General features: G+C 38.6%; 4 protein-coding genes and 2 pseudogenes across 12 annotated transcripts in view; 5 read left to right on the top strand and 1 right to left on the bottom strand.

Annotated features, from left to right (window-relative positions):
* LOC115692208 (chaperone protein dnaJ 10) overlaps positions 1-2,966 on the top strand; it is a 4,841-nt gene extending 1,875 nt beyond the window's left edge. The window contains exons 4-10 of the mRNA XM_030618985.2: positions 1-121; positions 405-534; positions 720-878; positions 968-1,146; positions 1,547-1,627; positions 1,784-1,924; positions 2,577-2,966. The exon at positions 1-121 is cut by the window's left edge and continues 33 nt beyond it. Coding sequence (XP_030474845.2) covers positions 1-121; positions 405-534; positions 720-878; positions 968-1,146; positions 1,547-1,627; positions 1,784-1,924; positions 2,577-2,657 — 892 coding nt within the window. The 3' untranslated portion in view covers positions 2,658-2,966. The remainder of the gene's footprint in view (positions 122-404; positions 535-719; positions 879-967; positions 1,147-1,546; positions 1,628-1,783; positions 1,925-2,576) is intronic.
* A 1,002-nt stretch (positions 2,967-3,968) lies between these two features.
* Positions 3,969-12,310, top strand: LOC115692183 (TOM1-like protein 4). 3 transcript variants are annotated; one of them, XM_030618953.2, is made up of 10 exons: positions 3,969-4,174; positions 4,690-4,832; positions 6,321-6,399; positions 6,532-6,630; positions 6,722-6,835; positions 6,927-7,069; positions 7,825-7,906; positions 10,621-10,706; positions 10,790-10,981; positions 11,577-12,310. In XM_030618953.2, exons 2-10 carry the CDS (start codon positions 4,729-4,731, stop codon positions 12,196-12,198), a joined length of 1,521 nt encoding a protein of 506 aa, XP_030474813.1. In that variant the 5' UTR covers positions 3,969-4,174; positions 4,690-4,728; the 3' UTR covers positions 12,199-12,310. The 3 variants fall into 3 exon arrangements, with proteins under 3 accessions (XP_030474813.1, XP_056167894.1, XP_056167895.1); XM_056311919.1 differs by lacking the exons at positions 3,969-4,174; positions 4,690-4,832 and having other exon boundaries at positions 6,375-6,399; positions 6,529-6,630; XM_056311920.1 differs by lacking the exons at positions 3,969-4,174; positions 4,690-4,832; positions 6,321-6,399 and having other exon boundaries at positions 6,530-6,630; positions 6,726-6,835.
* Positions 12,311-16,578: 4,268 nt separating this feature from the next.
* Positions 16,579-19,578, top strand: LOC115692182 (disease resistance protein RPS5-like; annotated as a pseudogene).
* A 2,376-nt stretch (positions 19,579-21,954) lies between these two features.
* Positions 21,955-36,128, top strand: LOC115692181 (probable methyltransferase PMT25). 6 transcript variants are annotated; one of them, XM_056311915.1, is made up of 11 exons: positions 21,956-22,192; positions 23,494-23,546; positions 23,661-24,783; positions 24,885-25,034; positions 25,961-26,252; positions 26,329-26,439; positions 26,538-26,712; positions 27,397-27,663; positions 27,898-28,092; positions 28,183-28,460; positions 29,749-30,094. In XM_056311915.1, the coding sequence occupies exons 3-10, from the start codon at positions 23,704-23,706 to the stop codon at positions 28,409-28,411; spliced, it is 2,499 nt and encodes an 832-aa protein (XP_056167890.1). In that variant the 5' UTR covers positions 21,956-22,192; positions 23,494-23,546; positions 23,661-23,703; the 3' UTR covers positions 28,412-28,460; positions 29,749-30,094. The 6 variants fall into 6 exon arrangements, 5 of the variants coding, with proteins under 5 accessions (XP_056167892.1, XP_056167890.1, XP_056167891.1 ...); XR_008816691.1 differs by lacking the exons at positions 23,494-23,546; positions 29,749-30,094 and adding an exon at positions 35,042-35,079 and having other exon boundaries at positions 28,183-28,507; XM_056311916.1 differs by lacking the exons at positions 23,494-23,546; positions 29,749-30,094 and adding an exon at positions 30,142-30,420.
* Positions 36,129-39,556: 3,428 nt separating this feature from the next.
* Positions 39,557-47,256, top strand: LOC115692195 (probable methyltransferase PMT25). Of its 2 annotated transcripts, none has more exons than XM_030618971.2 (10): positions 39,557-39,863; positions 40,975-42,050; positions 42,140-42,289; positions 43,273-43,543; positions 43,623-43,733; positions 43,819-43,996; positions 44,832-45,095; positions 45,458-45,652; positions 45,753-46,043; positions 46,894-47,256. In XM_030618971.2, the coding sequence occupies exons 2-9, from the start codon at positions 41,019-41,021 to the stop codon at positions 45,979-45,981; spliced, it is 2,430 nt and encodes an 809-aa protein (XP_030474831.2). In that variant the 5' UTR covers positions 39,557-39,863; positions 40,975-41,018; the 3' UTR covers positions 45,982-46,043; positions 46,894-47,256. The 2 variants fall into 2 exon arrangements, with proteins under 2 accessions (XP_030474831.2, XP_030474833.2); XM_030618973.2 differs by having other exon boundaries at positions 46,780-47,256.
* A 5,373-nt stretch (positions 47,257-52,629) lies between these two features.
* Positions 52,630-65,774, bottom strand: LOC115665693 (uncharacterized; annotated as a pseudogene).
* Positions 65,775-70,689: the final 4,915 nt, after the last annotated feature.

Raw genomic sequence — 70,689 nt, 5'->3', positions numbered from 1 at the left:
TCTTCTTTTTGGTAGTGAATTATTTGAGGACTATATAGGACATTTAGCTGTGGCATCAATGGCATCGTCTGAGTATGCCGCTGACAGTGACAATCCCGACAAACTACATGACAGATTAAAGGCAAGAACTTGTAATGATTGAAAATGTCAAACAAATCATCAACTAGTAGCAAATGCAGATCTGTCCAATTACATTGTGGTTCATCCCTAGAAGTTCAAATCCATTTTCCCAATATTAATTGCAGATGCACCTGCTAGAGGATGAACTATAATGTCAGTTTATTTATTGTGCTAATTGAAAGCTCTCCAATTGAAATAAAAATGAAAAATGGGTAGTTAATGATGTGTCTGTGTGTATTTACATGTAGTATATCTAAGCTTCTCTTGTTTTCAACTTAATGAAGGCTGTCCAAAGAGAAAGAGAAGAAAAGCTTGCAAGGTTACTTAAAGACTTCCTCAATGAATATGTCTATGGAGATAAACGGTGCTTCGTACAACATGCCAAAGCTGAAGCCAAGCGGCTGTCTGGAGCAGGTAATTAAGCAATATAGATCCTTAATATGTCCCTCATTTGCAGCTGCGTGTACAAGGTGTCTATGAACTGAATGAAAACTTAGTTGCCAAGCAAAAACAAAATTGGTGCTATCAGGATTATGAGGCAGGTTTCTTTTTCCCTATTCAACTTTCTGCTAATATACTTGTTTAATATGAAATTGCAGCTTTTGGAGTTGATATTCTGAACACCATTGGTTACACATACTCAAGGCAGGCGGCACAAGAGCTTGGGAAGAAAGCCATGTATCTAGGGATGCCTTTTCTGGCCGAATGGGTTCGAAGCAAGGGCCACTTTTGGAGATCGCAGGTCACTGCAGCAAAAGGTATGCCAAGACACCTAGGTCATTCCATATTGCCATCATCTCTTGGTAGTCCATTTCTCTCCTTTGTTGACATCCCAAAATAAATTCAGGTGCTTTCCAATTGCTGCAACTGCAAGATGATGTGCGCCGGCAGTTCAAAATGGATGGAAGTGGTCCGGGAAACGACGTCGAGTCACATATAAAATTAAATAAGGAAACTCTGATGAACTCCCTATGGAAGCTGAACGTAGTTGACATTGAAGTTACACTTATGCACGTGTGCCAAATGGTAAGTAACATACATAGTGATCCTTTCTCTGTGTTTTTTTTACCTAGCGTTTAGATCTTACAGTAACAAATGAACACGATGGGCAGAATGGATTGATCTAGCCAACCCAACATCATAGAGACTTGATGCAGAGATACAAACAACGTAATGGACATTGTTTGTATTTCTTTTGTATAGATTCAGTTTTTGTATAGAATATTTTTCAGTTGCCTACCATTTGTGTGACTGATCTCTGCCTCTAACAACTTAGAAGTGAGACTGAGTGACTAGCGCATGGTGACTGTTTGTGATGCAGCTTATGCTGATGTAAATTGGCAGTTAATGGATCTTTCTTAGGGCTGCCTTAACTTTCATTTACCGCAAACTGGTGCATTGATTACAGAACTCTTCCTATTTTCAGGTATTGAGAGAAAATAATCTTAAGAAAGAAGAACTCAAAGCTCGTGCCATGGCTTTAAAAATTCTTGGAAAGATTTTTCAGGTGAAGACTCTCGCACTATTTGCTAAGTGGCTTGAACAATTACCACCACCCCAACCGTGAAAGTGAAACGAGGATAAATTCAGGGTTAACATCAAATAAGATTTCGTCAACTTCTGTTCTGCTTAATTTAACAATTCTCCATTTAACGCCTTTCAGCAGGAAAAAAATGCAAAGAATGGTGGAACATCAAGGAAGAAAAGTGACCGTCATACTGATGAAGATGATAGCAGTTCAGATAGCAGCGACGAAGATGATTCACCAAAGATGCTCTCATATCGGACTCCCTTAATGACACAGGTATATACGAGATGATCCCATAATTTATAGACTTTCGAAATACTTCTTAAGAACATATGCTCTCTTGCATTTCTAGCACGGAACTGTGATGATAGTAAGATCCTTTGAACTACCAAGATCATTATGCCTTAATCTCACTGTGTCACAAGCCTCCATTTTTGTGTTGCCAGTGTCATACATAGTAGTACTTTATCTGAAGCATTCTACCAGTTGCACCTTTCAGTCGCAGGATTTTTGGGTGGCTAGGGCTGGCTTATGGGTTGTGGCCTTGGCAAGATCATTTTTAGTTCGCAGTTAGGTCAATTTCCGTATGCTTGCACCCTTCCCTGCTAAACTTGAGGACTTCCTACTTGATCTTGTCACCCTCAGACATGTTCCGTCGTTGGAGATCATATCCACTTTTGAGGATCTCAATATATATACACATTTTTCCAAGATGCGCATGTCAGATAATCATGGTGATGAATATGTGGTACAGTGTTCCGGTTTTTTTCATGCGACAGTTGGGCTTCTGTCATTATAGTTGGTCGATCAATTAGTAGGGATGCTCAGTCTGCAGTAGATACAAACTCTGTAAACTGGTTAAATCCATCCTCGTATCTGCTTTTGAACGAGATTATCTGGCGATTTTCCTTTTTGAAAACTTTTGCAGGGAATAGGTAGACTATTTAGATGCCTCTGTAATCCCACATTTGACGTCGACGATGAAGAGATTGTATACAGAAGCAAATGATTTATGAAGCAGGAGCACCATAGTGACAAGTACTCCAAGCATCAAGCGATTGTCACAAGTTGGCTTCACCGGGATGATGAACAACAGTCGAAACTTGAGACGGCACGCTTGAGTTTTGGGAAGCAGTCCATGGCACATACCTCCGGCCATGGAATCCTACAGTAATATCAGAATGGCAAGTGCATACAGAGGAGAAATATATCTTCTTCGTTTCTTTTCCAATCAGTCATGGCATGTCACAGGAGGCACACCAATCATGGATTATTATTATATAAGCCAAGGGTATGAATATGATATTCCAATTATGCACTTCTCAGTTTGAAGTATTATTACATGTTTTACAGCAGAAGTTGCTAGAACAGATTATTTTTGCTTTTTGATGGTTTTGGAACTCCTGTCCTTAAAAGCATTTCAAATTAAGGTAGGTGAATTTAAAGGCCATGAACAAGTAACTAATAGATCAGGTACTACTCAAAGCTAAAACCCCGGAGGATGAGGAAAAACATAAGATTGATTGCACTTGATGGGGCAGGATGGAATTTATTTCGTGCACCTAATTCAAATATTATACATGTTCTATGACAATTGTGCCAATATATGAAATTATTTCATATGTAAATTATCGAATCTTTAATGTGATCCTAGTGTTTTTTTTTACGGTATTTTCTCTCTCTATATATAATAAATCGACCAGAATTTTCTTTGCTAATTAAGTGTCCGTCAAAATATATGTTATATGTTTACGAGGTTGTCAACATCAAGCCTAATTTAACTTATTGACTTGATATAACAATAGACACCAGAGCTCCCAACCCCAAAAAATATATCCCTAGATTCATCTATTCCAGCTCTAGTAACTTCTGCTCTAGTCTTTTCACGAATCCATCCTACCCCACTTGAATTGCTACAAGGGTGTTGCCGAACGCTCAAATTACAAATACTTCAAAGCATAAGTAGAGCACGTATGATGCCACCACAATCATACCGAAACGAGCTTTAAAGAAGAAAAGCAAACAGATTGACTAGCAAACAGGTTGATGCACACGTTGAAAATGAAGATAAAAAACATGACGAAGGAGCAGACAAGCGGGTTTGGTCGCGTTGGTCGTGCCGCATGGAGTAATTAGCGCGAACTCTCTTTATCATGATATAACTTTATTATATATGAAAATAGGTGATATATCCAGATATATATTTACTTGTAAAATTAAAAGAAAGATTAATTAAGTTAATAGAAGGAAATCAAATAGAGGGGGGGACCTGGTTTTATACCAAATTTTGGAAGCGCGGAGGCTTTATATCGTGTCAAACATGAACGAAAGACGGTCAACGCGCACGTGATTCAGCCAAATCCCCTGATTTTCGATAAATTACGGTCACACCCCTCGCACGCGCAAAACTTCTCCTTGTCGGGCCTCGTCGTCGCTCCGTTCGCCCGTCGATCGCCTGCGGCCTCATCCTTCGTCGCGATCCTCGGAAGCTCCGGATCACCGACAGCATCCCCGTCGAAATTCGAGGTACCCAGATCGAATTCGGTTCATTGGGTGGATTGGGTTCGTCTGTTTTGGTCGTTCACTTGTCGGTGCGCCGTCCTCTGCTGGGTTGCTTCGGCACCGGTTAGATGGGTCGTTCTTGATTGCGATGAGCGTCTGATAAATTGTTCGTCGCCGTCTGTTTCGACGTTGGGAAAGATCTTTATTTCTGATGTGGGTGAAATTCTGTCCCCACCGAAGTGGCCAAATTTGATTTCTCCTCTTTTAGGAGAAAAAAATGTGATCTTTTGGCACCTCCTTGATCAATATTAGGAGCGGGTATCTTTGTCTTTGAATTTGAAGGGATTTTGGTAAGAGGCAAAGTAAAAGGTGATAACCCAGCTGATGAGTGGATAACTTTTGTCCGTTTTGGATGGTGTGGTCTTTCTGTCTGGATTTAGAGGTGTCTTTTTAAGTTCAGCCAGGGAGTGAGGTTGCTTGAATCTTATGGAGTTTGAATTCATATTAATTGACATCTTTGGTGGGTTCGATATTGTCAGGGATACTTGTGAGATAACCTGAAGTAAGAGTGAGAGGCTATGGATGCAGTGGATTGTGCCGAGAGGGCGACGAGTGATCTGTTGATTGGCCCTGATTGGGGTATTAACATCGAACTATGCGACATCATTAACATGGACCCTGGGTGGGTATTCCTCTTTTTCTCTTCTTTTTTATTTTTCATTTGGAACGTTGCATGATAGCTTGGCCCTGTTAGTCGTTAGCTGTATCCTATAACAGTTTGCAGCTTGAAAGAGTCTTTGTATGGGGAAAGTTTGTTTTATTGCGCCATTGATGATTGGAATGGCTTGTTAGTATACTGAGATATATGCCTAGATAGAAGCAACCAATGAGAAGAATCGTGATTTTTAATAAACATTGGCATGGTGGTATGGCTTAGTTTTTGGGATGTTTGAAACTGTTTAGGTTTTCTTTAATTTACTACAAATGGAAGAGGCTGATTTTTCTCTGGCCACTTGTCTGAAGCTCCTTTGATATGCTTCCGTCTGAATCATTAAACCGACACAATTTATGACAAACCTATTCTGGGAGCATAGAAATGTACTGTTTCAAAAACTCTTGTTCTTTTATAAATACTTAGATGAATACACACCGGCATTTGATATTTGAACTTAGTAGTGCTGTTCTGTTGCTGTTTGCAAGAATGTGATCCATCGGCCTCATTTTCTTTGACAATCTCTCTTTAATATATCCTTCCAGAAACTCCAAGGAGCTCAACTTTACACAGCTTATGAATCATGAATTTATTTAGAAATGTAAATCCTTGGGGAGATTCAATTAACTTTCTGTTCTTTACAGAAGAGCAACAAAAAGCGTTGTGTGACGGACCCAGTTTTAAGATAATGCTAATTCTTAACTAAGAAAAATGGAGAAAAAGTGTGAGGTGGGATGTTGAGATTCAAAAGTTGGGTAATAAGTTGAAGGCTACTGAAAACAAATAAGCCTTATCGCAAACTTGCTATGCATTTTTTGACTATCATCTATCACTATAATATAAAGACATGAATGCCATGATGAAAAATGTTATGTAACTTGCCGAATTTGAATATTGTTTCTCGGGGAGAATGATTGTACTTCCAAATGAAGATTAGAACTTCATGCTCATACTCAAAAGTTCACAATTACTGAGATGCTTTTATACTAAAACAACATATATGTATATATAAATGTAAATATCAATTATGTTCTCCAAACTCTATCTAGGAGTGTTCACACGAAAGAGGGAGATAACTTATGACATAAACCATATGGCCAACAAGCTGGAGAAATTTGCTGCTATCTGCTGTCCCCATTTTTTGACTTATGGAGTTTTATAGGCAATCATACGTTGGAGAGAGCATTGATTTGTACATATTAGCATCCTCGATAGCGTCGTCCTTATGTGTTGTTCAAACATATAGCAGCTTCTTTCTTCAAAATATTTTTATATGGTAGTTTTACTTGTACTTTCCATAAGGGAAGAGAAAAGACTCGGGTGTTCCAACTTTCAAGATGTCATGGATCTTAGTAATGAAGTTATTGTATAGTTCAACTGCTTTTTGTTGGTTCCCTAAGTGTTGTTTCTGTGTCAAAGATTTTGGTTTTACTCACTGAATTGGTTTAACTTCTGTAGGAAGGCAAAGGAGGTGATGAAGATCCTTAAGAAGCGCCTGGGGAATAAAGATCCAAAAATACAACTTCTAACGCTCTATGTCAGTGTCATGCTCTGCTTCCTTATATGTGGATAGTTCTGGATCCAATTGGTCTCTTCTTTTCTTTCTTTTAATTGGCTACAAGAGGCGGCTTTCTCTAAACTAAAATATTTTGTTATCAATTTCAAGTAGGTTTTGGAGACTCTCAGCAAAAACTGTGGCAACAGTGTATTTCAGAATATTATCGAGTCTGATATCCTACAGGAAATGGTTAGAATGGTCTTTAAAAAGGTGCATGCTCTATACCCCATGATCGGTACTTTTATTCTGAATCTGTTCATTTATGAGATTGTCATTTGCTGTTTCTACATGCTCTGTGCAGCCAGATTTTAATGTGATGGAGAAGTTATTGACATTGATAGATACATGGCAAGAAGCTTTAGGGGGACCAAGGGGAAGGTATCCCCAATACTATTCTGCATACAACGAGTTGATGGTATCCTCAGAGATCTTATTCATTTGTCTAGACTTCTAGTACGGTCTTATGATGCTTTTTCTTAATATGATTCCTCTATGACCATTGACAGACTGCCGGAGTTCGCTTTCCACCACGAGAAGAGAAGAGCGTACCATTTTTCACTCCACCCCAATCTCATGGAGTTCATTCTACCTCAGAATTCAGCACTGCCTCTATTGAGGTTTCAACCCAGCCTAATACTTCCGGCTTAAGGTTAGTACTGGCTATAAATCTCCTTTTCCAATGATTTTTGCACCACTTCCCATCCTTGGACTTAATGAAATTAAGATGTCTTCCTTTATGATATTGGCTTTTTGGGCTTTTGCTCAGTGATTCTCATTTGAGCTGCTTCATGGGCACAGTTGAGTACTCAGACACATGTACATCCATAATCAAAAGAGCTGATCTTACCGAGCTGAAAAAGCTTTAGATAATAGTTATGTCATGAACACAATTAATGCAAATCAGATATTGCTATCTTTATATTTGTGGCACGGGAAACATCTATAGACTTGTATTCTATTCATCATCGGTACTCTCAGCTAATAGTTACTAGTTAAGGATTCTTCACTTGTTGAACTTGACTCTATCATTTTGCCCCCAGCAATGTTCAAGGCTTTCATCAATGTTGCTGTTTCAAGTAATACATTCCCATCACGTATTATACACGGTCCAGTTAACCGCAATTTGGAGTAGGTTTCAAAGCTATGTTATAAATGGATGCAGTGTCGAGCTTATTAAGTCTAGATAAAAAGATCATGACGCTTATTTAGTTATCCTTTTCTGCTGCCTGCTACAAGCTTAGCATAATGTCATACCCTGTGTGGTCTTATGATAAGCTTTACTTGATTGCTCATTCTATACTTTTCATCTTCACCATTTTCTTGGTAGCTTAGTAGAGAATTCCTACTATCGATGAATAATCTTTTGAATTATTTCCACTTATTAAAAATCCTTATCCTGTTTAGCCCAATAGAGATGCAAAATGCACATGGATTAGCGGATGTGTTGTTCGAAATGCTGGGGGCCCTTGATCCCAAGAATCCTGAGGTAATACTCTTGATAGTTTTTTAACAAAGGATACTCTCTCTCTCTCTCTCTCTCTCTCTCTCTAATGATGAGGAAAACCCACCTTAAATAGGTAAACCCAGGACCCATGAATGCTTCTCTTTTTTCTTTAAATCTTTTGGGCACACGAATATTTCTCTCTTTCTTTAAATCTTTATGCAGCTGTTGGTGATATGAGTCTGTATACTTAGGTTGCTTGGAAACTTCTGTTAAAAGATGAATTTAATTGGAGGACCTTAATTTTCTAGCTAGCATTATATCCCTCAGAAAGCATATCAATCTGTTGACTTGATGATTAGTTTTGCTGAGGTTGATCTGACGGGATATTTAGATCTTAAGCTTGCTATATGGTTGTGACAAAGAGGATGCAATAGGTTCTTATTGTAGTAGGAGTTTGATTGATCTCCCCTTTTAGTAAGTCCTATGTCGCTGCAGCACCCTTATGTGGGAGGATGGCTTTTTTTAATCGGAGGAACAGTACTTCTCTTTTATAAATTATGATGCAATGTTATGGGCACTTGTTAGTGCCTTTGGGTATGTTGAGGATGCTATGCTGTTTGCGCTGGAGATGAACACAGTATCTCATTGAATTGGCCTTGTAAGGCCGCTTTTTTCGATGAGTCTCTTAAAAACTGTCATAAGTACCTGTTGTTTGTTCTGATTTTGTTGGAAATTGTGTGTAGAGTTTCTCAAAATAGATCCCCATTTAATAAAACTTTAGACTCCATCTTGGTGCTATAATTGGAAGCAGCAATAGCCGGTTTGGGCAAATTCAGAGTAGGAAAATCTTATGGCATTACAACTTTTAAGGATGATTCCAGATTGATTCTCACTCATATTTTATTTTATTTGGAGCTGGAGGGAGGGACTCATGTAGTTATGGGTTGTGTACTTCCTTTTGCTTAGAGTGTATGGGGCATAACTGGTGATTAAATTTGTCTTCCAAGAGGTTCTTGTGCCTGCTTGTACATGAGTTGGCAGCTCCTAGGTGCCTTCGTATCTTTTGCTCTTGTGAAAGAAAATATCTGACTCCCATGTACTGGTTGCTCATCTAGTAACTTTTGAAGTAAGTTTTTTCCAAAGGTAGGTTGACTGAATTTTACCTTAAAACAACTATGAAATTGACTTCTACCATTAGTTCCAAGCTGTTCTGTGGCTTTCACCCCTCATTAGTTGGTTTATATGGTAAGCCACGTTGATAACGCCTTGTTTGAATGTTGTCATCTATCATGCTCGTAGGAAATATTGAGAGTTATAGTCATCATTTATGTATGAACAGACACAAGTTTTAAGAACATTTCCACCATTTACCTTGTCAATTGAGATTGGTGTTTTGAGTAATGAATTCCATTGATAAGATCCGTGCCAGACGTGCTACCAGAGCTTAGAAATGGAACTTTCCAGTAATCTCTATGGAAACCAACTGCTTGCTCGGAAGCAGTAAAAGTGTGAATTACTTATGTTGTTTAAATGAGGATCCTACTTAAATCAGGGAAAGTGTTCATAGGCTTGAGTCAAGTATTGTTTTGTGTTGCTAGGCTGCTAACTATAGATATAACTCTTAAAAAGGGAAATTTAAGATTTCTTCTGGAAAAAACAGAAAATGATGAACCGCTGTTCTGGACAAATTGATTGTTCTAGTCCTTGCATTCTTTTTTTCATTACAAGCATGTTGAGGTCCAAAGTTTTACCCAAGACAAAACAAATATAAAGACAGGAGTCATGAAGAATCAAAGGAGATAATTTACATAGTAAAGGTTTATGGATTGGACAGAAGTAATTTTCAATGGCTTGTTTTGTCCAGAAGGTTCCCTCATTCAAATTGTAAGTGATGATCCTGCCAAATTGTTGTCTGTCATATCAGTTAGGTGGACTGCATTTTCAAGACATCCAATATGAAACCTATTGCTAACTTCTGGTCCATATATATGTTGGAGTTATGATTCAGAGGGATGAGAGGAAGACTACAGACAGAAGCTTGTTATTCTGTTATTACGTATTTTTATCTGACAATCCTATCAGGTCTTATATCAATGTGTCCTAGCTCTAAAACATTTAGCTGAAAACACAACCAGAGTCCAAAAATTGCTCTAGCTTTACTTCATTTTTTCTTTTAAGATCTGGCCTTCAATCTCTATCGTGAGATTCAGCCATTCCATAATCCATTGCTGTTCTAATTAAAAGAAGATGCAGAATTCCAGGTTTGTCAGTTACTTGATCCATGGATTGCACCATCTTAGGTGACCACGATTCTTACAGCCTGAATGACAAAATCGTTTTTGCTAAAAATTGGAGTATCAAGTTATCGTCCAAGAGCTGCAAGGAAAATTTGCAGTTGGTAGTTATGCACATCAAGGCTTGTCCCTCTTATATATTGAGTTCATGTTGTACTTTCGCAGAAAATAACTTTCCAACTTTTGCACCTCTTTTAGGTGGGAAGGCTTTCCTATTCAAATTAGAAAAATAAGACAATTACCTCCTGCACTCTGTACCATGAATAAGCTCATAAGATGGGCTATGCTGTCCCTGTATGTGTCTGTTTCTCCTTTTGCTTACAGACTTGATTTTTGCACTTGTGAAGATACCTTTTCAGTTATGTAGTATGTAGCTTATTTAGTAAACTTGCAATCTTCAGTGCAGATTGAGTTGGATTTTGACATTGCATTTTGAATCTTATAATTGTGGACTTGGTGCAGGTTGTGAAGCAAGAAGTAATTGTTGACCTTGTCAATCAGTGTCGTTCTTATCAAGAGCGTGTCATGCTTCTTGTGAATCACACAGCGTAAGAACTTCAATCCAATTTTATCATCCAACCTTTTGCAGTTAGATGTAATACCTCTAATTGTGCACTCCACTGACCTTCAGAGACGAGGAACTTCTGTGGCTGGGATTGCCCTTGAATGATAGTTTGCACCGTGCTCTTTGTAAACATGATAACATTGCCAAAGGTATTCCACAGACCAAACCAGGAGTGACAGAAACTCCAGTTCTGCCACCAGCGAATGTGAATCATGAGGATGATGAATCGGAAGATGATTTTGCCCAGCTAGCTCGCAGGTGAACATTTTACATTATTTTCTAGATCTTGTGCTTGGAGTAAAGTTTTCTTTTTACTGTGAGGTACTTTTGGTAACCAAGATTCAGACAATGAAGACTGGTGTATGCCTTTAGAAACATGGTCAGGCGCAAAATTCTACAATTGAGGGAAGTGATGATAACTTTCTAACATCACAGTGAAATGAAGATTCCTATTTTCTTCCGCACTTACTCAGTTGCTTCCCCAGACACTGATTTGGTTTTGTTTTTCCCGCACCCTTGTGTTGATATGTGCTATATTCTTCCATTTGAAAACATGAGAGAGAGAGAGAGAGAGAGAGAGAGAGAGAGAGAGAGAGAGAGAGAGAGAGAGAGAGAGCATGTGCACACACATACTCATACAAGAAAGTCTCTTTGTGGCAGAGAAAAGTAATTATATCTTAAATGTCTTTTTGAGATCTCTAATGTTGACTTGTGTAATTTTATGGAGGATTCTTATGCTGAATGATACCATGTACCCGGTTTGAATAAGGGAAATATCAGGCCTGCAGCAGTTGAAGTTTGTTCCTTGATGCATATTTTCATGTCTCATCATGTAGTATTCATATCGTTGCAGGTTGTCAAAAGATAATGGACAAAACGGGAAAGCAGCGAATGCTCGGACTGAACCATTGCGAATCAGCCCACTTCTTCCACCTCCACCCTCATCAAAGAGACCAGTTGCTGGAAATTCAAGCTCGATCGATTATCTCAGTGGCGATATATACAAGTATGAAGAAGTTCCCGGAATGATGGGATCAACCCTGTCTTCAGATCCAGACTCTAACACAACCCGCTCCGTGCCATCTACTCCACCTCATTCTCTCTCATCTCCTTCCCATGTTGCTGCCTCCATAAAATCGCCAACTTATCTTGGACTCCCTGACCCGGGTCCCACAAACAGCTACCCCATTGAGCAGCAACCTTCAGCTCCTTTGGATGCATTATTTTCTAGTTCAATTCCGTATAACCAGAGAGAACTAGTTACCGAGCAACAGGTGGCGCTTTCGGGCAATACCTCTAATTCCTGTATGGAGACCGGTTCCTCGCACGACAGTTTAGTGGGCCAGACGCAGAATCTCTCTCTTGATTCACCCGCTGCGGAGAAACAAGTGAAACAAGAGGATATACTCTTCAAAGATCTGGTTGATTTTGCAAGAGCAAGGTCATCGCCTCAGAAATCAAGCCCGTCATCTTGACTTGGAGTGATTGGTTCTTCTGAGAGCTGCTGCGGTGGTGAGCCATCTAAATTCTTTTTCATGTAACTGGTTTTTTATAAATCATGTCTTGGAACATGATAAGTTCGGATAATACCGAACCCTTTAAATCAAATTGAACTCAATAGACATGAACAAGGAATTAAATTTTGGATTACATCAAAACCCAGAAAAATGTGAGATTTCAATTTTCTCTCTATACTTTGAATTACGACCAATATGATGTTGACATTCAATAACATGAAATTTTGACTCAAATATCATGTAACTTTGGTCATTAAGCTGACAATAAATTAAAGGATAAGTGCACCAAATAGTGGAGATAATCTAACTTTCACACCTGTGCTTGGATTCATCTATTATCGAAAGGTTTTGATACGCTTTCATTAGTTAAGTTCAAAAACATGAAATTTCAACTCTAAGATCTTAAGCTTAAAAAAAAAAATTGATCTAACTCAAGACGAGAGAATAATACATCGTAGCACTCTTGTAAATCAAAGATGAGGTAAAGCTGTCGTGTTGCTTCAAAGCATTTCTCATGCAAAGTCACTGTAAATGCATCATGTAAAGCTATCGTCCGCCCATATCAACCTTATTATTTCAAAGCCATAAAATGTATAAGTAGCTATTGTATTGCTTTCCAATAAGTAATATTTTCAATAAATTGGTAAGTTTTCATTTATGAATGTCGAGGTTGGTAAATGTCTAGTATATTTGACAACTTATCGAGTATATAAATAACTATCGTGTTATTTTCAGCTGATTAGCTTTTGCACTCTAGTAGTAAGTTCTCATTTGCGATTCAGCTATTAAAGTTGATCTTAGTGAATGTCTGAGACGGATTATTAAATTGTAAAGAGTAATCATCGTGCTTCATAAAGTTATAAATTTTCGCTTGGTCCAATCCCAATACGCCCGAAACACAAGTTGAGTTGACCTACGCAAACGATTTCATTCTTGGGTTTCGCAAGCTCATGCCATCCAAGACCAATTATTTTATTAAGAGATTATTATATAAATTAAAACATGAGGGGCATAGATCAAGGACTGTAAGGCCAAGGACTTAGCTCGGACCCCACACTCAAGATCGTCACCCGCCCTTTAATTATGTTAGTGAGTTTTCCTGTGCTTTTATAAATAATGGTATCAACGTGTAAAAGTCGAGCGCAAAAAGTTTCTAATGTCACTAAATTTTTAATAATTATAGATCTTTCAACGAGTTGGTAATAACCTTTTTATGGGTTAATATTGTTTGGTTTCTTGTGGTAAATAATGGTATTTGACTATATAAACAGTTGGTGGTAAATCATCTAATACATTTAACAAATTTACCGAGTTATCATTGGTTACTTCTATTATTAATTTTGAGAGAACTTAATAATCATATTACAAATCAAGACTATCCTACATATAGAGAAAGTTTGAACTTACTCTATAAGATCAAACTATTACTAGAAAGCTTAATGAAAGTAGCCATCTATTATAGGAATGAATCCCAATAGCAACTTACTGATTACTAAGAATGTGTGATTTAATAGTTATCGTGATTAGGTTATGTGTAGCTACTTATGGGTCGATGACTCCATATATGTGCGGTGATTTATTTATAATTATACAGAATTACTTAAGTGCTTACATAATAATAACTGAAGTATCTTGATAAGGTTGAGATATTCTGGTGCGAGTTTTCTTTTTTTACAATTCAAACATAACCAAACCCATTCGACCAAAAAAAAAAAAAAACCCAACCCACTTAGAGAGGGCCGAGTGTTTACGCTATTTCGCCGGAATTGGCTTCCGCGATGAAATACTTTCACTGAAAGTTGTTATTCGGGTTTTATTAGAGAAGACAGGTTCTGTGGAGATTCCGAACAGGAAATATCACAAATACACAAGGGAATCGATAACTTCACATCAAACAGAACCGAAAGTACATAAGTTTTGCCGGAATTTAATCGACCACAAAGCCTTAAGACATAAAGATGCAACGCCCGATTTTAATCGATGACAAAACATCCAAAATTTACAGCTATAACTACGGTGTAGGAATTAAAAGTTAACTGAAAGATAACAAGTTTTGTGTGTTGTGCGCGGGGTCCCTACAATGGACGAATGCCAGTATTTATAGTGTTCACAAATAAACTGTCTATAAGCCGTTCTTTCGCAATTTTAGACACGCTTCCCCTTCTCTGAGAATGTTGGTTCCATGTTCTCACGTAACCATGATCTCATCTCCAGGTCGTTGTTCCCTTAAAACGAAGCCTTGATCTCTCATGCTCGTTTGCTACCGAGGTAGCTTTATTCTTCCTCCACGATTTGCTAGACTTCATTGCCTTGTCCACTGGTGATTACAAATTTCGATATCATGATCGAGTTAGGAGTCCTCCGGACATTTAATCTTCATTTGGTGTCTCAATCTATAATCTGTCGATCCCTTTTAATCTAATCAGTATCCTTGCAAACCAACTCATCCATGACAATCATCAACCAGACGCTAACGTGTATCAACAGATGATCTATGGCCATCAATAAATCTTAATATCGACAATAATTTTTACAGTCATCAACACGTGTCTAGCGTTGATAACCACTCCTCAAGTCACGTGCCTACGTATCAATGATCTGGTTAATTTTTAATGCAAATATACAAGTTGAAGCATTAAAGCTCTCCTTAAGAGTTGATAAATTTAAATCAAATGAGACGTGGTCAGAAAATAAACCTCGGTAAGCAAAGCTGTAGAACAATAAACGAAAAAATGGCTTAGGGACCTGGCATAAACATTGGTAAGTTGACTATGGTAATCACCAAAATACTGTATTAAGATAATTTTGATGCGCAATAATATTGATAATGTACATTTTTGAAATTTACGAATGAAAACTCAATAATAGTGGCTTATTGTTGTCTTCGTTGATGAGTACTTTCTTTCTTGATAAATATTCATTATTAACTTTTTTCCATTACAAAAAAATCATCATACTTCAAATTATAACAAGTTTATTCTATCAATAAGATATGTTATTAGTTATTTAATTTTCGAAGATTCTTCTTGAGCTAGCAATAAAATGAATTTATATTGGCACACTTTCAGTTCTTTTTGTTCTTTCTATTTGTAAATTTAAATTTAATAAAGAAATAAATTGTCCAAACATTATTTTTTATAGTCAATTTACAATTTAAATGTAATGAGGAAACAAGTCCACACTTCAAATAGCTATGTTATCTTCTTAACATTCAGATTTTAATTTAATTTTTTTGGTCGAATATTTTAATTTAATTTAGTTGTAAATTAAATGGATTTATGTGACGTTACTTTACTAATTATGTTCTCCATAAGCTATATATGTTAAAAAATATTTTTATTATAAAGTCCAAGAGACATTAAATTTATGGAGTAACAAATTAAAAAATATTAGTTGTTGATTGCACGCAACTTAAGTTTCGATTTTAATTATTTATGATAGAGTAATTGTAAAATAATAATTATTATGCAAGATGTTAGACATTATTTCAATAATTCTAAGAGAGAAGTAAAAGTGACTAGTATGAAAAGGGTAACTGTGTAATTTTATTTGATGTCTACATAATGAAAGCGGTGAGCTTCAGGTTCGGTTCTACCCGGAAATTGGGCCAATGTGGTCCAGTTGAAAGGAGAACCGGTCTGGTTCCCGGTTCCAGAAACCTAAAACCGATGTTGGTTCTGGTCCAGTTCTCGATTCTAAGGCTGGAACCTACCCGGGAACCCAACGTTCACCAACTAAACATGCATCACACGTGGCTAATGTTCTCTACATGTTATTGAACCTATTTCGACAATACATGTGTCGTCAATGTAGTAAGAGTCCTCGTCAAGTGCTAACTGTGTTCTTGTACAACATTGAAGGAATCAAAACAGAAGTGACTTATAAATGTTCTCATTTTTTCAATTTATCCATGAAATATCGCCACCTCTCGCTCCGGCGCTTTCCATTAAATAGGTCTTGTGCTATCAATGGGTCAAAATTTATCCATATCCATGGCAAAGATGTCCCAAATCTTGTAAAAGGATTTTGCTTGTTGCAAGTATGTATAACATGAGGTAAATATGATAAAAAAAAGGACTAATCATGAAATAAAAGTGCGTTGCATTATTCTAAAAACTCATTTTCGTGGTAAAAATTTCCCAACTGTGGTAAAATGATTTTATTTGTGGTAAATGTGTATAAACATGTCATAAAAAAAATACTATTGCACATATGGAGAATTGAACCATGGTTTTCAATATGAAAAATATTAATATAACCACTTGGTCAACATATGGTTTTAGAGTGAAATGGTGCAACATTAATAAATATAGCAGAGCTTATCGAACACCACCCATCTGCCTGCTTTCCTACCTTCTATACACTCGATTAATTTTTCGATCTCTTATCTCGGAAAGAATCTATGGATTTCGCAAGTCCTCTTTTAGAACTCGTCAAAGAGTTATGGGGCTTGGCCAGCAAACCTTCGGGCTACATTTATAATCTTAAAGATAATGTCGCCTCTTTGAAGAACGCCACTGAATACCTGAAGGCCATGAGCGACGATGTGAAGGCAAGGATGGAACGCGAAGAAGAAGAAGCACGTGCACTGCGCACGAAACAAGTGGTGAACTGGTTAGACAAGGTGCAAGAATTTGTCGGTGGAGTCGATCAAGTTCTTCGAGAAGCTGAGGAACGCGACCAAATCAAATGTCTCAATCGTTGTCTTCCATCGAACTGCTGGTCCAGTTATAAATTGGGAAAAAGAGTTAATCAAATGCTCAATGAAGCGAGAGAGCTCCGACCTAAGGAAGGAGAACTCGACATCATGACGTCGCCATTGCCTCCTCCTCCAGTGCACGAGATGCCTATGGACGAGATCATGGGGCTTGACATCTCCAAGCTCAATAAAGTGCGGAAATGGCTCATGCATGAAAAACAAGTGGGAGTGATTGGGTTGTACGGAGCAGGCGGTGTGGGAAAGACCACCCTCATGAACAGGATCAACGAGGAGCTTTCCCTCGCAAATCATGGATTCGATGTTGTTATTTGGGTGGTGGTGTCCAAGCAAGTGAACAAAGATAGCATTTAAGACGCCATAAGGAGAAGGCTGGACATTGAAGATGAGCTCTGGGTTCACTGGTCCTCGGATCAGAGGGTCCATCATCTATGGGAACATTTGACCCAGAAGAAGTTTGTATTGTTGATTGATGATCTATGGGAGAGGCCGGACCTTTCAAAAATTGGAGTTCCTCGTCCTAGTCTCGAGAACAGATCCAAAGTAGTATTCACTACTCGGTCGGAGCAAGTATGCAACCAAATGGGAGCCAACAAAACCCTCGAAGTATGGTGCTTGACGCCTGAAGAAGCCATGGGATTATTTGAGAACAACATCGGCGAATCGACTATACATTCTCATCCGGAAATTCCAGAGCTGGCAAAGTACATTGTCCGAGAGTGCACAGGGGTTACCACTAGCCCTTGTAACAGTTGGGCGAGCCATGGCCGGGAGAAAGAATCCCTCTGAATGGAAGCATGTGCTAAGAATGCCCAGAAACAATCCGTACAAGCTCTCAGGTATGGAGAAAGTGTATCACATACTAGAGTTCACTTATAATAGCTTAAATGACTCTACTCTTCAGCTTTGTTTCCTTTACTGTTGTCTCTTCCTCGAGGATTACCCTATAAGACCGCACAACGTTATTGAACTCTGGATTGGAGAGGGCTTGCTAGGAGACACCGATGATGTATACAATATGCGTGATAAGGGAGAGTACTTCTTGGGGAGTTTAAAGATGGCTTGTCTATTGGAAAGTGGGCGTGATGATGATGATGATGATAAGAAAGAGTATGTAAAGATGCACGACGTCATCTGTGATATGGCGACCTGGATCGCTCATGACCACGGCCAAAAGGAGAACAAGTTGCTAGTGATAGAGAAAGGCGAAGATATGTCTGCCAAGATGATCTCCAAATGGGGGGAAGCGGAGAAAGTATCTCCACGGGGAAAATGGATTTGGAATATCGACCAAACACTACCCTAGTGTTCCCAACTCAAAACTTTGCTTGTAAGAGAAACTACTGTAAGCCTCGTGCCAAGAAGATTTTTTGATTCGATGACGGCTCGTTGGACGGTCCTAGACTTGTCCGACAATGGAAGTATCAACTCGTACCCCGAAGAGATTTGCAATTTCATGAATTTAGGGTACTTGAACTTGTCGGCCACTTCGATCTGTGAGTTACCTAGTGAAATCAAGAAATTGACTCGCTTACGGTGGCTGCTACTAGACGATATAGGTGCAGACATCCTACTTCCGGTAAGGGCAATCGCAAGCCTACCATTGCCTTATCTATAGGTCAATTTTATATTATTTGACATCAGTTCTAGACAAGGAAGAAGACATGGTAGAGGAACTAGGGCGTATGCAAAATCTCACCGAGTCTTTCTCTATGTAAAAAATATTCCAAACCCCGAATTTTTAGAGATACATAAGGAGAGTAACCATCATTTATAACCAGGACTTGACTAGTATCGTAATAAGTGACACACCAACAGGCAGTGGCGGCGGTTTCTCGCATTTAGAGGTGTTTTATCTAAATACTGTGAGTCGTTGAGGGAGTTGAAGATTACTCAAGGAATAGGACAAGCGCTCAACTGCTCTTGGTTCCCCAATCTCGTTGATGTTCATGTCTACAGGTGCGGGTTGTTGGATTTGTCCTAGCACATGCACGCTCCGAAACTTCAGAAATTGTGCATTTGGTCGTGCCATTCGATGGAAAAGATCATCGGGGATGGATTTGCACCGGAGGAACTAGCTGCTTCAAAACTATTCTCAAGTCTCAAAACCCTAGACCTCATACGTCTTTCAAATTTACGAGCATTTGTGACCATACTCTATTTTTCCCTCAAGGGGTAAGATTCACCATAAGCGGGTGCTCGAATCTCAAAAAGTTGCCATTGGACTCGAACAGCAGCTTCTCAATCACCGCGGACGGAAAATGGTGGCTCAATTTTGAGTGGGATCCCGCCGCCCGGGTCACTGTCCAATGGATTCGTGGCAAGAGTCCTGTAGAAGAAATGACACTTGGAGAGGCGGTCCGTAAAATGAAAGAAGATCGAGACCACTCTTCCTTTCCCAAGATTGGATTCGGAACTTGGGGGCCGAGGGAGTGAAGTTTTCTTCTTCTTTTTTTGGTCTGAGAGGGGTTGAAGTTGGTAAGTGTGATATTGTATAAAAAAAAGTTTGGTTTGTGTTGCAAAGTGGGTTCTCATAGTTACGTATTTTCTGTTGGGATTCCTAAATGTTGTGGGGTGCAATGAAGGAAAAAAGAAAAATGCAGTAAATAGCTTCCGTTTGTATATTTTACTGCAAGGGCCAATTAAATAAAGCTGTCAAACAATTTGAATAGGATCGATCATGTCTTTTTCTTTAAGTTAACACGAGTCTTATCATTTCCTCCTCGTATACTTCGATTTAGGAGGAATCATATCATCAAACAGTTTCCATTCGGAAAGCCCAAACCTTGCTAAGACGAAGATGATAAATTGAGCCAAGAATTTGATTTGCTTACTTGACGGACAAGAAAATTAAGGTCACCCTTCTGATTTTCTTCAAGTAGACTAGTTCTCAAACATGCACTAAAAAAAGTTGTGTAATCGACTTGATTTCATAAATTTATTCGATACCTCGGGATTGTGAGGAAGTAAATGAGCGTGACTTAGCTTCTTTTTCTTCTTCTTCTTCTTGATGAAAAAGGCGACAGCAGGAGCAATCTCCACGACTGTGAATAGATGATTAAAAAGAGAACTCTTTACATGCAAGCTTTGGCGTCTCCACCGATGTGATTGAGCTCTTGATGCGGTTGCCTCCCTCTAGATGTGGAGGCACGACGGTCGTGCTTCTAGATTCAGAGGCATTTTCACCTTCAATGACTAAGCTTGTCAATGTCCAGAAGATGTAGCTTAGAGAGAGAGAGAGAGAGAGAGAGAGAGAGAGAGAGAGAGAGAGAGCACATTGGCTTGCTCTGGTTGAGCAGGTTCTAGTTGACCTATCTCCTGTGGATTTTAGACTTGCTGCTTTCGTGCAGTGGCTGCAGATTCAAATTTGTTCTTGGTCTCTGAAGATCGAAGCCGGGACTCAGCTTTTGCGGATGAGGTCCTTCCTTTGCCTTCGGGTGGTAGAAGGCTGGGCGGCACTAGCAGTGGCTGATCCTTCGGTAACGGAAATTTCCAAAAAATTTCCATTACTGAAGTGGCCTAATTTAATTTGTCCTCTTTTAGGGAAAAAAAAATGTGTTCTTTTGGGACCTCCTTGAGCAATATCAGTAGCGGGGCATCTTCATATTTGAAGTGAAGGGATTTTCGTATGAGGCAAATTAAGGTGATATCCCAGCTAATAACCAGTGGCTATTTTTGTCCATGTTGGAGGAATCGTGGGCTTTCTCTCCGGATTTCTAGGTGTCTCTTTTACTTCAGCTGTGGAGTGAGGTTGCTTGAATTTTTATGCATTTTGAATTCTTTGTACGGGGAAAGTTTATTTTATTGGACCAGTGACAAACCTTTCCTAAGAATCCGGAAATGTACCGTGATAATTCCTGTAATTGAAAAACTCCTTCATCCTGGCATATTGCTGGTCCGTTGCTGTTTGTTACAATGCGATCCATCGACCTCTCTGTCTTTGATTTATCCTTCCAGAAACTCCAAGGAGTCCAACTTTACACAGCTTATGAATCATGAATTTATTTAGAAAATGTAAATCCTTGGGGAGACTCAATTAACTTTCCCTCCTTTACTAGAGAGCGACAAAAAGCATCGTGTGACGGATCCGGTTTTAAGATAATGCTAATCCTTACCTAGAAAGATGGTGAAAAAAGAAAAAGTGCGAGGTGGGATGTCGAGATACAAAAGTTGGGTAATGAGTTGAAGGCTACTGAAAATAAATAAGCCTTTTATTAATCATGCTATGCATTTGTTGACCGTCATCTATCACTATAATATAAAGACACGAATGCCATGCCGAAACATGTTATGTAACTTGTTGAATTTGAGTATTATTTCTCGATTGCAAGGGGCATGACTGTACTTCCAAATGAAGATTAGAATTTCATACTCATACTCGAAAATTCACAATTATCGAGACGTTTCTTTATCAAAACTATATCATTGTACATATATATATATATATATATATATATATATATTAAGTGTGTTCGCTAAACTCTATTTTAGGGTGTTTTCACACGAAAAAAGAGGGAGATAAATTATGACATAAAATCATATGGCCAACAAGCTGGAGAAATATGCTGCTGTGATATGTACATATTAGCATCCTCAATTATAAATCAAGATTATCCTATATATAGAGCGAACTTGAACTCCACTTATAACATCAAACTATCACTAGAAAGCTTCATGAAAGTAGGTGCCTATTATAAAAACGATTCACAATTGCAACTTACTAATGTACTAAAAAAAAATGTAGGATTTAACAAAGTCATCGTGATTATTAGCTTACCTTGTAATTTTACGGTTCGATCTAAACCTAAATCAGATCTCTCCCTTATCTAACTTCAAATCAAATTTATCTTGCAAAAAACCCACGATCCAAGATATAATAATCATCTCCTTTCGAACTATTGTTGTTTTTTTTTTTTTTTTTTGGTCATTTTATACAACCTCGATCAGCTTCGTCCAGATCAGATACGAATTTTTCTGGGCGAGACTTCCATTAAAGTACGACACGCCAGATGGGATCTACACCTGCGCCCATCGTCGTTTCTCTCTCGCCGACGTTCTCGTTCGGGTTTTCGCGAGTGGCAGGCACCCATCATCGTCGGTCAGCTCCCTGTCCCAGAAGAAGCTCCAGCTTGGAGCACGCGTGGAGGCTCGTCATCGTCATCGTCATCGTCTTTTCTTTGCTCTGCCTCTGAGAGGTTTTTTGGCACTGTGGAATGAGTGGAGGCCAAAAGGGCGGTAAGCTCTTTCGAACCCCATTACGAGGGAATGTTCCGTTTCTCGTTTCTTGATTGCTAAGCAACCGAAAGGGCCGCTCTTTTATGGTTCCGTGAACAATTGTTGAGGCTCTCGATCTTGATTGCGCTCTACTCTTCGGGTTTTGGCTGGCGGACATTCGGATTTTTGTTTTCTTTTTCTTCTGAAGCTCCCTTTTAGGTTTCTTTCTTGGTTAAGAGGTCTGTGTGGGATTACTGGGTGCATACTGTACTTGTGACGCATTGGGTTGTATTTCATAGTGGTCACTGCAGAGTGACAGTAATTCCAGCTAAGTCAGAATGATTTTGTATGTTCTGTCGATGCGAAGTGATCGTTCTTGTGATAATACTTTTCGGGCGAGGAGCATGTTTATACCAAATTAAGCTTTCTATTCATACAATTATAGGTGGAAACTGTGGGTGGATGAGTTCACCATTGCCATGGGTAGTTGTTTCTTTTCCCCCTTAGGAACTTCAATCGTTCATTTGATTTTTCGCTGGCTATATTTAATCTATGCCCAGGTTACGTCTAAAGTTCCATCTATGCTCATGGGTGTGCATTATTAACCTACATTAAGTATAAAGAATCAAGAATTTTGCTTCCATATTCGCGTTGTAGATCTGTGTCCTGATAATAAGATTGTATTCTATGGAGCGACTTTAGTATAACTTAATCAACCTTTTGGATAAGATGAAATGCAGCTCGCCTTTCTTATTGATCTGGTACTGAGCATCTGCAATGTTCCTTTCTCAAACTGTTGGATGAGATAAGAACCCAGCATCTGTTCTTCTCGATTCAGTATTGAGTGGCTTACGTCCGTTCTCGGAAATTGTTCTAAGCATCCTAAGTAAGATGCCAAAACATACTAGAGGTGTGTGGCATACCTGATTGGCTGAGTGCCAAGCAAGCTATGAGTAGTACATGTGTCTTATAAGGACATGAAGCTCTTGCAGTGGCCACGGAAGACATAGGGCGATAGTGCTTACTTTGCAGAGACGTGAGTTTGTGAATTAAGATGGTGACATAACTCAGTGCAAGCAAACGTTCTGATTTTTAGCATTCTAGAGTGCAAAAAGAATTACTACTTAATACAGGGATACAAAAGAGGCAGACCTTGACAGAGCATACTGGATGAGATCACAATTAGCTTATGGAGATCACTGTTTAAAATTGCAAGCATTAACAATAATTTCCTTATTTATGACGAGCATGATTATCTGTTATTTTCTTTTGCTTTGTTTGTTTCCATTATCACTCCACTCCCAAATTATTTTCTTCTGCAGGATGTCCATAACTGAATCTATAAGACTGGTCTAGGCAAGAAAAAGTAAACTTGGTAGAGCAAGAACAAGTGAATTTATAAGACTATTGCGTGATTTTTCTCCAGAAATTGGATGTTCAATGGTTTTCTTTGTGTAATATCTAGTGATAATACTTTTTCCTCCCCCAGGTTGAGGTTCATATAGCGTGGTAAGACAATATTGCTCTACCACATGGCTTCAGGAAACATTCGTCTATTTGATGTGCGGAGATCATCAAATTACTGCTGTTCGAGGCTTTCTGTAGTTGTGTTTGTTGCTTTCAGTTTACTTGCAATTTGGATTCTCCTGCCATCATCTTCCACATTTCCAGTTGAAAATCCGGACTTGGTATATAAAGGGAATGATAGTTTGGGACACAGAGTAACTAATGGAAGATCGGGGAATACTCAGATTCAAAGCCAGGATGTTCTAAATGATGAAAAAAGAACAGTTGAAAAGGGTTCGGAAGATGAAAGTGAGCAAACCAAGGTTGATTCTGCTAATACAGTGGAGACTGACCTGGAAGAGAAAATATCAGAAGAGAGCACTCCTGGGAAGACTTCCTCAATGAAAACATCTGACAAATCTGATATGACTTCTGAATTTGACAATGAAACCGAGGATAGACAGAAGAATAACTATCACAAGAGCAATGAGAGTAGAGAGGAACCAAATACGGGATTGAGCAATACTGATGGAGGTCAAAAGGATGGAGAACAAACAATGGCTGATGAAGGATCTGATTTGGATGAAAAGTTCAATAGATCAAAAGGAAATGATTCTGACATGGATGATAGTGCTGAAAAAGTGAACGCTGAAGATAGCTCAGATGATGTTCAGCAGGACAATAAAGAGGTTGATCAGGATAACGAGAGGGTCCAGCAAGATCAAGACAATAATTCTGAACAACCTGCTGCTAACAATAACCTAGAAATCCAGGAAACATTTCAGGAATCTAATAATCAGTCAGAAAATTTAACTCAAACAACTGCTCCAAACAGCACTTGGTCAACTCAAGTGGAGTCCCAAAATGAGAAGCTGTCACAGCAAGATTCGAAGGAAGAAAATGACTACACCTGGAAAGTTTGTAACACTACGCCTGGGCCAGACTACATCCCTTGCCTCGACAATATTTATGCTGTTAGAAGGCTTCCTAGTACAATGCATTTTGAACATCGAGAGAGGCACTGCCCTGAAAATGCTCCTACGTGTCTTGTTCCTCTACCTGCGGGATACAGGAAGCCAATTCAATGGCCTATAAGCAGGGATAAGGTTCTTTTTTCTTAGCCTTTTCTTCTTTTGGCCATAACCGTCTTCTTTTTGCCGGGGAGGAGGGGTTTTCTGGTAACTACTGACCTCTTGCCAAAATGCAGATATGGTTCCACAATGTTCCACATACCGAGCTTGCTGTAGTCAAGGGACATCAGAATTGGGTTAAAGTTTCCGGTGAATATCTTACATTTCCTGGTGGTGGAACTCAATTTGTTCGGGGTGCTCCCCACTATATTGATATGATTCAAAATGTGAGCTTTTGCACCCTGTCAATTGCCTTTCTCTCATGGCTAAAGTTATCAGTTCTGTCCAATAGCTGCTTAACTAGAACAGGAAGCTTTCTGTTTTGTTATGACTATATTGATGCATAAGATGATCCTAGCGACACATTCACTCTACTTTTAAAAGTTTGGCCAAATGTCACTCACCTTCTTCCGCTTTTGATGAAACACTGGTTCACAGGAACCATTGGCAAGTATACAGACTGATTCTGACATTGACTAGGTCAATCAAATTGTCTTTTTAGTATCTTATTTCATGATCTACTTCTTTAAACTTTGGACTACATCCCTTCATCTCTCTGTCTCTCTCTCTCACACACACACGCACACACACCTGTACATGCGTGTGTTTGTCTGTGGCACACACAAACATGTAAACGTCTGTATTGATGAAAACATCTGAGCACATTGACAAATGCATGTATGACTTTCACCCAGCCAAGTGATGTGCATTGAAAGATTATATCCAGAGGACTGTAGTTTGAAGGTTTGGAGGAAAAAACTTACATGGCAAATAATAGTGAGGGATACTAATCAAACGATTGATATAGAATTGCGTATAATCTACTTTTATATTTATTTACTAGACAAGATGGTCAGCTTCTGAAGAATTATGCTGGAAATAATGGGATAAATTACTTGAACAGATTAATGCATTCAATAACTCAATTGGCAGGTGAATGCAAGCCAGGACATCAAATATTTGCACGTAGTATTATCTCATATATGTACCTGATGGATTCTTGAGTTGGTCTCAAATCTTGATTTTTTGCTGTCATTAACAATTTCCTTCCACTCTTACCCAAAAAAAAAAAAAAACAATTTCCTTCCACTAGAGAAGCCTAGACTTTGTAATAAATTTCTATGCATTGTTATCTAGCCTATATTATTCACAGACTAATTGTCAAAATGTGAAGGCAAATCTTGCTATTGCATGGGGGAAGAGAACCCGGGTGATATTAGATGTCGGATGTGGTGTAGCCAGTTTCGGAGGTTATTTATTTGAAAGGGATGTTCTTACAATGTCTTTTGCTCCCAAAGATGTGCATGAAGCTCAAGTTCAATTTGCACTTGAACGTGGTATTCCAGCCATACTTGGAGTTATGGGTACCAAGAGGCTACCATTTCCCAGTGGTGTTTTTGATGTTATCCACTGTGCCCGCTGTAGAGTCCCTTGGCATGTTGAAGGTCATGATCAGAAATGTTGAAATTCCTCTCCTTCTCTTGTTTAAAAATTCTGAATCCATTTCAATGTGCATTTCAGGTGGCAAACTTCTCTTGGAGCTCAACCGTGTCCTTCGACCAGGTGGTTACTTTGTTTGGTCTGCTACTCCAATTTATCGCAGGGACCCGGAAGACGTTGGCATTTGGAAAGGTTGAATATAGTCAATGTGGTGATTATCTAATTGGGATGGTATCTGAAAACTTCATCTTAAATTGCTCATTGTTTCTTTCTCTGGTGATTGCTTGCAGAAATGTCCAAACTGACTATGGCTATGTGCTGGGATCTTGTCGTGATTAGAAAGGACAAACTGAATAATGTGGCTGTTGCAATGTACAGAAAACCAACATCTAATGAGTGCTACGAAAAGAGACCACGAAATGAGCCTCCACTCTGTGATAAATTCGACAATCCCAACTCAGCTTGGTACATCCTTTTTTTTATCTTCAGATTGGATTTGTTGCTAAGTAATGCTGCAACATAAGGTTTTTTTCTTTTTTTCTGTTTTTTTTTTTTGGGTGGGGGTTACAACCTCTGTAGTGCATCTTCTTGATAATGTACTTACACAACAGTAAAAAGTTAACTCATCAATAGAAGCAAATTTATATTACTGCCATAAGCAAGTCAAAGGAGGGTTCCTATGTAGTTCACCTCCAATGGCTTCATTAGATGGGCTATGCGGCAAAACTAACTGATATGATTTGCACAAGCGAGTACCTCATATCTCTCATATGATGATTGTTAGATTTCCAGTAGAATGATTCATAGATTATGTTGACCAGATTTCTTTCCATATTTCTTCTTTGTTAATTTTTTTTTCTCGACAATTCTTTTGTAATTACTTGTGATCTGGCAGTCATTCAACTAGTTACCTCCAAGGAAATGCATATTGAGGACACGCAAGTTTTAGAGAGCAGAAATTTGCATGATTAAGTGTATCGCTGCAAAATTAGTCACCTTAATTTTTTGATTCTGAAAAAGTGGTCTTCATGTGCAAACAAAAGTACTTTGGCATAGGAGGCTCGCATATGGCCTCAAAGGTGTCTTTTTGCTACCAAATGTCAGGTTAACTGCCTCATACATTGATAATCCTAATTTGAATGACTCTAGGAATGTGTCGCTGCAAGCCTGCATGCACAAAGTGCCTGTAGACATGTCGGAGCGTGGGTCCAAATGGCCTGAGAAATGGCCAGTACGTTTAGAAAAACCACCATACTGGCTGAATGAAGTCGGAGTATATGGCAAACCGGGCCAAGAAGATTTTACTGCTGACTATGAGCACTGGAAAGATGTTGTCTCCCACACGTATTTGAATGGTATTGGTGTCAGGTGGTCTTCTATCAGGAACGTTATGGATATGAAAGCTGTATATGGAGGGTTAGTTACTTCTTTTGCTTCAGCTATGATCTATGAAAGGAGTTTGCTGTTTCCATTTGATATGTCCCTTCTGCACATTCATCATAAATCTTAAAGAGCATGAACTATCTACCGATTTCTCTTGTTATGGAAAGGCCTCTGATGCACAATTTTTTCCTTCTCTTTGGTGTTACCTTTATATTTGCACCATACATTTGCGTTCTTGTGTCAATCTTTCTTTGGTTCTACTTGTAGGTTTGCTGCTGTCCTCAAAGACTTGAAAGTGTGGGTGATGAATGTAATACCAATTGAATCTCCTGACACACTTCCTATAATCTATGAGCGCGGTTTATTTGGCATGTACCATGACTGGTGTGAATCATTCAACACCTACCCAAGATCTTATGATCTTCTCCACGCAGATAATCTCTTCTCCAGTCTCAAAAAGAGGTTTTTTCCTTTTGTTTATGAGTCATTCCATTACTTGATCCTTAAGGAGGGAAAAGACTCCTTATTACGCTGCTGCTTTTCTTGTCACAGGTGCAATTTGATGCCAGTTTTTGCCGAAGTTGATCGGATTCTGAGGCCAGAAGGAATTCTGATTGTCAGGGATGATGTGGTGACTATAGCTGAGCTTGAGAGTATTGCTAAATCTCTGCAATGGGATGTCAGATTCACACACTCAAAGGACAATGAGGGGTTGCTCTCTGTTCAGAAGACATTTTGGCGTCCTTTAGATGTGGAAACAATTACTTCAGCAATTGCTTGAACACACTATTGGTATCAGTTTATTCAGAAGTTAGCAGCCATTCCTCAAGGTATCCTTATTTTCCTCCAGAATCTTTTTTTCCTTGTAATTCAGGAAGTCATTGCTGAAATGAAAGGATACAGTCTGATGCTCTTTTTAAGATGCGCAATGGTTTAATTTTTCTCTGTTATTTAGCATCTTTACATCGACTTATGTATTGGTATGTTTTGTGTCCGATTCATTTTCTTCTGAAAATGAGTCATTGCTTAAATGTTAATTTTAGGGATAATTACACAAATAGTCCTTGAACTTTGCCCCAATGTGCAATGTGATCTTTGAATTTTTAATATGTCCAATATGATTCCTGAACTTTAACCAACTATGTAATGTGGTCTCTGAACTTTTAATTTGTTCATCATGGTCCCTGAACTTTTGGTAAATGTTCAATGTAGTCCCTAAATTATTATATCATTGGATTCAATCTAATCCCTAGATTATCTAGTCCAGGGATTAAATTGGACATGTACCAAAAGTTCATAGACTATATTGAACAAATTAAAAGTTTAGGGACCACATTGCACATTCGGTTAAAGTTCAGAACCACATTAAATAAATTAAAAGTTCAGGGACCATATTGCACTTTGGGGCAAAGTTTAGGGACTATTTGTGTCATTTTCCCTTAATTTTATTAGTCAATGAGGCAACACATTAATTTTTCCATCTTCCCCTTTGGCCTATATAACATGTTTAATCTATATGATTCTATTCTCATTGCATCACCAAGTCAATCTTTTTTCTTTGACTTTATATATTGTAAATGGATGAATTAAGGAATTCCTAGGCAATCAAGTGTGCAAGGGGCTCTCCCCTACTGTTAAACTGTCTTTGTTAGATTTTAGCAACTGTTCTTATTCTTGGTGCTCTTCAGTTTTTCAGTGGAGTATCTGCATTCACATGATGTGATTATGCTTCTGGGAAAGTGGAGACAGGAGTAGTTTTTCAAAACACTTTTGATTAGATTGAATTTTTCAGTGGAGTTATCTGCATGCAAATGGACAATGCAATGTCTCAGTTAGATCTTTGAATTCAGGATTGTTTATTTGTTCATTTTGTTACAATCATAAGCAAGCTTAACACAAGATTGAAGGATAAAGGATGAAGAATTAGTGTATGTATTACTCTGGCTCATAGTCCGACATGCTTTCCTGACTTCATATTATGGCAGTGGCATCTGCTCTGCTTCTCCTTCTCAATAACGCCATCCTCATCAGAACCTTCCGAGTAATTGTTGGAGTCATGTTAGGTTACTTATGTGCTTCAGAATCTGAAGTCTAATGTTGCTTCTCTAATACGTGCAGCATTTATCTAAACATCACACACTGAATTCGGATACTATGAGAGGCAAACAAGGTGCTGCGTTTAAATGCTCAAGCTCGAGGCTTAGTTGATCGTGGTAATTTCTCTGCAAGTTGTGCCGGTACATGAGATTTTAGGACTGCCGTTTCACAAAATGGACCACCTTTTGCATGCCAATTTCATCTCGACTGTCGTTGGAGTTGTATCAATTGTTAGGAAATGGCTCCAATTCTATCAGCTCTTTCAGGATTGATTACTGTGATTGAGATGTCATGGTGGGAATGGTGGCTAGCATTTGACATTGATAGGCTTTCGGTATATATCAGCTACCACAGTTTTCGGTGTCCATTGTTGATTTTCATCATCTTCTTATGTTTCATTCTTTCTGTGCGTAGCATTGTCCGACTGTGTGGCGTAAGCATATACGATAAACAGAACGGCACAATCGTAAACGGGTTCAACCTGTTTCTGCCGTGGAAAATTGGGGCATTCTTCGGTGATCTGCATCCTCTTTAGGCAAATGTAAATGTCAACTCTGGTGGTGTTAGTAAGTCGATCACATGTAGATTATCTCGGTTTTAATTCTAACATTAATTTTTTTTTTCATGATGAAGTAATGGATTTCCAAAAATTTCCATTCTTGCAAACTATTTTGAGAAGTTGAATTTTTTTTTTTTTGGTTTAAGCAATTTTTCGGATTATTTTTATAATCAAGTTTTTTAACTCTCTTAATTCGTGCACTCTAAGTCTGTTTTGATAATGGCTATCAGCTAAACACCTAAAAAATCGAAGACTCGACATTAATGAAGCGGCAAAAGTTTACAGATTTTAAGAGAGAGCTTGCTGCCCGTGCAACCACATGCCGAGGAGGGACCGATCCTCGTCTGCGACTTGCGACGGTGGCCTAGCACTCACTAGGGCTGAGCTAGGACTCGACGAGGGTCACGTTTGAGTAACGCACCTTACCTAAACTACAGCACAACAAAGAAGTTTCACATTTAAGACCCGAATGGAACCATAGAAACATAGCGAATCATGTGTGAAACATACTCGCCTACATACAATCGCTCTTATATTGGCAACTGCAAAGGCGATCCTCCATTGATTCCATTTCAGGGAATGAACTCATTTTACCTGTTCTTTGGTGAAAATTCGGTAGCCTACAATGAACGTTTCGAAACAGCAAAAGAACAAGAACATCCCTACTCCTGCGGAGTTCAAACATGTAAAGATCACAATTGTCGCACTCCGTCGGACGATGTCGGACCGCAACATGGATGAAGTTGTTTCTACATGGATGTCATCGAGGATAATTAGAAAGAAAAGAAGAAAAATTATCTCCCATGTCATGGCACAAGTAGACGCTCAAGCCTCTCTTCCTTGTCATACTTCATCAACTCAAACTCTCCATGGATGACCTCGTTGTTGTAAGAAGTGGAGCTCAGAAAATCTACCGAAATGTTCACAGTGGCCAAATTTTATTCACTTTATACTAATAGCGTCATTCGATAGCCATCTTAGTTGGATTTTATCAGAATTGGTGTCAAAGGGACTTGATCAAAAATTTTGCGAAAATAAAAGGATTTGATTAGATAAATTGATAGTAAATTGATTTAATTATAAAAAAGCGTGAGAGTGTATGGGCAAATGATAAAATCTTTTCTTTAGAGAACTAACACCGACCCGGCAGAAGTTGGCAGATTTTTAAACTCTAAAAATGGGTGTGACCTGTTCAACTTTCACTAGCAAGATAATGATATAAATGGTTCATAAACTGTGGTCCAATACGTGGTCTTTGAACTTTTAATTTGTTCAATGTGATCCATAAACTTTACCCTAATGTGCAAAATATTTCTCGAACTTTTAATTTGTTCAATGTGATGTTCAATTTAGTCCTTGAACTATATGAAAATGTTCAATTCAGTCCCTTCATTAATTCAAGTTCAAAGATAAACATTTTTATATAGTAGATGGACTAAATTAAATATGTACCAAAATTCTATGGACCATATTGAACAATTTAAAACTTCAGGAATGACATTATATATTGAGTTAAAGTTTGGGGATCCTATTAAACAAATTAGAAGTTCAAGGACCATACTATATATTGAGGCCAAAGTTTAGGAATTATTTGTATCATTTTCCCTTCACTTGGTACATGTAGACAATTTTGAGGCAAAGCAGACCTATTAAAATGGGTCTAAATCCATTTAATAATCCAAAATTATTTAAATGGGTCATCCTAAATTTCATGAGCAAGGGTTTACAAAAGGAAAATTGACACAAATAATCCTTGAACTTTGGTCCATTATGTAATGTGGTTCCTGAACTTTTAATTTGTACAATGTGATTCATGAACTTTAGCCCAATGTGCAATTTGATCCCTGAACCTTTAATTTGTTCAATGTGGTCCTTGGATTTTTGGCACATGTTCAATGTAGTTTCCAAACTATATGACAATATTCAATATAATCATTTCACTAATTCAAGATCAGGGACTGCATTGAACATTTCATGTAGTTGGGATTATATTGAATATTTTCATATAATTTAGGTAATATATTGAACTTGTACCAGAAGTCTAGGGATCATATTGAGCAAATTAAAATATCACGAATTACATTGAGCATTAGGCTAACGTTCATATAACATGTTAAACAAACTAAAAGTTAGGGCAACCGCATTACTTATTAAGCCTAGGTTTTACGGATCATTAGTGGCGCTATCCCTTTACAAAGTACAGATGCGGAAACACGTGGGTTGGACCCATTTACGACCTTCTTTAGCTTATCGTCATGCTGTCGTGCACTCTCGCAGAGAGAGAGAGAGAGAGAGAGAGAGAGGGAGAGAGGGATCGAGAAGCTCGTTCCTTTCTCGCCTCCGAATCCATGAAGTCGCCTCCACTGAGTACGTCCCCGTTTCTTCCTCCAATTGCGTCGAGATCGCCTCCGCTTCTAATCTCATTTGTAAAGTGATTGGGCGTGACCTTCTCTGGCTCTCGCGTTTCGCATGTGTCTGTCTTGCATTCTGTGCTTTTCGTTATTTCTGTCGCATGCTACGTATTTTTTTTTTCTTGCTTTTGCATGCTGAATGAATGGGGATGGACGCGATGAACTTGTGGTTCCGAAACATGGACGATCGAGTCTTAGCATGATTGAATAATTTGAGTTTCTCCGCCCCGAGTTTTGATTGTATACCAACAGGCTTTCTTGACTGCAAATTATGTAAGGATTTTCAGCTAATTTTCCCTTTAGCACGCCACAAAGCTGGTCACTTGCCTGCATGTCTCTTGGAACACAGGTTTGTTTGTGGTGCTTGGATTTGGAATCCCATAAATGGCACTTCTAGATTGTAATTTGGTTGTGATCTGGTTAGTTTACTCAAATGTCTAGATACAGCTTCTGGCATGCTAGGAGCTCTGTTGTGTAAAATTCTGATTGAATCATCTTTTTCTCGAACAAATTTTGTTTGGAATACTAAATGGAAATGGGGTCTACTCGGAAATTATTGATCACAGGCATGATGTTTTTATCTTCCTCTTAATTCTTAACTTGTGTTTCGTACGATCTAGAGGATCGGTGAGATGAGATTTGTTTTCTTTGTCGATGGTCATTGCAGGTTCTCAATGGAAAATGACCAGTGGATTTATGATTTCACGAATGTAATGGTATTATGGTAGGGGGCTTAAGTGATCTATAAGGAGTCCTTATATACCCCGAACTTAGCCGACGTGTTGCAACCGACTGCGGTGAACTTGTTCTTGGTGCTGGATATGGGAATTCAACTGGTCTGAGCCACGGATAATTGCTCGAAGACTCATCGTACCCAGATTCATTTTCAGCATCGGTGCAAATGGTGTTCTTGGTGCACATGTAGCTCAGGCATTTTTTCTTGGCATCCTCGCATATTTTATTCCCTATCACCCTGTCAAGAACTAGAGAAGTTTGATTAAATATATGCTGCGAAAAATCACTAACCGAGAATTTATAGTAGTCAGTTTTAGCGACGAATAGATTGCTAGAATTGAAAGACAAGTAATCGGGATGACCAAATAACCTCCCAATGGAGATGTTGTAGTTAAATGTCCTATGCTCGTTTGGCAACAATCGATACGGGAACACGACCCCGCTGCTGCCAGACGAGCATCCCTAGGGACATTTTCAACTACAATATCTCCATTTGGAGGTTATTGGTCATTCGGATGTCTGACTTTCAATACTTGCAGCTATGTATTCAACGCCCGAACTGACTTCTACAACTTCTCGGTTGGCGATTTTTCGCGTCTTAAATTTAACCAGTCCACTCTAGTTCTCGATTGAACGATAGGGAATTAAACATGCAAGGATGCCAAGAAGAACAACCTGAGCTATATGTGCATCGAGAAATAATATTTGCACCAATGCCGAAAAGGGATCTAGGTACAAGTGCACTTGTTCAAAAGGGTACCGAGGCAATCATCAGACAGTCCAAATTAAGAGGGAAGTTTGTTGTTTCCATTCGATATGTCCCTTCTGCACATTCATCATGACTTTTAAAGAGCATTGACTATCTACTGATTTCTCTTTATGGAAGGGCCTCTGAATGTACAATATTTTCCTTCACGTTAGTGTTACCTGTATATTTGCACCAGACGTTTGCGTTCTTGTTTCAATCTTTCTTTGGTTCTACTTGTATGTTTGCTGCTGTCCTCAGAGACTTGAAAATGTGGGTGATGAGTGTAATCCCGATTGAATCTCCTGACACACTTCCTATAATCTATGAGCACGGTTTATTTGGCATGTACCATGACTGGTGTGAATCATTCAACACCCACCCAAGATCTTATGATCTTCTCCACGCAGATAATCTCTTCTCCAGTCTCCAAAGGAGGTTTTTTCCTTTCGTTTTTGAGTCATTTCATTACTTGATCCTTAAGGAGGAAAAGACTCCTTATTACGCTGCTGCTTTTCTTGTCACAGGTGCAATTTGATGCCGGTTTTTGCAGAAGTTGATTGGATTCTGAGGCCAGATGGAATTCTGATTGTCTGGGATGATGTGGCGACTATCCTGAGATTGAGAGTATTGCTAAATCTCTGCAATGGGATGTCAGATTCACACACTCGAAGGACAATGAGGGGCTGCTCTCTGTTCAGAAGACAATTTGGCGTCCTCTAGATGCGGAAACAATTACTTCAGCAATTGCTTGAACACACTATTGGTGTCAGTTTTTTCAAAAGTTAGCAGCCATTTTGCCGGCATAAGCTCTCAAGGTATCCTTATTTTCCTCGAGAATCTTTTTCCTTGTAATTCAGGAAGTCATTGCTGAAATGAAAGGATGCAGTGTGATACTTTTTTTAAGATGTGCAATGATATAATTTTTCTCTGTTATTTTAGCATCTTTCCATCGACTTATGTATTGGTACGTTTTGTGTCTGATTCATCATGATTTTAAAAAGCATCGACTCTCTGCTGATTTCTCTTCTTTTGAAAAAGCTTCTGAATGCACAATTTTTTCCTTCACGTTAGTGTTACCTGTATATTTGCACCATACGTTTGCGTTCTTGTGTCAATCTTTCTTTGGTTCTACTTGTAGGTTTGCTGCTGTCCTCAAAGACTTGAAAGTGTGGGTGATGAATGTAATCCCGATTGAATCTCCTGACACACTTCCTATAATCCATGAGCGCAGTTTATTTGGCATGTACCATGATTGGTGAGAATCATTCAACACCAGCCCAAGATCTTATGATCTTCTCCACGCAGCTAATCTCTTCCCCAGTCTCAAAAAGAGGCTTTTTCCTCTATTGAGTCATTCCATTACTCAATCCTTAAGTAGGAAAAGACTCCTTATTATGCTGCTGCTTTTCTTGTCACAGTAGCAACTTGATACCGGTTTTTGCAGTAGTTGATCGGATTCCGAGGCCAGAAGGAATTCTGATTGTCAGGGATGATGTGGTGACTATAGCTGAGATTGAGAGTATTGCTAAATCTCTGCAATGGGATGTCATATTCACACACTCAAAGGACAATGAAGGGTTGCTTTCTGTTCAGAAGACATATTTGCGGCCTTTATGTGTGGAAACAATTACTTTAGCAATTGCTTAAAACACTATTGGTATCGGTTTTTTCAGAAGTTAGCAGCCATTGGGCCAGCAAAAGCTTACAAGGTATCCTTGTTTACCTCCAGAATCTTTTTTTTCCTTGTTATTCAGGAGGGCAGTGCTGAAATGAATGGATGCAGTGTGATACTTTTTGTAGGCTGTGCAATGGTATAATTTTTCTCTGTTATTTTAGCATCTTTCCATCGACTTATGTGAGAGTGTGTTTTGTGTGATTCATTTTCTTCTGAAAACTGGTAATTGCAAGAACAATAATTTTATTAGCAATACATTAATTTTTCCATCTTCCCTTCTGACCTCTGTAAGATGTTTAACCCATATGATTCTATTCTCATTGCAATTCCAAGTCAATCTGTTTTCTTGGACTTCATATATTTTAAATGGATGAATTAAGGCATTTCTATGCAATCAAATGTGCAACGTTCTCTCTCCTGCCGTCAAACTGTCCTTGTAGGTTTCAGCAACTGTTCTTGTTCTTAGTAGTCTGCAGTTTTGGAGTATCTGCATTCACAAGATGTGAGCATGCTCCTGGAAAAGTAAAGACGAGAGCAGTTTTTGATTAGATTGTCGAATTATTCTAAACTCTATTGCATGCAAATGGACAATGCAACGTCTCAGTAAGATTCTGAATTTAGGCCTGTTTATTTGTTCACTTTTTTCAATTAAGAGCAAGTTTAATACCAGATTGAAGGACAAAGGATGAAGAATTAGTAAATATATATTACTCTGGCTCATAGGTGGACATGCTTTCTTGACTTCACATTATGCCAGTGGCATCTGCTCTGCTTCCCCTTCTCCATATCGTCATCCTCATGAGAACGTTCTGAGTGATTGTTGGAACCATGTTAGGTTACTTATGTGCTTCAGATTCTGAAGTCTAACGTTGCTTCTCTAATGCGTGCAGCATATATACTAAACATCACACACTGAATTCGGATAATATGAAAGCCAAAACAAGGTGTTTTTGTGACTTGAGCATATACAGGAGCACCAGTAGAATGTCATCAGGCTGTTGCTGCTTCGTTTAAATGCTCAAGCTCGAGGCTTAGCCGATCGTGCTAATTTCTCTGCAAATTGTGCCTGTACATGAGATTTTAGGACTTCCATTTCACAAGACGGACCACATTTTGCATGCGAAATCCATCTCGACTCTTATTGGAGTTGTATGAATTGTTAGGAAATGCCTCCCGTTCTATCAGCTCTTTCGGGAGAGATTACTGTGATTGAGATGTCATGGTGGGCTTTCGGCATATAACAACTACCCCAGTTTTCGTTGTCCATTGTTGATTTTCATCGTCTTTTTACGTTTCATTCTTTCTGTGCGTTGCATTGTCCGACCGCGTGGCGTAAGCATATACAATAATGAGAACGGCACGATTTCAACCAATTTCTGCGATGGAAAATTGGGGCATTCCTCTTTAGGCAAATGCAGATGTTAACTCAATCGTGTTAGTAAGTCGATCACATGTAAACTATCTTGGTTTTAATTCTAACATTGTCTTCTTGTTTTTTCATGTTGAAGTGATGGATTTCCAAAAATTTCCATTATTGCGCACTATTTTGGGAGGTTGTTTGTTTGTTTGTTTGTTTTTCTTTTTTGGTTCAAGTACACTTTAAGTCCCCTAATTAATATTTTGAGAAGTTGATTTTTAAATTGAACCATGGAAACATAGCTAATAATATGTGAAACATTCCATGATCGGTGATGTACTTCGTTTTTACCTGCCGTTTGGTGGAAATTCGGTGGCCTACAATATATGATTCGATCCAGCAAGAGAATCAAAACACCCCTACTCCTACTGTCTTCAAGTTCAAAACATGTAAAGAGCACTACTGTCACACTTGCATGGAAGAATAATTAAGAAAAGATGGGAAAATTGTCTGAAAGTCATGAAGTTATTGCACTTTTGATAATTCAGTTCGAGATTTTTTGATTTTGCCTATTGAGATCTAAATCATTTCATGTTTTGCCAATTAAGTCTATTTGGTAAATTTTGGCCGGAAATCACTAATTTGGACATCGGTTGCTTCACGTGGCACGGTTAGCACTGAAGTGAATAATTTTTAATAATATTTTAATAATTTTTTGAATTTTTATTATCTTTAATTTTTTCTTTTTTTTTCCTTTTTTTTTCGTCCCTTCTTCTTCCTCTAGGTCGCCAAGCCTGGGTGATGGCTAACGACCGGCCAAATGCAACCATCGACAAGGCTGCCCTCGTAGGTCTTTGGCGAGGGTGGGCCTCGCCCAAAGCTGGCGAGGTCGACCATCGCTGGCCTCTAGTGAGGGCAACCTAGTCCGGTAGTTTCCTTTGGCCGGTCGCAGGCCATCGTCGAAGCCCGCCAACTGGTTGGCGGAAGAAGGAGGAAAAAAAGAAAAAATTAATAAAAGTTTGATTTTTTTAAAAATATTATTAAAAATTATTTACATTAGCATCGGTTGTGCCACGTAGGACGGCCGGCTTTCACGTTAGCAATTTCTTATCAAAATTGGCCGAATAGACTCAATTGGTAAAATGCGAAAATATTTAAAACTCAATTGACGAAATTAAATAGTAAAGTGCACTAGGTTTATGACTTTTCTGACTAACGTGGTCGTTGGACAATATTGGACCACGACATGGATAAAGTTTTTCCAACATAGATGTCACCTAGCACAGGTAGACGCTCAAGGCTCTCTTCCTGGCCCTACTTCACCAACTCAACCTCTCTGGGATGCCCTCATCGTCGTAAGAATTTGAGTTCCGAAAATCCACGTAAATGACCGCATTTGCTAAATTTTATCCATTTCATACTCTAGCGTCATTCGAATGACCATCTTAGTTGGATTTGGTCAAACTTGGTGTTAGAGGGACTTGGCTAAAAAATTTTGTGAAAGCAGAATGACATGATTAGATATATTAATAGTAGATTGATTTGAGTGTGATAAAGCGTGAAAGTACATTAACAAACAGTATAATTATTCCTTCAGAAAATTAAAAAACTCACCCAGTAAAGTTGGTTGGGGTGTCGAGAGGTTTTCAACTCAAGAAATAGGCGTCACCTGCTAGTAGACTACTTTGGGCAAAGCTACCTAAACATGCAAAGACTTCGTAAGGTTTGGAGAGTATTTCGTGAGCCTTCATGTAATTGGCCCCGTGATTATGAAAAAGAAGAATTCTAACAACGATGGATTTATTAAAGTTTAGGTGTGCAAAAAGACATGATACGCTAAAAGTTCTTAAATTTATCATGAAAGTATAATTAAATATTAAAATTTATCCGAAAAGTACAATGAAGTATTTTCGTTAACTCCATCTATTTTTTAGGACGGAAATATCAAGGCTAAAAGATTCTTCCCACCTTAGAACAAAACAGAAGACATTTTTCTTGAAAATTCTTTCCCATTTTATCAAATCGAAAACTTATGTATCGACACCACAGCAAAACCCTCAATGAAACACCCAAAAAAACCATCCCAAGAAAATATTCATTAAAAAGAGCAGAGCTAAGAACACTGCAAATAATTCTTGATATTAATCATACAAGCATGAATCCCAATTTCTAACAATTTACTTAGGCTCATCTTATGCTACAAAAAGGTTTTGGAAAAATAAGATCAATTACCCCATCAATCTTTAGCACAGCAGAAATTAATTAATTACACCATAAAAAAAAAATGTAGCTGTGCATTTGCCCTCAATCCACGCTTATGTTCTGTTTCAAACCATGGAGTCAAATTCAGCTACCAAGAAGGAAATACATCGACCCCACCATGATTGTCGCAGCACCGCTTTTAGCAGAACGTTACTGTTCGCTCTCCAGAACCCGAACCAGAAGTTTCGTCCAGCTCCATCGTTTGTCGTGCAAGATGAGATCTGGGTCGACGTACCCGCGCTCCGGTTTCGCTCTCTCTCGTCCACGTCCTCTGCATTCCTAGGGGCGGAACAGGACACCTCGTTGGCCAGCTCGGTCACGGCCCACTTTTCGCAGCGACGTCCGTGTCTGAAGATTCGCCAGCGCGATCATCGGAAGCCAAGGAGGCGGTACGCTTTTCGGCGACCCACTTGAGAAAAACTGCTGTTCTTTGTCTTCCTCCGCGATAGAACGACCAAAGGCCACTCCTTTTTGACACCCGAATTACGACTGGGATGATTTGGAACTTTTTTTTTGTTTGGTTGTTGGTTTTCTCCTGAAGCTTGTCTGTTAGTAGTTTCTTGGTCGAGGGTCTATGTGTGATCAGTGTGATTCCTGGGTGTCCAACGTACTTGTAATGCTTTTGGCTTGGAGTTGATAGTCGTGCGGCAACACTGTCTTGGTTCTTTTGGAGCTGTTCTTTCTACCCTCAATGTGGATTTTTCTGCTGGCTAAATTTAAAATTTTCCCAGATTTATTCCATTTTGGTTCTGCTATCAAGAGCATCGTATGGATGTATGCAACTACACTGGACTGTCATCTTTGCTCATGGGAGTGAATCAATAACCTCATTCTATGTATGACGACTCGGCGGTTTGATTCCACATTGGCCTTCTAGATTTGTATTCGTATAATCGATTTCTAGCTTTCGAGTGACTTTAATATTACGTTTATTAATCTATAGAAAAAAAAAATGAGACGTAGCATCTGTTTTTACCGATTTAGTATTGAGCAAGGCGTACCCTGTAAACTATGGCTGTACCTTATCAGTTGAGTGCCAAACAGGCTATGATTTTTGCACTAAGTATGCCGTGTTAGCGCATGAAACTCCTGCAGTGTAGTGTCCAGTGACATATTCCAATATCACTATGAGAGGTCCATATTGTGAATTGAAGCAGTGACCTAACTCATACTGGAGCAAACATTTTGCGTGTTATGCATTGTAGAGTGCAGAAAGAACTATTACTTAGACGGGGACAGAAAATAGGCACACACTAGCATAAAGCATAATCTAGAATCTGTCAGAGATCCGTCCTACTTTATGCAAGCAATTTTGGCTTTTAGCACAATTATATTTTATTTCCTTTGCGTTTATTTCCATTTTGCTTCAGTCCTGAATCATTTTCTGCTGCAGCATGTCTGTAAGTGAATTTATAAAACTGTCATGCGATTCGCCAGAAATTGAATGTTCAATGTCATTCTTTGTGTAATATCTAGTGATCATACTTTCTTTTCTCACAGATTGAGGTGCTTATAGCTCGGAAAAATATTTACAGCACTAGCACATGGCTTCAGGAAATTTTTCTATATTTGATGTGAGGAAATCATCAAATCACTGTTCGAGGCTTGCTGTAGTTGTGTTTGTCGCTTTGAGTTTATCTGCAATTTGGATATTCCTTCCATCTTCGTCTACTTTTCCGGTTCAGAATCCTGACTTCCTACATCAAGAGAATAATAATTTGGGACAAAAAGTAACTGATGGAAGTTCAGGGAATACTCAGATTCAAAGCCAGGATGTTGTAAGCAATGACAAAAGAACAGTTGAAACAGAGTCGGGGAACGCAGTTCAGCAAACCAAGGCTGATTCTGCTAATACAGCGGGGACTGACCAGGAAGAGAAAATACCAGAGGACAGCACTAATATGAAGACGTCCTCAGAAAACACACCTGACAAATCTGACACTGAGTCTAAATTTGAGGATGAAACGGAGGATATACAGAAAAGTAACCATCACAAGAGCGTTGAGACTGGAGAGAAACCGAATATGGAAATGAGAAATGCAGACGGAGATCGAAATGATGGAGAGCAAACTGTGGCTAGTGAAGGATCTGATTCTGATGAAAAGTTGAATAGCTCGACAGGAAATGATTCTGACATGGATGATAGCGCCAAAAGACTGAATGCTCAGGATAGCTTAGATAAGGTTAAGCAGGAAGAAAAAGAGGTCAATCAGAATAGTCAGAGGGTTTGGGAGGATCAAGACAAGAATTATGAACCACATGTTGCTGACAATAACCAAGAAACTCAGGAAATGCTTCAGGAGTCTAATGATCAGTCGGATAGTTCGAATGAGATAACTGCTCAGCAAGGCTCAATGTCTAAGGAACAAAATGACTATGTCTGGAGAGTTTGTAATACCACGGCTGGGCCAGACTACATCCCTTGCCTTGACAATATGTATGCTGTCAGAAGGCTTCCTACTACAATGCATTATGAACATCGAGAGAGGCACTGCCCTGATAATGCTCCTACCTGTCTTGTTCCTCTACCAGTGGGATACAGAAAACCAATTCAATGGCCTATAAGCAGGGATAAGGTTCTTTTCTTGCATTCATTTTTTTCCTTTTCTTTATTAACCCCCCTTTCTCATAGTTCTATGGTGATTATAGTCTGTGGTTGCTGCAGATATGGTTTTATAATGTGCCACACACCGAGCTTGCTAGGGTCAAGGGAGGTCAAAACTGGGTTAAAGTTGCTGGTGAATATCTCATATTCCCTGGAGGTGGAACCCAGTTTGTTCATGGCGCTATCCCCTATATTGATCGGATTGAAGCTGTGAGCTTTTACACCATCTCAATTGGCTTTCTTTTACCCTAATTGTTTGCTGCGCTTATATCTGCTTAGCAAGGACAAGAAGCTTTCTTGTTCCTTTATAGGTGCTGTATTTCATTAAATTAACCTAGCCACTGGGAGGTTTAGTAAATTCTTCAGAAGTCGCTCACCCTTTATAAGTGCAGTAGTTCATGAAATTATTCTGATGTTTGACTAAGCCAAATAATCTATTCTTTTTCGTTTTGTAGTTTTATGTAAATGAGTGTCTTGATGAGAATAGCGAGGCACAATACCTACATAGTATGGAACTTCTACCTGATCAAGTGGTGTTATTATAACACATGATATCCAGATAACCATGCTTTAAAAGTTGGAAAAATAGGAAGGGGAAGAGATGCTAAACAGTGCAATTGACATGAAATCATAGGTGTTTCATTTTCACACTTATTTGCTGGACATAAATGGTGAGCTTCTGTACCTGTGGCTCCCAATTACTCCACCTGATGAGAGGTGTGGCTTGTATTGAAGTTTGCATGCAATGGCATATTTTGTGGGTAAGAGTAAATGAAGTGCCAAATATGTGGATGTAGGTAGTGTATGTACTGGAAGGATTCTTTCATTGTTGTTTAGTTCAAATGGACCATAGAGGTTTTCTTCAAATACAAATTGCTTGATTATTGAAGTGCCTCCTGCATTCTCTAATTCCTATGATATTGGTTAATGAAGGCTTCACTTTCGCTAGAACTTTTAACTATTTTTTGTGACGTGTATAATAACCTACTATATTAGGTCAGTTATTCCCCATTGCTTATTGGATCATTGAAGTTCACATTCTTGACGGCTATATGTTACTGTCTCAAATCCAGATCATTTACACCCATTAATGCTTTCCTTCTAGTAGAGAAGCCTGGACCTTTTAATAAAATTCTCTGTGTTATAATCTAAGATATTTTGTTGATGGACTTCTTCTCTTCATTTGCTTGAAGGCAAAACCTGCTATTGCATGGGGGAAGAGAACCCGGGTGATCTTAGATGTTGGATGTGGTGTTGGCAGTTTCGGAGGTTATTTATTTGAACGGGATGTTCTTACTATGTCGTTTGCTCCCAAAGATGAGCATGAAGCTCAAGTTCAGTTCGCACTCGAACGGGGTATTCCGGCCATGCTAGCAGTCATGGGCACCAAAAGGCTACCATTTCCTAGTGGTGTTTTTGATGCTATTCACTGTGCTCGCTGTAGAGTCCCTTGGCACATTGAAGGTCTTTTACATCTGCACCTGTTCACATTCTTCTCCTGCACTTGTGCGAAATCTGAATTTGGTCTCAATGTACGTTTCAGGGGGCAAACTTCTCTTGGAGCTTAACCGCCTCTTACGGCCGGGTGGTTACTTTGTTTGGTCTGCTACTCCAATTTATCGAAAGGGTGCAGAAGATGTTGGCATTTGGAAAGGTTGATGCAGTGTACATTTAATTGAGATGGTATGCTTAGAACTTCGTCTTAAATTGCTCATTGTTTCTCTCTGATTGCAATGCAGAGATGTCCAAACTGACTACGGCTATGTGCTGGAATCTCACGTTGATTAAAAAGAAGGACAAACTGAACAAAGTGTCCATTGCAATGTACAGGAAACCGACATCTAATGAGTGCTATGAGAGTAGAACCCAAAATGATCCTCCACTCTGCAATGACTTGGATGATGCAAACTCAGCTTGGTATATCTTTCATAATCTTAAGATTTGGTTTGTTGCTAAATATTACCATACCATTTGGTTCTTTGCATGCTGACTATGGAGTGTATCTGCTTGATAATGTACTTATAAAAAATTATAAAGTTAACAGATCAAACTTAAGCAAAGTAAGAACAACCTAAACTAATTCCAGAGGGCAATGAAAGGACAGTTGCTACCTATCTTATGACCAATGGCTTCATTCCAGTGACTGCAGAATTATCTTGCATCACACGTTATGATTATTATATACAACGTAAACTAATCATTCATATACATATGTGTATGTGTGTGGGTGTGTATCTACTCCAGCTAAACTCAAGGGGCTTCTTTCTAGCTTTCTCCAATAACAATCTTTTTTGTGACAAAATAAAGGCAACTCCAGGTTTTGCAATTCCTTATTATCCTTTAGTCATTCAAATAGCTTCTAAGAAAATGCATATTGAGGAATGGAAATTATAGAAAGCAGAATATCACTCCACACTTGGTCATCCCTATGTGGTGATTCTAGAGAAGTGCTCTTCATGCAAGCAAAACTACTTTTCCAGGGAAGCATCTCAAACAGTGAAAAGTATCATGTGTAACAGTGATATTGCATTTTGCTGACGTGGTATCACTTGGCTAATCACATCCCCCATTTTGCTTACATGATAACTGCCAATTTTTCAAATTTCGAGATTTGGAGGGGTGTGGGTGGCTGGGTGGTACCAAGACATATGGTGTACCATTTTTCCTCATATGGCCTTAAGGGTGTAATTCTACTACAGAATATCGTTTTAATTGTCTCTTATATTCATATTCCTATTTTGAATGACTCTAGGAATGTAACACTGCAAGCCTGCATGCATAAGGTGCCTACAGACATGTTGGAACGTGGGTCTCAGTGGCCTGAGAACTGGCCACGTCGTTTGGGAAAACCACCTTACTGGCTGAAAGTTGCAGTATATGGCAAGGTGACTCAAGAAGATTTTACTGCTGACTATGAGCACTGGAAAAATATAATCTCCCAAACATATTTGAATGGGATAGGTGTCAGTTGGTCTTCTATTAGGAATGTCATGGACATGAGAGCTGTCTATGGAGGGTAAGCTACTTCTTTTGCTTGTGCTAAAATTGGGATAGGAATTTGCTATTTCCCATTTGATATGTCCCTTCCTCACTTGATGTCCATTGTTTTGGTTGAACTTGTAAGTGAAAAGGTAGTAATTATTCCTTCCGTTAATCATATATATATTTATCATTTGGTGTCAATAGGATTAGTTTAGTAACTAGACTATTATTATGTGCTCACCACCCTTTCATCTGAATGTTCCTTTCCTTGCAGAAATGTCTCAGACTAGAAAATTATTTCTCATGTCGATATTATTTGATTGTAGGTATATATGTGTATATGTATGTACACATTTTTGCATTCTTATGTCAATTTATCCTTGTTTCTACGTGTAGGTTTGCTGCTGCGCTTAAGGACTTAAAAGTGTGGGTAATGAATGTAATCCCGATTAACTCTCCTGACACACTTCCTATAATCTATGAGCGTGGTTTAATTGGAATATACCATGATTGGTGTGAATCATTCAACACCTACCCAAGATCATATGATCTCCTCCATGCAGATTATCTCTTTGCCACTCTCAAGAAGAGGTTTTTTTTTTTTTTGTCTACTCACCTCTTGAGTCATTCCATCACTGAATCCTCCAGGAGGAAAGGATTCCTCATCATGCTGATGCTTTTCTTGTCACAGGTGCAAGTTGGTGCCAGTTCTTGCCGAAGTTGATCGGATCTTGAGGCCAGAAGGAATTCTCATTGTCAGGGATGATATGGAGATTATATCTGAGATTGAGAGTATGGCTAAATCTTTGCAATGGGAGGTCAGATTCAGACACTCAAAGGACAATACTGGGTTGCTTTGTGTTCAGAAGACATTTTGGCGCCCTGTCGATGTGGAAACAATTACTTCGGCCATTGCTTAAGCACACGATTCACTTTTGTTGTTCTCGGAAGTTGGCTCATGCTTCTGGGATAAGTTTACAAGGTACCCTTATTTTCCTTGAGGATCTTTATTCATTGTAAATTGGGAAGTCATTGCTGAACTGAATGCACATGATGCAATACCATTCAGAACAGGCAATGCTATGATTAGCCTCAGTCATTTTAGCATGTTCGCATTGACTCATCCATACAAGGCTTAATTGTCTGATTCATTTCTTTGTGAATATTTTGGTCTTTTCTGCATTAAGTTAATTTAGAAGAGGTAATGTATTATTTTCCCATCTCCTCCTCTATAATATTTTTAGCCTGTATGTACCTGTTCTCATCACAGCACCAATCATTTTTTACTTTTAACTTGGTACATTTTTAATGGCCACATTAAGGCATTGTTACGTGACTGAGTATGCAAGGCTCTCTCTCCTACCATCTAATTGTCCTCGTTAGGTTTTAGCTGCAACTCTTATTTTGACTACGGTTTTTTTGGTGGATTACATGCATTGATCATTATTTGAGCATGCTCTCAGAAAAAGGGGAGACTGGAGAAGTTTTTCATCTCAAACGTTGGGCTAAAGGGCATTACTCTCAACTTTTATCAATAATGTCAATTAGATCTCTGAACTTAGGCATGTTCATTTTGCATTTTGTATGATCACAATCAACTTAACGGCAAACTTAAAGCATAAAGAGTTACAATGAGTATTCAATGTATTACTCTAGTACATAATCTCATATGCTTTCTTGACTCTGTTTTATGGCCCCCACCCCTCCTCCTTCTCCAGCACCATCACCAATCATCATCATGAAAGCCTTGTGAATGACAGTTTAAACCACGTGAGGTTATTCTGGGCTTCATATTATGAAGTCTAATGTTGCTGTTAAATATGTGCCGGCAGATATACCAACATCATACATTGAACTTGGATCAAGTGAGAGGCAAACTAGCAGATTTGATGACTCAAGCACGCACAAGAGCACCATTAGTATTCCGTCACGCTGTTGCTGCTCCATTTGATTGCTCAAGCCCGAGGTTTAGGTATGTAATAATTTCTCACTGATTGGGACTTCCATTTAACCAAATGGAGCTCATTTTGCATGTAAAATACGTCTTCTTAGACTCTTGTATGTCCTTTTTTGTGTTTATTCAGCACACATTTGACGTAGACAACTTTCATGTATTCAACCTTATTTATACAAAATAACAGATTGAGTAGATAAAATCTAAAGGTCATGCTGCAAAAGGCAATATTCCAGTACAAGTAAGACCGTAATAGTTCTATACATGATCTGAACTTGTACAGGATGACCGATTTCTGCATATGTTTGGCTTTCTTGACTGAGACATTTTGCTACCTTTAACGACCCTGAGCAACAATATCAAGTCTTTGATTTGGTTGACCAACTCAGAACCCCTCTACTTTTGGATGACAATCTTGTATTCTTTGCCCTTCATGTCATTGTTCTTGCTTTTTAGATATCTTATAAATAGACAGACCTGGATAAATCTCATTGAGGATTATATGCGGCATCGCTCTAGCCGCGCAGTCTAGATTCTGTCTTCCTCCAGATCTTCCTACTAATGTCAGCAGGGAGACCAGAGAAAATATGTGAACGCCCTCGGAGATCCAAATCTTGGAAAATTTGGGTGTTCCTATTCTTGGCTTGTGGTTTCTAAATTCTTTTTGCAGAGGCAGTGCAACAAGTCCATAATAAGCTTGTAAGTAGGAAGGCGAACTGCTTTTCTTGTTGGGGCCTTGCAACGCTTTTCAAATCTGTTTCTACCAGTCTTCCTGTTTCCATAATACATATGACTGTTGTCCCTGAGGGTATTTGTTGCAAAATTGATCATAGTAGAAAATCTTTTTGGGTGTTCTCACGAGATCGTAAGGGTTAGTGGGACACTCTCGCTTCAAAAAGGATGCATTATGGTTAAGACTTTCACAGTGCACTTGTCCGGGATATCACCTTGATTCCTAAACTGTATGGTTTGGAGTGACGAACGAAATTTGATCTTAACACAACAGTCAAGGAATTCATCCTCCCAATCAATCTTTGAACGTCTTTTCTCTGTTAAACTATCTCCAAAATGATATTATATGAAGTATCCAGCTATCCTCATTCTCTGCTGTATCAGAGGCAATCAAAAAGTGGGGTAAGATGGTTCCTTTCTGGATAAATTGATGTTGCTATGGGTATGATGTCTTTCCAATTTGTCGTATTTCCTTTGGCTAGCAACTCGAGCTTGGGTAATTCATGGCTTTAAGTAAACATTGCTTTGTATCCTTTTTTTGTGTGATAAGAGAAGTCAGTTGCACATGTCTCGAGGCATTTCGCTTTTGTTCATAAACTATGGTTAGTTCATTTGCACAACCATTTGGGGCTTTCTTCTTAGCTTAACCTTGCACTTGATTAAATTTGCTCATCTATGGTGTTGTCCGAGTCTCAATGTTGCTTAGAGTAGTATGTTTGCTGGGGGATCTTGGTTATTGTGGAAAAACAGGAACCTTGTTTTTTCTCATTGAAAAGAGCATCATTCATCAGGCTTGCGAACTCAAATTGTTAAGTGCTCAGGAAGAATTTTGTTTCTTCCCCTTTCAACACGGCATTGGATAACTTGACTTGGTGTCGAAAGGGCAGATCCTCGTGAGGGATGGGTCAATGTATATCGTTTAGAGTTCTTTCCACAACATTCAGAGAGCCATTACCAAATTATTCAGGGGACTTGCCGACCTCCTCCATTCCACTTGTGTGGTGTTCCGATGTCATTGGAGAGTTTGGTTGCAGTCAAGGATCTTCATTAGCCTAGACTGAATTAGGTCAATAGGCGAATTTGATGCTGCTGTTATTAGCCATCAAGTGAAGGACTCTCCGAGTAAGTTTCACCTTCTGTTGCCACTTCAACCAGAACTAGCGAGAGTTTATCCGTCACGGTTGTCTTCACTCCCTAGCATACTTATCAAGAACTAATATTCCACGTTGACTGCCTTCAGTTATCTTTTCCTTGTGAGCTGATGAATTTGTCCATTCTCTAGAGTTGGATGTAGTCTTAGCTAGTGTAATTGCCCTTGATCTGATGACCAACGTAAAGGAACAATAAAGCCCAATCTAATCTCATTGCAAGAGTCAACCTTAGAGTGCGACGATGACACACCATGATAGTCTATCGAACTCCGATTCGGCATCTACAAAGGTGGAAGAGAGAGGAATCGAAGGCCATGTGCTTCTCGAGTTTGAAATTCTCAAATGTGGAACGATTAATATAACTTGTTAATGAAGTTGACACAGACTCCACCCTGCACAGTATAGCAAAGCATGAAGTGCAAGAATCGTCTGTGGCCTTTTTTCTAGTGAATCCTCAATCAACCAATCTCTTAATTCCAAGATGCATTTTGCCCTTATTAGCAAGGGCCTCCATTATTCATCTCTCAACTTCAATATTTCCCCTCAGAAAGTCTCTATTATGAAAAGTAACATATTGACGACGGTTGTTATTTTTTGTTTTTTCCAAAGCAAACTTTACGAAAACGAAAGTCTGATAAAAGTTTACATTTATGGACTCGCGGCTCCATGTCGAGCTTGTATCTTCCAGTTCCACTCATTTGATTGGTCAATCGGAAGCAAGGCATTATGGTTCATCAGCCACAACACGTGGTTTCTGTTTCAAATGCCATGTAGGTTGAGAGCAATCCTTATTTTTTGAAAATATTTTGCGGCATAGTTAAGGTGAGAAGTTTATAATAATGGATAATGTTGCACAAAGTAGCTAAAGGTGGACCATTTACAATTGCAAGTGTGGACCATGGACCGCACTATTCCACTTCCAACTCCTCACTGTCTCCGACAAGCCAGCACCAGGACATTCTTTTCTTTGCTTGAAGGGCAAAATTGTTTTCCTTCTCTAATTTGCGGACACCTGTTGCACTAAGAATGAGTAAATTATTGTAATTTTCAAGAACGACAAGAAATTTGGTCTTGAATACTGGAAATGATGTCTGGTTTTTTCCAGGCGGGTAAAAGAAGATCCACGGCTACCATTGTAATTCATTGCATTTTAACATATAGAACTCTGTGTGTGTTTTGAAAAGTGGGGGACAAAGCTGCGTAGATGCAGCTTTGGGACTCAGATTTTAAGTACTCTTACCGGTAAAGTTGGTCTGGTGCTCCTCGTGCGTGTTATCATGATTTGAGGAATGAAATCATGGATGGATAGCCTAGGGGGCTTAGGTTTGGCAGGACAAGAACCATAGGGGCTTGGACTGTCGGAATCATAGTTTAACAACAGATGCAATGCATACTCATGCTAAGTTCAGCCTTTCCATATGCACACATAAGGTCTTGGAACATTGAGAATACTACATCTATTTCCACAAGTGTTTTTGTTCATTACATTTCGAGATTAGTTTATAGTTACCTATCAATTTAAATAAAAAAACACACTGAATGATTTTGCTAAGAGAGCGTATATCATGTAACACTTATATCATGCATGATACCGACGTGATATCTCCATATCAAATAATTATTCTCATTTTAAGAATTATGCTATATCATCGTCGAACATGCATTAAATAAAAATTTAACGATTGGTTAGTGATATTATGTCAATATGCTATATTTCAATAAAGTACCATTAATGATTGAAGTCCCGTGACAACTCTGACAAGGAAGAGTTCTTAACCAGACCAAGAAAAAGGAAAATGGAGGACATACACAAGTAAAACTTTTGGTGGCCCATCCAAAAGTCTTTACTTTAGAACCCTGAATGATATTATATCTCACGCCCACTAAGATTCTCAGGCTCTACTAAAAGAATGGGGAATGAAACAACACGAGAATTATCAAACACTCCACTGTCTGCCATTGAATCACCTTTCCTCAACCAAACCAGTTGGCAATCTCCTCATAATACTCAACATGTCTGCTTCCACATACCTTCTAAAGCTCCTCTCCACCCAAAAGGATGGCTCTGACCATTTCTCTGATTACTCTCAAACATGTCATCATCTTCTTGCAATATGCACAAGTGCTTGCTCTTGGTGATGATCACTCTTGTGGCATTCACAGTTGCATCAGAAGCATCAAGAGTGCCCAAAGAGTATTGGGAGCAGATGTTGCCCAAGAAGTTCCCTACTCCTTCCTCTTCTCCTTCGAGAGGCACCAACTCGGTCTCTGCTTCGGCTTTTGTGGCAGTGAAGATCAACCAGGCTCGTCCCTCATCGGGCGGAAAGGTTTAGATTGATGCTCATTGTAGATATTTTGGTTCCCACATTTAACTTTTTGCAAGATGGTTAATCCCGAAGAGAGCGCTTTTGGAAGGAAAGGGCACGGAATTTTGTCGACGCAGCAGTTATCTTCTAATGTTCATGGACAGAGATAGAGAAGCTGGGTTTTCCTGATTGCTTGTGCAGAAATGATGCTTTAGCATGCGATATAGACCAATAGATAGATGCTCATAAAATGAAGAGAGGTTAAATCCTTGTAGAAAAGGATTTAAGAGTTTCATTCAATTATTGGCCGGATCTTTCTTGTAGTTATCAAGCCGAATATATCCTAACCGCAGGATAGTCTTTGTAGATATATTGCAAAATCTGTGATTCTCGACACTGATTCTTCCTGTAATTTCTAATTGTGTAGTTATGTTCAACATTAACATTATGTGACTAGTATCCAAATCTGATGTTATCTCAAGTATCTTACCCTCCTTTGAGTTGCAAGAATATTTGGACATTGCATAAGTTTACATAACAAACTTGCCTGTTGCTACATAATTGATCAAATCTGGCTGTGGAATGTATGGCAACGTTCCAATTAGACCTCTATGCATCTTTTCATCAACCATCCTTCCTTAGCTTTTCATTCATTCAAAAGCAGAGGAAATGACAATTGATTTTCCTTGATCCATCTTGCATATCCCTTCCCTTGCAGAAATTAACATAAAAATATTTCACGAGAGAACTAGATGTTCCTTCATTGGATTGAGAAATTCCCATGCCTAGATAGCAGCTCATAAACCTGAGGGCGATCTTTTTGAAGTTCTTAATGGTTCTTACTGCAATAATCATTTCTGAATCACTTCCAGCCACAACTAGCTAAGTACTGACATGTGGACACACCATCAAACTCAAGTTGTGCTTCCAAATGAAGTTTGGCCTTGTTTTTCTTGAACTCACACTCGATAGAATTATGAAAAGTCCGGCTGAACCAGGTTCAGGGAACCTGTTTGCTTCCCTGCAATGTTTCACTCAGCTTGGGCACTATTTGCTCTTTGCATGTAACAGATCCCAGCTCCTAAGTTGGATAAGTCCCAGCAATTGAGCCAATCCATACAAAATCCTTTTAATGAAAGGGAATTCAGGCACAAACTTAGAGCAGGGTGATAACATTGTGGATTAATTAATCAGTAGCCTAACACGACAGTCATGCATGTCCTGCTTACGAAAAGTCATCGCTTAAGTATGCTGTCCATCACATTAGTTCCTGTCAGTATCTCAAAACATTACCCAACTCCGGAATTATTACATTAAACAAGAGAGAAACTTAACTAGAGCCCGTGTATATTACCCTTCCTCTATTCTGTTTATTCAGCAGAAAGGAAACGGGAGAGTTCCCTGGAATACTGGAAAAAAAATACCTTTTCCTATTGGCTTCCAATGCTACTGATTTACAAAAAATGAATATTGTGAATGTCAAACGTATAATTTTGTACAATCTTCTCATCTGCCACTACTAACTAGTGGCATGACATGGTTTTTCATGCTATCGGTATACCCAGTGTTCGATGTCTCGGTGCTATCTGCATAAACAATGGAGTCGGTCATCTCTCCAAGCAAATGAACTGTCTCTTCTGGATTCAAATCAATATTAACCCATGGATGGTTAGCCATTGCCCTAATTGCATCCAATTCAACTGCCACTTCCTTCATGGTTGGCCTCTCCTCGCCTTTTAATCTCAAGCAACTCTTTGCAAGATTGGCAACTTTCCTCACTTGCTCATTGTCTTCGTTTGCAATGAGCTCCTCAACAATCTGAAACAGTCGGTCTTCTTTCAACGCCGAAAGAAAGTACATGGCCAAGCTCCTCTCTTCTTCGGGTCGATCGAAGGAGAGCGCCTTCTTCCCTGTCAACAGCTCGACTAACACAACGCCAAAGCTATAAACATCGCTTTTTTCCGTCAACTGGCTAGTGCGCAGGTACTCAGGGTCTAAGTATCCCAATGTTCCCTGAACCATAGTAGACAATTCGTCTTGATCAAGCGGGACTAATCGTGAAGCTCCGAAGTCAGACACTTTTGCAGTGTAATTAGCATCCAAGAGGATGTTTGTAGACTTGACGTCTCGATGGATTATGGGAATGGAAGCTGCTGAGTGCAAATATGATAAAACTCCTGCAGTTTCCGAAGAGATTCTCAACCGGGTCTCCCAAGACATCTTAGACGACTTGTTCGGGCTGTGGATGTGATCGAAGAGAGTCCCATTGTTCACAAACTCATATACTAACAGAGGCACTTCTGTTTCCAAACAACAACCCAATAGCTTGACCACGTTTCGATGATTAATCTGGGAAAGCACTATGACTTCATTAATGAATTGCTCGATTTGGCTCTGATCCACGAGCTTGGACTTCTTTATTGCAACTACCGTGTTATTTGGCAAGATCCCTTTGTAAACGGTGCCGTATCCTCCTCGGCCAACTATTCTGCTCTCGTCATAATGCTCGGTGGCCTTCTCTAGCTCTTCTGCGCCGAAGACTTTCGCGGCATTTGTGGTTCTGTCACGTTCATGTAATTGTTGTTGCAAAAGCAAGCCACCATTTTGCTTGAAATATTGTTCTTTGAGCCTAATGAGTTTCCTTTTCTTGAGTCCCATATACAGAAAGCCTACACTGAATAACAGCACTACTATGCCCACACCAACACCTGCAACAAACACCAGTAGAAGAAGAATAATTGTGATCAATGGGCAAATAAAGAACTCACCATGTAAACATCAGCCACAACAGTGTAAACTTTCTGTAGATACTATACCATAGTCTTATTTGTCAAGAAACTGGGCAATTTGGGGACAATTTGAGCCTAACTTAGCGCAATGAATTTGGGTAAATAATTAACAAAGTATAGTTTTGTTAATATCATTAAGCTGATATGCTTAATAAGTAGAACTAAATAAATTCCAGTCAAAGTGACTGCCTATAACAATGTTCGGAAAATTGACTATCGACACCCTTTTTCTTCTTAAAGAAAAGCTACCCTCTAATAGAAATCACTAATCTTCACCACAAAATTTCAATAGAATACCATTTGTTGATTGATTGATCTACACTAATGTGTAAACCGAAAGCTGTAATGGCAATTAGAACGAGTGTCAATGCTGTATTACGTTCACCCTCATTCTCTTGCCTTACTGGAAGCTGTTTTGAGGGTCTTGTTCTGAACATATGGACATATCAATTGTCTGTCGCATGATTGAGTCTAAGCAATTCCATGGAAGTGCTACTTTCACCATCTCCAGCAATAGATATGACTTTCAATGACGCAAAAAATGGCAAGGAATAGCATCTCTGAAGAAAATTTTGCAACTTCTATTTCTAAAAGACAAAGCAGAAAGCTTGACTTTAGGACGAAGAAAACAAAACAAATATTCCTACAGCGAGCTCAATGATAACGGATAGTTGTGCGTTTTCCTTTTTTTAAAATTAAGTCATAAACAAATGAGACTGACCAAATCATTGACATGTTCCAGGCCGCCCATGGGGTTCTAGATTTCAATGATATAGAAGTCCAATTTTGCTACATCTGTATTTCTTATAGTCATCTTGAATAATTCAATGATGCATACTGGAGCGTCTGCGCTAGAATAGTTTTCCAAAAACAAGTATTGAATATCACGTAACTAGGTACAAAGTCATAGGTTGCAATTACGATGTGATTCATGATAAAATGTTTTCACATTGACCCCAATTGAGTAAATTACTATGAACAAAGTCCTGGGTCAGATCATCAAGTCGTCGATCGACGGCAAAAGAGTCATGAGTAAAATCTATCTTTTAAATTTTAAAATAGCTACTTGGATTTAGTAACCCAATTTGACGCTTAATTTACTTGCAAAGAAATTTTTTTTCTTAGAACGGTAGAGATAGTTTTGTTGTAAACTACCCCAAGAAAGAGAAATATACAAGAAAATCGGACTAAATATATGAAATAGTATTCTCTCGTAAACCACCAAAATCAGCTGAAGAGTTGAAAGAACTTACCAACCAAAATCGTCACCAAATGTGATGATTTAGGATTAGCAATGCATCCTTGTGCATCTTCACCCTTCTTGCCATCACCATGAGAACCCTTTGGGCATGAGCATGCATAACTCCCATCAAGGTTATGGCAAATTCCCTCGCATGGGTTATTCTCTGGATCAGCACATTCATCAATATCTGCACAAATTAAAACACACGATTAAATGTTAACTCTAAATAAAAAAACAATAGCATCAAATTATCACCATGAAGCACTGGAATATATACCAACCTACACAACCGAGGTATGGATTCCCCTCGTACCCAGAAGAGCAATTGCATCGGTAGCCGGGCACGTCGGCAAAATCGAAGCACTCGCTGTGCGCCTTACAAGCGAAGCTCGCCGGGTCCTTTGCTGCCTCGTCGCAAGTCTCCTTCCAAACGGCCCAGTCGAGCACCGAGGGGACCACCGTCCTGTTCCTCATGCCATTAAGATCCTCCCTACTGAAATTGAAGGACCTGTCTTCGACTAAGAATGCATAACTGCAAGGATTGAAGGTCCACACGTTGGTGTGGTTGTTCAGGCTGACCACACTGGCGTTGTAATTGAGGAGCATCTCCGGTATACTGGTCTGGCAACACCCGATGCCATCGCATGCCCCGTCAGTCAAGTCGTCCATCCCGGTGCACACCGAGAGGCAGCCGCTCGAGAAGCCCTGACCATTGGATCCCGCGATCACGGCGACCGTGTCACACCCGATGGCCGTGAACTTGTTCTTGGTGTTAGAGAAAGGGAACGCGGAGAGGACGGTGTAGGCGAAAGTGCGCGGCTGTTGCTGTATGCCGGACTCGGTGTAGCAGTCCTTGCCGATGTAGGTGTAGATGCGGAGCTCGCCGTCGAGCGATATGTCGAGGACTTCGATGTTGGTATTCCATAAGTAGGGCTTGGGGGTGGAGGCGACGGTGACGTTGCAGTGGATGGAGAAGTACTCGTTCAAGTAGCACCCATCTCCGATGCCGAAGGGGTAAGGCACGGCGACGTCTCCGCAAGTTTCTTGGCAGTTGGAAGATACAGTTTGAGAAAATGAACAAGGTGATGATATCAGTAGCAACTGTCCGACCACTAACATCATCCTCATTATCTCCAAAGGATTCCACTTTGAACCCATGGCGCTCTCTCTCTCTCTCTCAATTTGTTGTATCGTGGAAATGTATCGTGCGTGTGTTCTTATAACGAAGGAACGCGTTTGCTCATTGACAAAGCACACAAGCCTTGAAGTTTCTCATATTCTTGTTTGAGAGAGCATCATTGACTTGGCGTTTCAAAAGATCCACCGCTAACTACACCCTTGTCCCAGAAGTTTGGGATTTGTCCAATTTTACGTCCCACTATTCAATTCTTCTTCTAATTTTGCCCTCAAGTATTAATGGGCAGTTCCATTTCTATCCCAAAATGTTGCCACAAGTAACAAAAAATGGTTAGAAAGTTCCCATTCGGCCTTGCATTACTCGCTTACTCCCGGTTAATTAAGTCCTGTGCGATACCCGAATTCCTTTACAATTGGAGCGTAATAGCTAGAGCATCATATAACATCCGATGACGTTCATACAAAATTCACGCGTGCTATCGCTATGAGAAAAAAATTTCAACGAATTGCACTTGCAAACTAGGAAAAGTTTAAAGATATCACGCAATATGAGGGTGTACCTAATGTCTCCCAACTCAACTAGGCCTAAAAAGAGAATAGAAATGCCAATATCAACCCTCAAAGACATTGCAATGTCGTATTGCTCCTTTCGCCCAATATGTACGAAGACTTACTCCTCGAAATTTGTTCAGTTTGCTCGTACAGTTTGAAATGTAAATTCGTTAACATTGCCTACTTATAATAGCAAAGAGGAGAAGTTTCGACTGCGGTGTGAAGATTTTTTTTTTTTTTTGTGTTTTATTCTATTAGCTAAGGAAGTGAAGACGGTCTGGAATTATTTATTTAGACTACGGCGAGTTCAGGTAAAGCGAACCGATTTTATCGATTCAGGGACCAAATTGTCACAAATTTGGGTACAAGGGAACGGTTCGACTTTCCCATCCAACACGAGCGGCAAATCAACGATTCCGAGGCAATTGGTCAAAATTCCGCGAACTTTCCCATCCAACAGGTCCAGCGGCAAAAGAAACCTAGAAAGGAGGCTGACGTGTGTGCAACTGACGACGATGAACCTGTTCTTGGTGCTGGATATGGGGAGTTCAGCTAGGGTGAGTTAAAGACCTATCAAGAAGAACAAGCTATTCTTGTCACAAAATGAGCTGCTCTTACTTTTCAGATAATCTCGAGAGATTAATCTAGGATTCTAGAGTCTAAGAAAGTGTCACTCTTTCCATGGGAAAGAAAAAGTCTGGTCTTCTCCTTTCCCAATCGAGTTTTCATAGTGTGCATGGCATTTTTTTCTTTTGGGGCGTCGATTAGTGCAAAAATTGAAAGTTGATTGGGAAAGGACAAGACCTGACCCTTCGTTTTTACGAAGAGAGAGAGAGTTCTTGTCAAACTCTATGTTTGAACAATTCCAAAACATGATTTTGCACCGTGACTATTACTCGTGAAAAAACAACAATCGACCGAAAAAGCCAACTAGTTAATAAATTTCATTAGTTGAATAATAGCAACGCATGACAACCTTAGAGATTTCTCTCTACAATATTCTAAGATTTCTTTTAAGGGCCCTTATCTCTTAAAATAAAACAACACGACATGTATTAACTTTTCTAATAAACTCAAAACAAATTTTATATTTTGAAGATGATTATGAAAAATTATATTTGATAGTACATTTAATTTGCATATTTCAAAGCATTTTAAAAAAATCAATTTTAATAAAAGTCAAATTGTGAAAATGGAAAGATTAAAAAAAGTGAGAAAGCAAATAGTAAAAATCATTCAAACAATTTGCACAATTTGTCCGAAAATACTAATAAGGGTATGTCATTTTCTACTAGGGCTAAGGCACCAAATTCCTTAAATTACCTTACTTGCTCTAGACAGCTTTAAACTCAATGGGACACAAGGCTCCCGACTATTAACTAAACTAGCAAGATGGCGGTACGTTGAACAGGTCAATGAATCTTCACATCAATTAGGTTTTCTACTGGAGTTTCCACGGAGTTTTCCTCCAATTGAAAGAAGATATGCTTGTAAATCGTAATTACTTATATTTTCTGTCTTTATAGTCGTCAACAAGAACGGTTGTATAGAGCCAAATATTCGCATTACGTGTGTTTCGCGAAACATTTGCATTCTGCAAGTTAGTGATGCGTATCGTCAATCAGAACTCAAAGAAGAATCTTATCTTGCTTCACTTATTAGTAACAATGAAAGCCAACGGTTACCTAGAGTCATTTTAATGAATTAATTAGCTAACTCAACTATGCTAAGCAAGTGTTACATGTCGCACTCGTATTGTACACTCTAATTGGATCTGTTTATCATGTGAAAAATAGTTTTGACCAATATTTTCCCTTTATCGAATAAACTTAGGATTAGCTAATAGAGTAGCCGATTGGAGATGACCAACCCTTTGATCCCAATGGAAAGACCCGCCTTAGGTAAGTGAATACCGTGCCCATGAAATACGTATATTCATTGGATTTTATTTTCCTCCATCACTAATTGAAGGAAATGTTTTTCTATTGGTTGGTTTAAAAATATGGATATTATACTTCATAGACTTAATTAGAAATAAGTATAGATGATGTTAATATCTATAATTTAGTACATACAAGACGGATTAGAGAAAAATATGGCCCAAACATGAAACTCATTTTGGTTGGTAGTGTGTGGAATCGAACATATGTCATGTGTATAATTGACACGCAAAAATTTCGTTTTATAACTAGTAAGGCAAGAGGCAAGACCATGGAATAGCCCAAGAAAGATATTCATCCAAGTTTGACAGACTATATCCTCGAGCAAACTTAGAGACAGGATAGCTCCCAAATCTCAAAAGCATCACCAACAAACGATAGAAGGAGTTAGACCATTTTTTTACATCATGTCACTGAGTTAGATCCAAAAGTCTTTCTAAAGCTCAAATACACGCATAGCAACCATTAGATTAACAAGAAACAACCCAAATGCTCCTACCTTCAACGTGAAAGGACCAATTGATCTAGTGCAGTCCATGGAGATCTAGTGCAACCATAACATCTATCACAATAGACCCAGATACGTATAGGTAACTTGAATATTCTCATTTCCCACTACAAACTTGGGTTAATATCATAAAAACCTCAAATCGGTACACCTATGACAAATTTACTCCAAACTAATTTTTTGACCTCAAAAAACTCCAAACTGGTACATTGTGACAAATTTATCCTCCATTAAATTAGATTAATATCACAAAAAATTATAAATTGATAAACATGTGACAAGCAAACAACTAAAACCTCAAATTAGTACACCAGTCAACTGCCACATGTGATCCAACTTAGCAATTTGAATGTAAAATTTAACGGAAACTAACGGAGGGTAAATTTATACGTAGGTGTACCGGTTTAAGGTTTTTGGTGATCAAAAAATTAATTTAGGGTAAATTTGTCATAGATGCATCAGTTTGGAGTTTTTCATGGTATTAACACAACTTTTTAATTAGGGACCTTCAGTTTTGATTTCTTAAAATAAAACAGAACCTTAGTTAATAACTTTTCTAATAAACTCAAAACAAATTTTATATTTTGAAGACGATCATTGAAAAATTATATTCGATCCTATATTTAGTTTGTGTGCTTCGAAACATTTTAAAAATTCTCATTTAATAAAAGTCAAATTGTGAGATTGGAAAGATTAAAAAAAGTGGGAAAGCAAATAGTAAAAATCATTCCAAACATTGTGCACAATTCCACTTACATGTCCGAAAGTACTTTAATAAATATATGTCATAATCTACTAGGGTTAAGGCGCCAAATTCCTAAAATTAGCTTACTTGCTCAAAACAGCTTTATACTCAATGAGACACAAGGCTCCCAACTATTAACTAAACTAGCCAGATGGCAGGACGTTGCATAGGTCAATGAATCTTCACATCAATTGAGTTTTTCGCTAGAGTTTACACGGAGTTTTACACAAATGGATCCGACCCTATCATGTAGATATGTCCTTCGATTGAAAGAAGATACGAATTACAAAATTGCAATATCTATTGAATTATAATGTAAGTACATGCAACGATTCGAGCATGCAAAATAATGCCAATACGAACGTTAAATGATAAAGTAAAAATGCAAATCCTCTTTTTTTGATAGGTTTCGTCCGTTTGTTGGGAATCTACACTTTTGCCATCGGTCTTGTGCGGCTGTTATCGAAATCTTTTTGATGAGGTTTTGTTTTAGCCCAAGATTGCATGTGTAGATTAATAGTCAAGCCGAGGCTTGTGCAAGTGGTATTGTGCATGTATAACACCTACATATATGCTAGACCACCATACTTACGAAGAATTAGGAATATGTAAACACAAATTCTCAGTTTTTAGATATGACAAATGGCTGCATTCGATACTTCTGTTGTGCCCAAAAAAAAAAAAAAGCAATGAAAAGACCCGCCTTAGTTAAGTGAATACTGAGCCCATGAAATACGTATATTCATTGGACTTTATTTTCCTCCATCACTAATTGAAGGAAATGTTTTCTATTGGTTGGTTAAAAATATGGATATTATACTTAATTTGAAATAAGTACAGACGATATTAAAATTTGTAATTTAAGGATCATTTGACGGATTTGAGGGAATATGACCCTACCCCACTGATGTTTTGGACGAGAAACATAAACCTAAGTCTCTAGATGGAAGACCCACACGTGAAATTCATTTTAGTGGGTACTGTGTGGAATTGAACATAAGTCAAGTGTAAAATCCACACGCAAAAATTTCGTTATATTACTATTAAGGCAAGAGGCAAGACCATGGAATAGCCCAAGAAAAATATTCATCCTAGTTGGACAAACTATATGCTCGAGCAAACTCAGAGACTAGATAGCTCCGAAGTATCAAAAGCATCACCAACAAACGGTAGGAGGAATTAGACCATTTTTTACATCCCGTCACTGAGTTAGATCCAAAAACTTTCTGAAGCTAAATACACGCATCGCAACCATTTGATGGACAAGCAACAACCCAAATGCTCCTACCTTTCAACGTGAAATAACAAAATGATTTAGTGCAGTCCGTAGAGACCCAGTGCGACCATAACATCTATCACAAGACATACAGATAGGTAACTTAAATATTCTCATCTCCCACCGCTAACTATTGGCATGACATGGTCTTCCATGCTATCTGTGTACCCAGTGTTCACGGTCCCACTGATATCCATGGACGCATTGGTCTTCTCTCCCGACAAATGAACCGTCTCTTTCCAATTCACACATGTACTACTAACACCAGCATGGTTAGCCATTCCTCTAAGCCTCTCCAATTCAATTGCTACTTCTTTCATGGTCGGTCTCTCCTCTCCTTTTATTATCAAGCATCTCTTTGCAAGATTGGCAACTTCCATCACCTGCTCATTGATTCCTTCCTTTGCAATAACTTCCTCAACAATCTGAAACAATTTGTTGCTTTCTAGTGATGAAAGAAAGTGTATTGCCAAGCTCCTCTCTTCTTCCGGTCGGTCAAACAAAAGTGCCTTCTTCCCTGTCAATAGCTCGACTAGCACGACCCCGAAGCTATAAACATCACTCTTTTCTGTCAATTGGTTTGTGTGCAAGTATTCAGGGTCTAAGTATCCCCATGTTCCCTGAACCATAGTGAATAATTGCGTTTGATCAAGTGGGACTAATCTTGAAGCTCCGAAGTCAGAGACTTTCGTAGTGTAATTAGCATCCAAAAGGATGTTTGCCGACTTGACATCTCGATGGATAATGGGAATGGAAGCTGAGGAGTGCAAGTATGAGAGGACTTCGGCAGTTTCGGAAGCAATTCTCAACCGGGTCTCCCAAGACAGCTTTGATGATTTGTTTGGGTTGTGGATGTGATCAAAGAGAGTTCCATTGTTGACGAACTCGTACACCAATAAAGGCACCTCTGTTTCCAAACAACATCCCAAAAGCTTGACCACGTTACGATGATTAATTTGAGAAAGCACAATGACTTCATTGATGAACTGTTCAATTTGGTTCCGGTCCATGAGCTTGGACTTCTTAATCGCAACTACCATATCATTTGGTAATGATCCTCTGTAAACGGTGCCATATCCTCCTCGGCCGACTATTCTGCTCTCATTATAATTGTTGGTGGCCTTCTCTAGCTCTTCAGCGCTAAAGATTTGCGCGGCTTTTGTGGTTCTTTCTTGTTCATTTAATTGTTGCTGCAAAAGCAAGCCCCCATTTTGCCTGAAGTATTGTTCTTTGAGCCTAATGAGCTTCATTTTCTTGTGTCCCAAATATAGAAAGCCTACACTGAATAGCAGAGCTATTATGGCCCCAGCAACACCTGTATACAACACCGGTTTTTTTTAGAATAATTAACCATATGATTAACTGCACAGTAAATCATCGCACCTTGTAAAAGCAGCCACACTTTGAAACTTTCTGCAGAATTATATCATGAGGTTTCCTCGAAAACCCTAGTAGTTTTGGGACAATTTGAGTCTGAATTAGGACAATGGATTTTGTTAAGCTAATCTACCAATAAAAACGGACAATTTCCATGGCCTATAAAGAATGTCATCAATTTAACAGGTTTAATTCGATAAGAAAGAAGTAATAAACTGAAACTAACCACAAGAATTACGTATTGTCTTTTCCCATGGTACTACGGTATATACTTGCTCATAGTTTTCTAGGTCTTACGCAACCAAATCCACATCATTTAAAGCATGCACATATAGAGACTTTTTGGTTGAACTATGCATGAGTCTAGATAACTCAATACAAGTCCTATCTCTATAACCAGCTATATCCCTTTCGACGACATGAAATTGGCAAGGACTAGTAACTTAGAAGAAATTTTTAAAAATGGATTAGTATAACTTCCTCTTTTACTCATGTCATCACCTTGAACTGATGTTGTCATATCACTAGTAATTAACTTCCTATCTGAATAATATCGTGGTAAATATGGCTCGTGCAAAAAAAAAATTTGTATAGCTGAATAATATTGCTCGTGTATCACACATAAAAGAAAGACGAAATAACCCATTGAATCATTTGTATCGGTTCTTAAATGCTGATCAAAACATGAGAGAGAAAGGAACGAGTTTGACTTTTAGGTGTAAAAATAAAAAAAGAGCACATGCAAATTCACAATTCAATCAATCACCTTCTTCATTTTACCGCTTACGGCATCTGGGTAAAGGGGACTCTAAAGAAAGAAGCAATTGAGCATGGACATGCGGAACGCAATGAGGTGCGGAGGGATGCGGGACACGGGCGAGGTGTACGTTGCCCGCCCCCCACCATAAAGTTAGTAAAGATGTTCCATACCAACCTCGTGCCTCATGTGGAAAAAAAGTGTTCACATCCCATCATCATTCTCGCGATATTATCAAATTTCAAAAAAATTCGATAAGCACGATGCATGATTGTAAGAAGATAGAAACGACATAAGGAGGAAACGAATAAAAGAATGTGTCATGGGTAGTAAAAAGATAATAATGACGTGCTAGAATGATGTAAATATTTAGAGCTAATAGAGCGCCCGATATGCGATTATTATCAAAGTTAATGCTTTATTAATCTAAGAAGGCTAGCCATATCCATTCCTCACCTTGGCCTGGATGTGGAGCATAAAAATATTACCCAATCTCGGCCACAAAGTCCATTCATCATGGGTTTTCAGTCATTATTTGGGACTAGGAAGTAAGGATATCCTCTTGGGTCAATAAAATAGCCATCCCTAAGTGTACGTCTCTAGGAAAATGTTTTCACATTTACCCAAAACCCAAGGTCACCAAGTCAAAAGATGCTTTACGAGTACAGACATTGACACGAGTGAAATTAATCTTTTCATGAAATTTAAAAAGCTCAAATGTGATGTAATTAGTAGCATGTGATGTACTCAATGCATCAGATAATGTCATTTATCTTCCGCATAGAAACTTTAGTGAGAAGGATATAGAAAGTTGCATTTTGAATCTTTCCAAGCAAGGGAAATAGTGGAAGAAAAATCGGGCGAAATTGGAAATAGTTAATTTTCTCCTAAACCACAAAGAAATTAAATTATATATTCTCTAAATCAGCTAGAATATTATGTTTTTTTTAGTCAGGCACTCCAAGTAAAATGAAAGAACTTACCAACCAAAATCTCCAGCAAATGTGATGGATTAGGATTAGCAATGCATCCTTGTCCATCTCCACCGCCCTTCTTGCCATCACCATGATAACCCGCTGGGCAGGAACATTTATAACTCCCGTCAACATTATGGCACTTTCCCTCACATGGGTTCTTCTCTGGATCCGCACATTCATCAATATCTATAAAAATTAAACACGCATCAGATGTATCTAATCTTCTCAGATCATACCAATACGAAGTACAAGATAAAGAAAGTTGATTTTATCAACGTACCTTCACAACCATTCGCAAGGTAAGGATTGCCTCGGTAACCTTCTTTACAAGTGCACTTGTACCCCGATCCATTTTCAGCATCGGTGCAAATGGTGTTGTTGGTGCACATGTAGCTTGTGGTTCTTCTTGGCGTCCTTGCATGTTCGATTCCCTATTGCCCAGTCGAGAACTAGAGTGGATTGGTTAAATTCAAGCTGTTTAAGATCGCCAACCGAGAAGTTGTAGAAGCCAATTTCGGCGACAAAGGCATAACTACAAGGATTGATATCCAGGACGTATTGATGACCGTAAAAGTTCCCAAGGGCGATATTGTAGCCGAAGGAGCCCCTGGGGATGCTCGTCTCGCAGCAACCGATACCGGAACACGACCCGTTGATGATATCCAAAACATTGTTGCAAAAAGACGTACACACAATAGTGTAATTCCCAAAATCGCGATAAAGTGAGGCCCACGTGTCGCAACCGACAGCGATGAACTTGTTTTTGGTGCTGGATATGGGGAAATCAACTTGGGTGAGCCATGGGTTGAAGCTCGAAGACCCATTGCGCCCGTAAGAGCTATAGCAGTCTCGAACGGGTGAAACGTTTACTCGCATCTCGTGGGCCTCGACAGAAATGTCGAGTATTTTAATGTTACTACTTCTATTATCCAGGTAAGCTACCGGAGGGTCAGTAGAGTTGTCACAATCGACAGTAAAAGATGAGTGATCAATGCGGCAGCTAGAACTGCTGTCACTCGATCCAAAGGGATATGGAATTGAGAGGGTTCCGCAAGCACCTCGGCATCCGGGCTTCGTCATCGAATCAGCAGCTTCTGTTATGCGATTGTGGTATGAACCCGATAAAGCCCCAAGCACCACAACCTTCAAGAGAAGCTTATGGACGACCATGGTTCCTCCTTCAACTCTCTTGAAATATGTTCTTTTTTTGATGAATTAAGTCGATGGGTTCAGGGGATTATAAAGAGAAGTAAGATGGGTTTCTTCTTTTTTGTTTTTTTCTTTGGTCAAGTAAGTGTAGTCATTGGTTGATCAAAAGAAGTCCAACGGTAAGTCAAGTTGTGGAGTCAACGTCAGCTGGTCCTAGCCACTTGCACGAGACGATTCCATGATAATTTCTCCGGTGACGAATCTAGTGCACTGCAGAAGAACACAAGCTAACCTGAGCCAGAGACTGGAGCACTCTTGTCACAAAATCATATTCTCTATCACGTCCTAAAAACCTTTTAAAGCAATTGATTTCTTCAACAAACTATGTGCACTATTCAATTCGTGCGTGTAAAGAAATTCGCAATATTTTTTCCCCAAGAAGGCATATCTAGAATTTCTTTTATTTATTTTTAGAATAAGAATATTCAAATATTCATTATAGTGAATAATTTGTTTCTGAATTTTGTGAAGTTTAATTTGGTTGCATCATCGTTAGTGATTAATCTTTTTTCCTTACTTAATTTACCATCTTTAATATATTATATAGACATTCATGCCATAATAGTGTGTTAAATATGTCTTGAATTTTATGTACTCGGTCCGGTTCATCACCCGACCCGACATATTTTTTATGCGACCCAAAAGTGAAGAAAAAAAAATTGAGATTTAGTTCGTGACGCGGAGGGTTGGGCTGATAGGCCCAAGCTGGAGCAAGCGAACAAATCTCTATGGCGGTCCGCCTAAGCTGGAGTAAGCGAACAAAAGTCTCGGGGGGTTCGGGAGTGTAGCCCCCGAGGAAAATTTTTTGGGGAGCCCTATTTATACTGCGGCTAGGTTTTTTCATTGAAAAAGAGAGATTTTCGTTTTGAGAGAGTTTTGTGAACCGTGAGGTTTTGTTAAGTCGTTTTTCGACTTCTGAAAACTGTACTCTCTTTGATTATAGTGGAATCTTGTTTTGCCTCGCCCGTGGACGTAGATCACCTTGTGATCGAACCACGTAAATTCTCGTGTTCTGTATTTATTTTTCCGCGTTTGTTTCCAACATAGTGGAATATCAACGTCCCCAAACTTTAACATCTTTATGATAAAAAGATGATGTTGAATAAAGAAGAGTATGAGATATCAAAATAGACAAACGCATGTTAAAAGATCTTTTTTTTTTTACCCAAAAAGGAGTTCTCAGGTAAGGGATTCCTTTGACAGTTGAAATGTTAATAAAAATAGACAAACGCATTTCAATTATTTTTCTATCTATCCGTCCGAATTGTAGCAGAATTGTACCCAAAAGCAAAGGACTTTTCCATTAAATCTTGTTTTATAGTGCCAATTTCACACGGTAACTCCATATCAATTCATAGTTTTTCATTGTACGGGTGAAATGGATTGAAATTATCTTAACTGTGGATGAGTTTAGGAGTGGTGAGTTATATATCACGTCATAATGACGAAAATAACTATATTCTCCATCGAAATTTCCAACAAAAAAATTTAGCTAGAGGCAGAAACATGTTTTGCAAATCATGTTATAGGCTAAGATAGGACACTTCACATGAATTAATTTCTTGAATCTGTTTAGAATTCATAGACCACATGAGCTAAAACTTGAAAATAACATAAGTTTGTGGGGGATCGCGTTGAATGGAAGCTTGAAATTACAATTTAAGATCACTGAGTAATTATATAACAAAAACATAGGTTCATCATGCAAATTCATGTTTTTACCTCAGTCAACATCGTTGGTGAAATTCTCAGAAACACGTCTTTAGTAAAAAGACATGCTCGATGGTCCACCTTCAAGAGGTACACCAAAATTGACACCCATTTCATGGAAGTTCATACGGAATTGTTTGAAATTTAACAGACATAGAGACAGCTTTTATAAAGTCTCTTTGTTGATATATTGCTACTTTAATTCTCCGATAAGAGTTGTAGGGTATAGTTCTATGATCAAAGTACCACTTTTACCTTATTATATTCGGCGAAGAAAACTTTTAACTATTTGGCTATATCTACCGAGGAAGTTGAGAAATGAACATTGATCAAACTATCTTCTTTATCAAGAGTCGTACTTTAACATTTTCTTACTTTTACACGCGAGCAAATTGAATTCTTAGTGCAAGTCTTTATTCACGTTTCAAATCAGTCTGGAAATTCCTACAATCGATCATGACATTACAACGTGAATCGTGTTCCGAATAAAAGCGAACCCAAATCATTAAAGCTCATAGATCGTGGAGATATCAGTTGGCCATGCAAGTCGTTGCTTGGCTTTTCAGGTCAAGGTTAACGTCGTGTCCCAGGGCGCATTCGGATCGTAGAGAAATGACTCATCAAAATCCAAATAACGCAAACGCATTTCAATTATTTTTCTCTCTATCTGCCCGATTTGTAGCAGAATTGTACCCAAAAGCAAAGGACATTTCCATTAAATCTTGTTTGAGAATGCCAAATTCACACAGTGACTCCATATCAGTTAATAGTTTTTCGTTGTTTTCTCTTTTTGTCAGCCAAACTATTCAGAGCATCACTCCTAGGAGACGAATAAGTCTTCTTTATCGAAGACAGAAGGGTGAAATGGATTGAAATTATCTTAACTGTGGATGAATTAAGGACTGGTGAGTTATACATCATGTCATAATGACGAAAATAAACATATTCTCCACTGAAATTTCCTATAAAATTGTTTTGCTAGAGGCAGCAACATGTTTTGCATATCATGTTATAGGCTAAGGTAGGACAGTTCACAAATTAATTTTTTGCATCTGTTTACAATTTCATAGACCACATAGCTAGAACTTGAAAATAACATAAGTTTGTGAGGGATGATCACAGAATAAGTAAAAAAAAGAAACATAGGTTCATCATGCAAATTCATGTTTTCACCTCAGTCAACATCGTTGGTAAAATTCTCAGAAAAGCGTCTTTAGCTAAAAGATATGGTCCACCTTCGAGAGGCACACCAAAATCGACACCTTTTTCATGGAATTTCATACAAAATTGTTTGAAATTTAACAGACATAGAGACAGCTTTTATAAAGTCTCTTTGTCGATATATTGCTACTTTAGTTCTCAGATAAGAGTTGTAGGGTATATAGTTCTCTGATGACAGTACCATTTTTACCTCATTATATTCGGCAAAGAAAACTTTAACTATTTTGCTATATTCATCAAGGAAGTTGGAAATTCCTACAATCGATTGTAACATCACAACGTGAATCACGTTCCTGATAAAAGCGAACCCAAATAATTGAAGCTCATAGAGATATGAGCTGGCCATGCTAGTGACTGCTTGGCTTTTCAGGTCAAGGTCAACATCGTGTCACCAGTGTGTTCGGATCATAGAGATATGAGATAGCTATGCAAGTCGTTGCTTTGCTTTTTAGGTCAAGGTCGACGTCAATTGCATCTGATGCTTCGGACAAGGAATGGCACTGTATATATCTTTGTTTTAAGCTGAAGGAGCAAAGGAAGTTGCTTTTCTTTAGAGAGTTAATATCATGAGCAATAGTGGTCGTCTTTCACTTTTAACTTTACCTGATGTTATTTGGTTAAAATCAAATATGGCTAAAAAACGAAAATTTTTTAAAAAAATGGATCCTTTTGGTTTTATTAACTGCTACAGCAAAGTATGTCTAGATCAATAAACTATACACAATTAATATTTTAGTATTAACCTAATATATTAATGTTACTATTAGGCTTTGTTTGTTTCACGGAAAACAACTCTTAAGAAAAGGTTTTTCGGATTCTCAGACGTTTGATTCCTAGAAAATAAATAAGCCAATGAAAACATTTCCGTCAATGGAAAAAACACCTTCAAAAGTGAGGAAAATGATTTTCTCTTTTTCACCTAGACCAAGCACGTTCTACTCTGTACACTCCTTTTAATAATTTTTTATTTTTATTGTTTCAAAAATCAAAATTTTGATTATTTTATTTTTTTCTTCTATATTTTTCTCTTCTTTCTTCTTTGGCCAACCATGGAGATGGTCGGCGACTAGCGATAGGCAAGGGACGAGCTTGCCCAAGGCCAGTGAGGCTCGAACTCGGAGGAATCTAGTGAGGCTCGAGCTCGCCGACCTTGGGCAAGCTCCACCTTATTGGATTTGGCGAGCTCGAGTCTCGCCGGGCTATGGCGAGGCTTGAGCTTACTTGTAGTGGATCAAACTAAAGAATTAATTTCAAATTCAATTTAAAGAAAAGAAAAGAAAAAGGAAAATATAAATAAAAAATTATTAAATAGAATGCATGGAAAATATGTTCTGGTTCATTTTTAGGTTTTAGCCAAACACCAGAAAACATTTTTTAGACATATCACATTTTTCTCGAAAGAAACGGAGGACAAGTTTCATTTTTTTTAGTTAAAGTACATAATAGTGATTATAAAGCTATGTTGTGATGCGGTCATAAAATTTCAATCTAGTCGCTTTGCTAGATATATGTTAGATCCTATCATTCCAATGTAACATTGAAACTTAAACCTATTGTACTTTTGTCAATTCAGTTATAAACTTTTTAATTATGACAATTGGAGCCTAAACCTTTTTACGTTTTGCTAATTGAATCCATTCCAATTTTATGTCGGAAATCACTAACGTGGACGCCGGCCATCCTATGTGGCACGACCGGCGTTAATGTAGACAATTTTTTCATTATTTATTTATATTTTCTTTTTCCTTTTATTCTTTTTTCGTTCTTTTCTATTTTTTCTTATTGTGGCTGGCAAGGGTTGCCGGGCCCTCGCTAGCAGTAGGTGAGGTTGTGGTCCTCACCCAGCCTCCCCAAGATCTGGGCAAGGTGATCTCGCTGGCCACGGTAAAAAGAAAAGAAAAAAAGAAAAAGAGCAAAAAAGAAAAAAAGGAAAAGGAAAAAGAAAAGAAAAATTAATAAAAAATTATTAAAAAATATATATTAAAAAGTTCAAAATTGAATTTGCGCAATTAGTACAATTAAAAGGTTTATGACTGAATTGGCA

The sequence above is a fragment of the Syzygium oleosum genome, unplaced genomic scaffold, assembly GCF_021117445.2.
Source record: "Syzygium oleosum isolate NSW1041296 unplaced genomic scaffold, Sole_v2.1 Sole_v2.05, whole genome shotgun sequence".
NCBI classification, from domain to species: domain Eukaryota; kingdom Viridiplantae; phylum Streptophyta; class Magnoliopsida; order Myrtales; family Myrtaceae; genus Syzygium; species Syzygium oleosum.
Note: the sequence above shows the minus strand (reverse complement) of the source record. Positions and strands in the feature narration are given on the sequence as shown.

Excerpts from the sequence above, each read along its gene's own strand:
- LOC115692183 (XM_030618953.2), top strand. The coding sequence starts at position 4,729 with ATGGATGCAGTGGATTGTGCCGAGAGGGCGACGAGTGATCTGTTGATT. Across the intron at positions 6,400-6,531 it reads TACAACTTCTAACGCTCTAT|GTTTTGGAGACTCTCAGCAA; the intron begins GTCAGTGTCATG and ends AATTTCAAGTAG. Across the intron at positions 7,070-7,824 it reads CCTAATACTTCCGGCTTAAG|CCCAATAGAGATGCAAAATG; the intron begins GTTAGTACTGGC and ends TATCCTGTTTAG.
- LOC115692181 (XM_056311916.1), top strand. The coding sequence starts at position 23,704 with ATGGCTTCAGGAAACATTCGTCTATTTGATGTGCGGAGATCATCAAAT. Across the intron at positions 26,440-26,537 it reads AGACGTTGGCATTTGGAAAG|AAATGTCCAAACTGACTATG; the intron begins GTTGAATATAGT and ends GATTGCTTGCAG. Across the intron at positions 28,093-28,182 it reads TTCTCCAGTCTCAAAAAGAG|GTGCAATTTGATGCCAGTTT; the intron begins GTTTTTTCCTTT and ends TTCTTGTCACAG.
- LOC115692195 (XM_030618971.2), top strand. The coding sequence starts at position 41,019 with ATGGCTTCAGGAAATTTTTCTATATTTGATGTGAGGAAATCATCAAAT. Across the intron at positions 43,997-44,831 it reads GATGATGCAAACTCAGCTTG|GAATGTAACACTGCAAGCCT; the intron begins GTATATCTTTCA and ends GAATGACTCTAG. Across the intron at positions 45,096-45,457 it reads ATGAGAGCTGTCTATGGAGG|GTTTGCTGCTGCGCTTAAGG; the intron begins GTAAGCTACTTC and ends TTCTACGTGTAG.